The 72,089-nt window shown below is 41.6% G+C and overlaps 1 protein-coding gene across 3 annotated transcripts; it reads right to left on the bottom strand.

Moving 5' to 3' along the window:
• Positions 1-40,820: 40,820 nt before the first annotated feature.
• On the bottom strand, positions 40,821-68,350 carry DCLK3 (doublecortin like kinase 3). Of its 3 annotated transcripts, none has more exons than XM_072329728.1 (5): positions 68,217-68,350; positions 53,806-55,682; positions 46,857-46,989; positions 45,654-45,821; positions 40,821-44,953 (listed from the first exon to the last, which is right to left on the bottom strand). In XM_072329728.1, the coding sequence occupies exons 1-5, from the start codon at positions 68,284-68,286 to the stop codon at positions 44,757-44,759; spliced, it is 2,445 nt and encodes an 814-aa protein (XP_072185829.1). In that variant the 5' UTR covers positions 68,287-68,350; the 3' UTR covers positions 40,821-44,756. The 3 variants fall into 3 exon arrangements, with proteins under 3 accessions (XP_072185829.1, XP_072185831.1, XP_072185830.1); XM_072329730.1 differs by lacking the exon at positions 68,217-68,350 and adding an exon at positions 63,732-63,829; XM_072329729.1 differs by lacking the exon at positions 68,217-68,350 and adding an exon at positions 63,664-63,781.
• Between the last annotated feature and the right edge of the window lie 3,739 nt (positions 68,351-72,089).

The raw sequence follows: 72,089 nt of genomic DNA, 5'->3' as shown, positions 1-72,089 counted from the left end.
AATCACCTTCACATCTTTTGCCTTATGATGTATTTTTCACCCCTCTTCTTCAAAACCAATTTGATTAAAAGCAGTCCTTGGTCTAATGGAAATTCTCTTCTTTCGCTTCTAATAATTCTTACTGTAATCTAGTAACTATTCTCCCTTTAAATTCCACAGTCTCCAGCTCAGATGAAATTCTTGTAATGCTCTCAGACTGACTCTTCCCAGGCACTGTGGCTATTAGATCTAAACCACTGCCCTGTGTTGTTCCTCACTGTAATGGGTCTTGCACCTGCTGGACCTTGAGCAAACACTAGAAAAAAAATCAAACAAGGCCAAGAGGAAAAGGAAACTTGTTCTGCCTGGGACTGAGTTATCTTCTGCCACAGCCACTTGGCTCACTGCAAGGGAAGAACTGTCCTGTAGGAACGGGAGACAGAAACCAGAAGAGAGTAAACCTTCCCTGTTCTGTAATGGAAGGCAACACAGTATTGCCATAATCACTGAAATAATCACTTAAATAGGAATGAGCAAATCTCACTTTTAAAGGGGTACCAGATTTTTATCCGACAGGAAGAAAAAACTGATCATGAAGATATGGAGAAGAAAAAACAAGGAAAGATCCTTTCTCTGCTTTGTCTGAGCTCTGGACACCTCAATCAGGCTGCTGCACTTTAAGTCTCATATTGCTCACAGTCAGTCAGTTTATACAATGTCATTTCAAGTAACACAGCCAAGGGAAATAATATATCCCCAGTGCCCCTTTTCACACTGATCCTGCACTCTACTTAGAGTTTGGATTTCAAGATTCCTCATTCATTCCCTAAACATAGAGCTAATTACCTTGGACAGATGACAGGCCACATTACTTAGAGTAACACAAGCAAACCTAGCAAATTAACTGAGGCTCACATAACTTCACAATCCCCATTTCAATAGGACATTAAATTGAAAACTCTCTTCAGATTTGTAATTGTGTAGTGCATCCCCATCTCCCAGAAGGATCTGGCCCAGGCAGGGGGCTACAGAATGGGAATGCTAACAATATAATCAAATTTACGGGAGCAATGGCTATTAAGCTAGCTTCTCAATGGGAGAGTTTGGTTACCTGTACTTTTGTTGTTGTTTTTCTTTTAATAGCAATAAATATGTGGAACTGCAATAAGGATCTGATGGTAGGAACTGAACTGAAAATAGAACCCTATGCAGTAAATATTCATGCGACATTATCCTCAATAGAAGCTGATACATTGCTGCTATTTGAATTAATGACCAAAAAACCCTGAAACTGATCCCCCAAGGAAAAAGAAGTTTCTTAAGATAAGCAAGGATGTTACCAGGAAATTCTGTCTCTCCATGGCCTCATTTTAAGACTCAAACTGCTTCAAAATATTAATAGGATAAGTATTCATCGTTTTTTCCTTCCTACCATCTATTCTTTCTATTTTTACCTTGCTAGTTATCGTTGCCATAATATAGGACCATTAAATTGCACACTGGGTCCAATTTGGAATGCATAAGAAGAAATCCTTGCTTGCTCGTGCATCCTTGTTAAGCCCAGTGGGACAATTTGTGTGTGGATAGTTTACATAATTAAGGGTTGTGCTACAAGATGTGGGGCTAACTTAGTGACATGCTCTGTGTACTCAATAATTTCTATTAACATATTTATTAACCAAGTCAGTACATCTAGATGTATAAGAATTGGTTATTCTAGTACAATGGAATAATAACAAATGAGTAGGTGTTATAATTGCCACAAGGCAGGTTCTCAGAAAAGAAAAAGAAAAAAGAGAAAAAAAATGGAAAGATGGAAAGGAAGGAAGACACCAGATAAAAGAGACACCAAGAAGTGTCAAGGTAAGGGAATACCAAGAAAAACGTTACAGACAAGGGCAAGAGAGTTTTGTAAAGCCTCTAATAGAGTACCACAAAGTCATACAGTCAAAACTAATTCCAGTTTCTTTGGATGTGAACACTGCTGTCTGGACCAAATCTTGGTCAGCCATCAATGAACACAGGGTAATGACAGCAAGCTGCAACACAAAGACAAGTTATAAAGTGTATGGTCAGATTCTGCCTGATTATGAGGTCTTAGGAGCTTGGATGTGGTATCAAGATATCAAAGGAGTTTAGAAGACTGCTTGCAATTGGATAGTAATTACTGATGTAGAAGAAAGGGTCAAAAGGTTTAACATAGTTTAGATCTGACACTGAAACCAACTCAGACACCTTTCTTCTGGCAGGAGACAGAGCAGACTGCTGTGACTACACATTAAAACCACAAATGTAGCTCAAGCACATGCAAGCAGGCCCGGTTTTGGAGATCTAGTTCTCTCACACTTACTCTGTAGCAGCTCTAAGTAGGCAGAAACCAGCTGCTAATTCCTGTAGAAGTCACAGGTCCTGGACATAGTATGCAACATTCTCACACGTCTGATGCAGGCTTAAGACCTGTTGTAGTATGCATACCAGAGGGCATTTTATCTCTTCCAATATGACAGCATTACCTCATACTGAATTCCATAATTGGCTAGAAAAGTTAAGATTCACATTAATTAAATAATTTTAGTAGACGCTTTAGTAAATTAATCTTCCAAACAGGTGAAATTTTCTAATGTTAGGAGTGGCAGTGAAGTCGGGAAACAGCCAGATCCCATAGCTGGAGATCTACCTGAGTAGTGGCACTACTCCAGTGGCACTGGCTTGTGTTTACCTCCCAACTGGTCCAGCACTCAGTAGGCACCTCTCTGATTTCTAGTTCAGTCTCACACTTCCCTCCCTTGCTGACATCTCAGCCATGCCTTTCCTCTCCATTAGCACAGATAGTCAGGATTGAGTCAGTGAGGGAAAGTTCATCCTCCATGTCCCAGGAAGGACATGCTGTAGGACCACAGCTGGGAGAGAAAACTGAGAGAGCAGACCTGCAGGCATATCCCTTTTCCAGTATTAGTTGAAAAAAAACACTGGGAAAAGTCACTTGGGTAGAGAAGACAACAGTGATTCCTGATAACACAGCAATGTAGCAGAGCTGGGGAGAACACCCTGGTGGCCCCAGAAGCAAGAGATGGGAGGTACAGCTGGGGAGAAGGCTATGCTCAATTCTGTTCCTACAAGTGCTCAGAAAGTCCAGGGCACACTGCTTGGAAAAGAGCTATTTCTGTGCTCTCGTGCCTCATAAGGCAGTAGGGGTTTAGCTGTGACTGATGGATGAGTGAAGAACACACTGCAAGAAATTCTCCTCTCTGGCTCCTTCCATCCCACCCTACCAGAGGGGGAAGGAAAAGACAGAGCAAGAAAGCAGGAATTAATTCCAGCTTTACTTCAGCACACTTGTTAAGAGTGCTCTGTGCCTGCCAAATGCAAGCACCATGGTAACAACTACAAGCAAATTAATGAATTAGAAAACAGTGATCTTTGCAAATCGTAACTGTAGCCACAAAACCCCATACAAGGCCGAATCATACAAATTCAGTGACAGGTGACGCAGATCTAACACAACCACGCAGCTCCCTTGCCCAGACAGAGAAGGTTGCCAAATCACAGACACGTTTAGGGGTCAGATGAAGAATGGATTTCAGATAAAAGACTGGTGTTTTGTTCAGTCTGAGTTCTGCTTTTGTTGTCATTAGACTCCTGCCATGGGAGTCCCTGGGAGGAAGGATTCCATCCATTATTATTCTAACAGTAGGTAGATTAATAGTGAAAAGCAGTAGGCTGTTTTCTTTCCCAAATCACACTGCTCTCACAAGTGCCAGTATCTCGCTTAAATAGAAATACAACCAAATTGCAGGAAAATTCTCAATAATGTAAGCCTCAGCTTAGGAAAGCAATCACATATAGAAGTCTTGATATTTTAGGTATTCATTAAGGACTTGCTGTTTGTTTTATTTATTTATTTATTTTTAGGAGGGGATTTTTTTTGCTTCACAGCAAATGAAGGTATTATTGGAGGGTTCAACCAAAGATTTGAGATCGCTTTCTTTGCATGCTTAATATCTCCTAAATGTGAAGGCAAAGGAGAAGAAGCTGCCCTAAAGTATTCCAAAAATATGAGAAATAATCAACTTACAGAACAGCAGAGCTGCTCCAAAAGAGGGAGAGATTGTTGATTAACAGCTAAGTGTTGTGATGAAAGATGAACAGCTGAGTTTTTTCTTCCTTGAACTGGAGCTAGGATGACACATCAAGAGGAAATGCAAGACAGGCAGGCTGAGATTTCATTTGGACACAAGCAGATGGATCTGGAACAGAGATTGATCTGAGGCTTGTCCATATAAAGACAGTAATCAGCTTTGTACTTACAGATGAGTCAGGTGTGCAAGAAAAGAGAAGGAAACCACTGGCAAACAGCTCTACAAGATCCACAATATGAGCTAATATTTTCCTTCCCTGTTTTCATGTCCATGCAACAATGTGTGCTTTTTCATGTCACTTGCTTCAGCATTTTCTTATTTTAACAGAGAAATCAGATTTTCCACAACCCTAAGCCTTGCAATACAAAAATATAGTACTGACAGTAGCACATATTTTCAGGGGGAAAAAAATATATGTATGTACATATTCCAGTTTTGGGAATCTAAATGAATGCTTTCTTTCAATTCACAACACATGCATAGGATGCAGAGTCTCTTTGATTCCTTCAGATATTCAGGAAATGCTTTATCAATCACAAGGTGGGATTCACAGCACTCTGTGGTCATCTCATCATGACAGAAACACAGCTGCTGGCACCTACCAAAATGGAACTGATTTCGGTACCCCTCAGCAAATCAGTACTAACAAATATTCTCGCTGCCATTACCCTTCTGCTCTCTCTCTTTGGTGCCTCTTCCACCTGCAATATCTTCAGGTAAAGGCAAGGCTGCTGCACAGTTTTTGTGCACTTAGTCCCACAGAAATATGCACAACACATGTACACTTGTTATCAAGGCTTTATCTCAACAACACAGTGGCTAAGGGGACACTGAGTGGCACAAATTTCGTGCTACAGGTACAGGTATCGGTGTAGAGATGCACCTCCACAGACAACTTGGAACAGATGCAATTTGATTTCTCAAGGCAGGGTTGTATTTTCTGAATAAATGTCAGTTTAACCAGATCCAAATTAAGCATATGCTGCTAATTTTGTTTGCCATTAAGGACATTTTGAAGCGATCTTTATTAGGATATGAAACGTTATTAGAATTCTGTTAGCTAACGTATCTACTTTCACTTCAGTATGAGAATTTTCTTCAGCTTCTCCTTCTCCTCTTTTCTGCTCTTCAGGTCCTTTATTGATTGACATTTCAATGCACTGCAAGAGCGTCGGAGAGTAAGAGATTAAGAGTGTGCTGCAGGCAGAAGGTCCATACTGCATAAAAACCTATTCTCTTCATTATTACCCATTTGACAAAGATTTAAGAGGGTTTTTGCTGCTGAGGCCACACAGAAAAGATTACAGATCATTTCCAAAAGACAAATTGCAAAAAGCCTGGGTAATTTCCAGTGAGATGTACTCGCCTACATTAAGGAGTCGATGAAAGCACACCTTTAGGGTGCAATACACACGGTGCTCACATCATGGGAAGGAAACTGGAAATGGCAGCCAGCAATAGGGTTGGCTGAAAACTTTAGGTATTAAATATTCTTCCACTGGAAAATGGGATTTAGTTGAACTGGTGAACAGGGAAATATTCTACATTGGTTTGTTTCTCTGTTTGTTTAACTGATAGCAAAAGAAAAGGCTTAGGTTTTGCCTGCAACTGTGTGACGGAGGAATTGGCATTGGAATCAGAGACGCTGCAAGGCTGCTTCAGGTACCAGAGTGACATGCAACCTCCCCCTCTGCTCTTGTCCTCTCTCTCCACCTTCATGCTCTGGTGCTGAGCTCAGATGCTTGCAATTTATGATGGTCATAATCCTGCAGAGCACAGCACGAGAAAGAGCACATCACGAGAAAGGGCACTTTACCAGAGCGAAGCGGAGAGCAGGGAGGAGGGACATGGAGCTGCAGATCCCATGAGGGCAGTTCAGGCAGATGGAGAAACAAACGACAGCTCATAATGTGCAAAGCATTCAGAGAGAAAGCCAGATTTACATTCTTATATGCTGAACCAGATTATGGGAACCCACATTAATCTCTCATTTAATACAGGACTGCTCTGCAGTGCCAGCCATCGTTAGCCTCACACTCTCATTCATTTATAAAATCCAAAGGCGCTGGTGGTGATCTTTGAAGACCTTGATGACCTGAATGGTTTAAGAGATGCCAGCTGACAATGTTGTGGATCATCTCATGTTTTGCAGAAACAGGAATATTATCTTGGAGGTCCTATGGGTTATATTTGGTGAATGGTCAGCTGGTGTAGGCAGCAAGAGGCTATCAATAAATCTTTGCATTCAGGATGATCCCAGTGGTACAGACATCTCATTTTGTGGACTCTTTTGGACACTATTTGTGTTTAGATAAAAGACACCACATATAACCTGGAAGTTCTGCTAAAAACAAAAAACAAACAAAAAAGCCTTTTGCAGGGAGCTGGAGGACTGCACTTATTCTATTCCATGCTTGGTTTGCTCTTAGTGTTTGGTTTTGAATAGCACTGAAAATGTGTGCTTTCATCTTTGCCATTTTGCAATACCAAAACAAACCAAAAGCTATTGCTCTAATCAATATTTTAAATAAAGGCACAAGAAAATAAGTATGTCATTAGGAAATTCCCTGCCTTGTCTCGACAGAGATGATACCCCTCTAAAAATAATTACGTTAGTAAAGTTTCCGGGGTATCATCCCTTAGAGATTCTCTGATGCCTGCATAACAGGGCTTACTGCCTCTTCTCTGAGAATGCAGTACTCTTCTCCACTCAAATTTATGTTCATAGGTCTCATAGGAACGTCAGCCTTTTAGACAGATACCCCTCTACCAGGTGTTGGTGATGCTGGCAAGGAGTTCAGAAGTCTGTAGGTAGGGAGACACGTACCTCAAGGGTGTAACCACAAAGCCTCATTTCAGGCTATGCACCCAAAGAAGGTGCAGGTACACCACATGAAGAACCTATAAGTAGTGTAATAAAGGGACAGGAAAAAAAAATGCTAAGAAGGCAGAATAAGTAATGATTCAGTCATTTGCTTTGGCAAATGCAAGGAAATCCACAAATCCTTCTTGCTCACAGTGTCTGCAGCAACAGCAGCTTTGCTTCATAGGTCTAAACCGACCCAATGTTCATCTCACAGTGTAGAAACAACCAGGTAGATTCACTACTCGGTCTCTCTATTGTGTTGGGTTTTTGAGAGAAGGGGTGGTGTAGACTTATAAGAGATGACCACTTCTTTCCATCTTCTTTTGCATCACAATGACCTTACTCAACCCTAGCTAACAAACTGGAACAGGAACATCTGCTGGAGGACCAGTGTGTGAGTGGCACAGTAAAGCTTCAAGGTCACCAAGCAGCAGAGAGAATCAGTGTGAACATTGAAATGGGCTGTCACAGGGCAACTAAGCAGCTGGCACTGCTACCTGCTCCATGGTCACACATATCTGCCATCCAGCACTTTGCATGGGTTTTGCTTACCTTTAACCTCGTGCTGAATAGTGTGTGAGAAGTCAGTGCTGACCATTTGTGGCTGCAGAAACAGAAGCATATGAAGAAAGGAATAGATGAATTGGCAGGGAACAAAAGAACATCCCCAGTGCAAAGCACTCACTGAGTAACTTGGATGTCCTCATTCTAAGACAAAGGAACTCTCAACTCCCTACCAAGTCACAGGAAAGACTCTCATGCTCTGTTCACCTTCTGCCTTGCTTACCAAACTAGAACTCTACCTCAAGGTCTACATCCTGGTACCCAGTATTTCCATTTTGCAGTTTTAAAAACTATCTATCTTAAAATCAAGTCAGACAGAGATAAATGTATGCAGACATTTAAAAATGGCATCCTAGAACTCCGTGATCTTGAGACCACCTAACACAAAAAACATGAAGCAGAAACACTATGTAAGTCCATGCAGAAGGGCTGGAAGGATGGAGCAGCGAGTCAGACACTGTTAGAGGGGCAAACATGAGCTTGTCATCTATATTGCTTACTCTTCTGATTTCTACAACATTCGAGTATTTTTTGCTATCACTATAAAACAAAAAGGAGTCTGAAAAAACTTCAGGCTTTTATATATGAATAAAATCAGCCAGTAATAAAGCAGGGCCTACTGACAGATGGCAGAGTAGGAGTTTGAGTCAATCAAGCAGTGAACTGGGATGGACTGAAGAGAATGTATGGGCAGTTCGCGTTACCACTGATGGTGCCAAAAATTGTCAGAGTATGTGCTTGATCACAGATCAGTGTCCAGGGAATTCCTGAACCACTCTATTCACATATTAAAACAAGAGCTGGAATAAGATGAGTTGAGTACTAGCAGATTCACTTAGGAGAGGAATAAACAATACAAACATTATCACAGAGGGGCTGGCCATGGTCTGGGTGACAGAAAAGAAGATTTAGTAAGGAAAGTGAAGAGAGAGTCAGAGACTGTGAATGTCATGTTCTGTTTGTTAGGAGCCTTTGAGTCTCGTCAGGAAACAGTTCATTAGGAATTCCTCTGCAGTCAGTACAAAATGTCTGCTTTAAATGACTCACATATTCTTTAACCTTATTAACAAGTTCAGATACAAGCATATCATGCCTAGGTTTGCAGTGGCAGGCATTATAATAGTTATTTCAGTGCATGTATGAACTGCTATATGGCAGGTACTGTAATGTTAGTAATTAATCAGAGTGCTACTAGTAATACAATTCAGACGTGATGTTAGTTTGGTATTTGGTGCTCCTGGAGAGCAATTTATCCTGCTTTTTTGACTGATAGCTGGGACACAATCATGAAAATAATACACCTGCAAAAAAACAGTTGAAGTTAAGTAGTGGTTATTTAAAATTTCCTCCTTCATGGTACCATTATCAGGCTCTCCAGTCAGGTTAATTCTCCCAGTCTTTACCAGTGCAAAACAAATTTTTACCCCCTTCTATCCAGAGATGAATGTGGATAGGATGGATGTGGCAGCCAGTCCACATTCCCAGAGGTGCAGGCAGGTATTAGCTGCACATGCTTTCCACCAGGAAGGCTGCCTTGATGGCTGGTCCTTTCCTTCCTTGTCCTTTCAGCTACAAAGGGATATCCAGGTCTCATTTCCTAATCTCCTGGTACCTTCTTCAGCTTTGCTGGACCCCTCTAACACATCACTGGTGACTGATCAACTGGGCTGCAACTAGAACAACTGCAAATGTGCATTTTTGCCCTTCCTATGTAGTGCAAAAGAACAGATCTCAATTTCTTATGGGCCCTTGGGCAACAAAAGTAGTATGAAATAAACTTCAGAGGACAGTAATTGCTAATGTTTCTCCAAATTAAATTCTGCTTTATTGTTTGGGTGTTTTTTTAGTATAATGCATCACAATTACTTTCACATCATAGACAGCTTCATGCATTAGAACATGGTCAGACCTTTCCTGTTCAAAGAGAAAAATACAAGCAATGACTTGCCAGGGTTAAAGGTAGAATGGACTGCTATCCTGGTAAAGAGCAATTTTTCACTGACATCCTTCATTTCAAATTATCTCTGAAACACATCCATCATTTATTTTCCCTTCATTCTCCATCACTATCCAATTAGATTAGTAGAGCAAGGGATATAGAATCACGGATTCATAGAATCACTCAGGTTGGAAAGGACTTTAAAGATCATAGAGTCCAACCCCAACCTGACCATACTACCCTAACTCTAACAACCCTCTGCTCATTCATGTCCCCGAGCACCACATCCAAACGGTTTTTTAAGCACATCCAGGGATGGTGACTCAACCACCTCCCTGGGGAGCCTATTTCAGTGCTTAACTACCCTTTCTGTAAAGAACTTTTTCCTGATATCCAACCTAAACTTACTGTGGTGCAACTTGAGGCCATTTCCTCTCATCCTGTCACCAGTGAGAAGAGACTTGCCCTGCTCTTGCACCTTTCAATTGTTGGAAGAGAGCAGTAAGGTCTCCCCTCAGCCTCCTTTTCCCCAGACTAAACAGTCCCAGTTCCTCCAGTCTCTCCTTGTTGGACATATTCTCCAAGCCCTTCACAAGACTGGTTGCCCATCTTTGGACCTGATTATATATTAATTATCATCCCTGTAAGCTCTATGGAGAACACTGGGTAAGCTTTGCTTCTAGATGCAGGAATCACCACACCCAAGATTGGGAGATCCAGGAGATAGAATAAAACTCCTGTGAGCAGCAGCTACATAGCAACTATTTAGACCAAGACATGCAGAGGAAATTGGATACAGATAAAGCTCCAGGGGACATTAAATATGGATGGAGCATCTTGGAAGAAAAAAGACAAGGTGCTGTGTCACAGTCTTAAAAGATGCACTAAGTTGAAAGATTCACCGCTACAAAACAGAACATAGTCCAGTGCAGTCAGAGACTTGCTGTATTACCTTGTGAAACATAGCTTGACAGTCCTTTGACAGATTTCAGGCAGGACCTATTCATTCTGGAAGAGTGAGCCCAAAAAGGGGAGAAAGAAAAAAGAAAAAAGAAAAAATGGAGAAATTGGAGAACTTTTTTAGTGCTTGCTATTTCAGAATAATGACAGTTAATTATAGCAACTGCTCTCGTTAGGGGTGACCTCTGCTCACAATGACTGTTACCTTGCTACCAGAGCAATCGGGTGAAATAATGACTTAAATCACTCAGAACTGTCCCTGCCTCTTCAAAGCAAAACAGAATCTGGCCCTCGGTTGGCTGTGAAGCCATCCTGCCCCCAAAAATTTCCACTAGAAAGTACTTCTGTAATGGAAAACACTGCAGCAGTACATCTCTGCATGGGTGATACTTGACCTGTGTGAGCCTAGAAAGTTCCAAAAATGAAAAATAAAAAAAATTAAAAAAAAAAAAAAAAAAAAAAAGGAAAGAAGAAATAATCAACATACCTGTGGTTTTCTATTATGTTACTGTCAGGGATGTAATTCTGACTGGGTTTCTTCAAAGGAGCTAATGCTTAAAGAAACATCTGTATTCCCAACTTGTTTTCATCTTTATGAATAAATTCATGTCACGGACAGCTACATTAACTAGCTACTCACAGATATCAAAAGAGAAATGAAACTTTGAAGGGGGAGGGTGGCAAGATATCATTATAAAAGGTGGGAAAGAGATATTTCTCTTGCATCTTTACTTAACAGCTCTCAGAATAAAATTAAAGCGTGTTTTCTTCTTTCTGGATAGAGGAAGAAATACCTTTCAGTGAGCAAGAGAATTGGATACCTTCTATCACGATGTTGTTTGGGCAGTCAAATACCTCATAAGAAAAAAAAAACCTTTCAAACCTGACAATATAGTTTTGTTTAGGAAATGATTAAAAGGATATTTAAACAATCTGACGTGTTTTTCTTGATTTTTGGCCTCCTCTCTTTATTTTTTTCTGAAAGAATCTCCACTGAGCTCCAACCTTTGCCTTCTTATTCTAAGTCAAATTAATTGAATCACACTGCAGACCGGTAGACCTTCTTGAATACAGCAAAAGAATTAAGATAAAGTTACAGCTTCTGTACAGCAAACTACTTTGCTAGCAGAGAGAAGAATTCAAAGACTGCACATATGCAGCCTTTTTTTTTTACAATTTGTGAAATCGCTAAGATGCTTTGACCAATATTCAATAGCTGCATTCAGTGATAACATGAAAGGAATGACTCACACATACACATCAGAAGTAGTTTCAAAGACTGACGGATCACTTCTCAGTTACAAGAGCTTGTGTGCAAGCAGTGCGAAGGGTTAAAAACCCTACCAATTTTAAAAAAGGGAAACTAAGAGGCATTTGTTCTCACTGTGATCCACAACAGAACGACCTGTCTTTTCTTTTAGAAAACCCTAGAATAATATGTTTGGAAATTATTAGCAATGTTATCATTCCAAAAAGTTAAGAGAAGGATTTGCTTATCTCTTAAGATTTATGAAACTGGCAAGACAGTATACAAATGTGGCTAGGAAATGCACAGGCGGAAATCATTGTGTCAGGTCATCAAGCAGATAGATCCTTTCTGTAATGAAAGAAGTTCTCTAATTCATAAATCAAATTTGTCAGGAATAAATAAAAACAGAACCAAAGTTGGAACCTTCTGTCTTTACCTTGCACTAAGCAACAGGGTTCTCACCCTGAAGCACTGCACAAGGAAGCACTATTTGTTGTTATATCTGCTCCAACAAGGCATGTCTGAGTGATGTTTTCCACCCTTCATGTGGCGTTTGTGCTGTGTACTATCAATATTGGCTGCTGATGCCAAGGTCTCAGCTGTCAGCTAAATGCTCTGCTGTGACTTGGATTTTAAGCAGCAAATTGTCAATGTCCCTCCAAGAGATGGACATTGCAGTAAAACCTGTCATTTCCTTTAATGGCCCAGAAGTCAGAGAGAAGTTTTGTCATGGCAGATGAAGCTGTCTGTTTATCCTCCCTCTGCTGCATTGAGAGCAATGGGATAGCCACACTTACTCATCTAGCAGAGCTCCCCACATAAATTAGTGCAAGCAATTTCTCAGAGTGTAATAAATAAACATCGACCTCTCACCGACGTTCACTGGGGGCATTGCTGATGAGATGCTCCCAAGGACATGCTAGTTTGGCTCAGCAGATTTCAACTTTGGGACAGGAAAAATACTTGACATGATGGAAGAACCTACCAGAAAAACTTGCAGCTCCATCCGGGATAAGTGTGATTTGAATAGGGCTTCTTGTAAGCAATGGCACTGATAAAGATTAGGTCTTGGACTGATGATACAACTTCTCCTATTATCAAGACAGAACAGCTAGTAAATGACACTGTGAAAAGGTATGATCTCTCCTTACTTTTATCTTATAAAATTCAGGCACCTATTTTCATGCAGTGGACCTTCTCCATAGCTGACAGTCATCTCCTTAACAGCAGTTCATCTCACCTACTTTGGACATTTACCCCCAGAGTACTCTTCAAAGGTGCCTCCCTTTTATCTTTAAGGGAGAAAAAAAGTTCATTCACAGTATTTGAGGTGATTTAACATAAAAATATGCAACTCTGGACTTGAGTGGCAGATGCATTTTGTTTTCCTGGTACTGCTCACACTCTAGCAGCTATCTTCAAACAAGAAGTGCAAACAACTATGCTGAAGCTATTAAAAGTGTAAGAACAGAGATACTGGGTCAGCCCGAAAGCCTAGCTGACATAATATCCTGAATCTAACAGTGCCCCCAGGAGATGGTCATGGAGACTTGTCAAAAAGCAAGACAGTCTGATATTTTTCTGATTTGTCTAGCCAGCATCTAGCATCAGCTTTATCCTCAGTACAACTTTACCTCTCCAGATATCCTTTGAGTCACCAGAGTCAAATCAGTGAAGTCTTAATCAAAGCAGATTTTCTGTACATCTGATTCATAAACAATATAAATTATTGACTGCACAGGCAGCCTACACCAGCTCCAAGAGTGGCTGAAGGTTCAGATAAGGTTAAATATAACACAGGTATTGCTAAAGATCTTTGCTAATGGGACAGGATTTTATCCATTTCCACGTCTTGACATGAGTTTAAACACACTACACACATATAAAACTACAAGACAGTTTCACAATCTTCACACACTCAGCATTTTTGTGTCAGCATCTGGGATGGGCTCACCAATTAGAAGGAATTCATAAAGACAAGTCACTCAAAGTGAATCTCAGCTTCCAGTGTGAAAAATAACTGCAGACCATATGATCCACAAGCAATAGGGGAGAAGCCTATGTGCCACAAAGAAGATCCCTTTCTTGTAAAACCTCCTTGAGTGGATTTGTCAATTCACCTGACATTAAAACCATAACTGTGTGGATCTAGGCCTCCCATTCTTGCATTTCCAATGACAGACAAGACCAAGAACACTAAGGCAATTTTTCCATGGCTGAAGGAAAACGGCAAGCTGACTCCTGTTAGTTTCAAGGCAGGTCTATCTGAGGAGTCAAGCAACCAGAAAGAAAATATACAAATGTAGATTTAGCTTGAGCAGAAGGTGAAAGGACATCCTTTCTTTGCTCAAAATGTGAATATGAAGAAAAATGGCACATGATTTGTTTGGTCCTCAGGCCAGGAATGTGCTAAGAGCTGAATAAGAGCTACTAAAGACTTTTACAGACAACAGCCAGTTGACAGAAGAGAGACCAGCCCCTCCCAGACGCAGATGTGTCCTTGGCCTATACAAAGGTAACATCTGCAATCAGGGCAATGTCTGCGCACTGATTTAGCTTGCTTCTTCCAGTAGCAGTGACCCTGTTCACAGCCCCAGGATGGTGCTCTCAAAGATGATTTAGCAAGCTGTTGGCAGAATATCAACGGGCTTACCTTACACTTGTCAGTGCCGGACCAACAAGAGCCATTACAGGAAACTGTCTGTCATTCTTCTGCAAGGCACAGAGCTGTTTTCAGTGTCTGCGGTGAGCAAGTGGGAGAAGTACAGCTTTCATTCCTTTTCCTCTTCTTCCTTAGGAACATTCACTAAATATGTATTTAGCAGAGTCGATGAAAACTGACAAGTGCTAATGTTAGGAAGCAGAAGCGCTCATGGCTGACAGCATGCTGGGATTCTCTGTATTAGTCCTGTCTCTAGTGTGTCACTTCAGTTTTTTCCAGCTAATAAATAATGAGCCAGAAAACTTTTCACTCTTCTAGCAAACTGCCCTTGCCTTTTCCCAGACCCCCAGCCACTCATTAATCCACACCACACATCTCTTTCCCTTACTGGCCACTCTTTACTCCAACTCAGGCTAAAGATGCTCTTGCAATACCATGCATCCTAATGACATTTCAGATTGAATCGAGGTTGTTGATAGGGGAAAAAAGAGATCAGTCTCAATTATAATAGTGTCTCTCTTCTACAGTTCTTGTATTTCATACAATACTTTGTGTCTAGAGACTTTCTTTGCTTTTCAGATGTCAGTAACTTAGCTTTGTTCATCCTAAATAATAAATGTTTTCCCATTTGCAGAAGCATGAAGATGACAGATGAGTTTGCCTCATTTCATGTGAAGAAAAAACTTGGGCTGCTCCAATTGTCAGTGTGATCCTTGCACCACATGCAAATATTTCTGAACTGGACTATGACACTGAGTCATGTTTCCCATCAGTTCCCACAAACTGAAACAAGTCTTTCATTGGACATATGGAGTATGATGAAAGTTTGATTTGTTCTTTCCTATCTTACACAACAAGACTAAGAAAGGACAGAAATTGTTTCTCATCAGAAGAATAGTTCCACTTTCTCTGGCACAGCCATGTTCTGATAGTGGTGAAGACAAGAAACTATGGTAGGTCTAAGATGTTTTATTATATTTCCCTAATTTTGCTGCTGCCCAACCACGTCACATATGCAAGCAGGAAAAAAATGTATCATCTACCCTTTTCTTGAACATCCCCAAGGACAGTGACTGCACCGCTTCCCTGGGCAGCCTGTGCCACTGCCCCATGACTCTTTCAGAGAAGGAATGTTTCCCAATAGCCAACCTGAGCCTCCCCTGGCACAGCTTGAGTTCTTGTCACACCACTCATTCTATCACTAGTTACACAAGAAAAGATGCTGGCCCCCACCTCACCACAACCTCCTTTCATATGGTTGTAGAAAGTTATACGGCCTCCTCTGAGCCTCCTCTTCTCAAGTTCCCTCAGCTGCTCCTCATAAGGCCTCTGCTCCAGATCCCTCAGAGCTCTGTTGCCTTTCTCTGGACGTGCTCCAGGGCCTCGATACCTTTCTTCTAGTGAGCGGCCCAAAACTGAACACAGTACTTGAGGTGCTGCCTCACCAGAGCTGATTACAGGGGGATGATCACTTCCCTGCTCCTGTTGGCAGCGCTATTTCTGATACAAGCCAGGATGCCATTGACCTTCCTGGCCAACAGAGCATCATCTATTCCTTTGTTTAGCTGCTCCCAAACTAATTGAATTATTAGTTTTCCAATTAGAAATCCAGTTCTGACAGATACAACAAATACAGACCGTAAAAGCACTAAGATGCTGCTGAATCTCCCATTTTGACAAGCGGATGGGGATCCTTTTCCTTTTGTAGAGATTTCTGGAGCTTTCAGTAAAGGAGAATGATACTGAATCAAGCTGGAAGGTATTCATGGCTGTGTGTTTCCTGGTATCCTTTTCCCCTTTCAGCACACATAAAGGTCTTGATATGTACTTTTATGTCTCAGTCAAGCAATTTGAAGAGTTTTCCCAAAAAGCTTAGAGAGTGGTGGTTATCCATCAGAAACTCCATATAAAGCTCCACTCATGGTACTGGAATAAGATAACAAACTCAATGACTAACAGAAAAAAAAAGAAAAAGTAGCAGCAAATACACTGTATTATATGCATTTCTGCAGACAGTTCTAAGAAATGGTACTTCATCCATCTCAAAACTCTCACATCTCTGACATCTTTGGCATTACTGCAGAATACTAGGAAAATTATTATATCTGTCATAACTTCAGGTTTGCTACTTACTTATGACCAGAGGTACTTTTATGCTTTCACGCATGACTTCACTTCCCACCCTGCTGGGACCTGTCACTAATTGTCTCTGTCTATTGTTGAACTTAACAGTCAACGGTATGACTAATTAAATAGGACAGATGCTCAAGGGATACATACCCTTCAAAAAATTCACACAACCTTGAGAGCTGTTTTTATAGATAAACTGAGGATGAATTTTCCTTAGAAATAAATCCTTTAAATGTTCATATAATCGAATAGATTGTACTCCCATCCCATCTCAGGATTTGTTCTCTCCTAGTGCTCTTGTCTCACTCCATGTTTTTTGAGGGGAAGAGGTTCTTTGGTATACATATACCCAGCGTGAGATTAAGAAACAACGATTCTAATGTTGGTCCGACCAGTTTATTACAAATCTTAATCAGGGAGATGGAGAAGGGGAGGACAGACACCATTACAATTTAGGGTGATGGACAAGGGAAGGCAGGTGATAGAAAAGACAGGAAATAGAAGCAAGGAGTCTTTGTAGGAAGCAAAAGGGAGATCATCACCACCATGGATCCAGAATGGTTTGTAGTTTAGTCATTGATTCTCAGTAGTGGTGGGTCTTCTGGTGTTGTTGTTGATGATGTTGTTAACCTTGACGATGACAGTGACCAAGTTGACAGTTTTCAGAAGCAGTACAAACTTATTTATAAGTCCAAAGTGGTCGAGTCAGCTTTCTTTGGAGTGACAGCTTGAATCTAAAGTGGTTGAGTCAGCTCTCCTTGGAGTGGCAGCTTCTGGCTCTGGGATCTCAGCAGAAACTCCTGTGTTCATATCTTCCTGGCCATGCCAGCAAATAAGAGGGAGCAGGGATGTCCAACTGCATGCTGTTTTCCATAGAATATGACAGTATCATTCCCCAATTTTCCTAGGAACACCAATTCCACCTATGTATTTTCAACAAGGATCCATCAGAGCTCTCTTATTGTGTCTGTATGATCAAGGCTATCATGCTCTGCTTTCTGCAGAGCCCAATGCCTCCACCCACAAGGACCACAGGGCAATTTAAGGAAGAGCTGCACACCAAGAACCTTTATAAGTATGGATGCAAGAGTGAAATCACCATGTTCAGTGTTTACATGATAGATCAGTACCTATTTTGGCATTACATCCCAGAGTCCTAATATTCAGGCCCAGTCACCTGCAACAATTCTGATTACTCATGGTGTATAAAGCGTCCATTAAAATGAGACAATGAGATTCTCTGTAGTTTTCATGACACAGAATGTGTTAACATTACATTAAACATTAAATTTCCATTTATAAATGGCTAAAACCACTAACAGACTTTGTAACTGATGTTATGTCAGTAGGATATCTATCTGCTATTGCAGTTGTAGGTAAGTGTACAAGCAAACTATGGAATAACCAAGTTTTGTGAAAACTGGCAAACACTAAATTATCCCTTATGATCACTCTATATCCAGGACTATCTATGAAGTGATGACAGCAACCCATTGGACACATGCTTTATCAGGAAGAATTCTGAGAAGTTCAATTGTGAAAAATTATCAGTAGAAGTTTAGAAACGTAGATAAGGATTTTCTGTTTTCAGGAAAACAATGTCACTATCTGAGGTTTCAGTACTCAAAAAGGATGTTTTCAAGGAATATTTGGCTGCAATTGGCCTTAGGATAGCTATTTGAATGGCCCTTCTGGCCTCCTAGTCAGTGACTCAGAACTGATATTAAACAAGAAACTCTCATTGAAAAGCAAGAGGAAATATTTTAAGTGAATGAAATTGTGCAGCAGATTAGAAAACACTATTCTCAATTAAGGGTTTGAATGGTGATGCTGTCATCTCTTATTTTTCCAACCAACTAGGACACTAATGTTTCAAAACATTTCTTACTGTTCATATATGCAGTAAGATGAAACCTGAACTGACAGGAGGGGACACTGTGTTTGAAGTAAGTGACTGTGCTCCCTCATGATTCTTGTGAAGGCACAGAAACCATCAGACAAATAAAGAGGCCAAGCTCAGGTTTAACAGAGCAGAGATTTTCTTGCTTCATTAAGATATTCCAATTAGACCAAACCACCCTCCTCTGGAAGATCATGGGTGACCCCCACTGGACCAGCCTGGCACCTCACAACCCTTGGAAGCACTGTGCTACCCATGTGACACAGAGGGGGGTGAAAGAGGACAGAAGAAAAATAAAAGTAAACTGCAGCTCCTGTGGAGAGCACCATTTTCATGGGGTAGTCTATTGCTATCATACTTGTGAGAGGAATGAGGGCTCAATCAGCACCGTGAAGAGAGCTAAGATTCCTGTTTCATGCCTTCCTGCAACCTCTTCTCTGGTCACATCACTGTATTCATTACCACCACTTTCTTCTTACTCAACCCATTTTTCATCCTTACCTCCTCCTTTGCACCTGGTCAGTCCCTCTTCACTCTCCTACATAGACTGCTGTCAGCCCCTTCATGCTCACATTTCTTGGGGTGAGACAGACCCCATCACTGCCAGCCATAGGGCAAACTTTTACTCCCAGGACTGGAAAGCAAGTGAGAGGAACTACAGGAATTACAGACAGACCAGTGGCCATATATTGGATATGCCCCTATGGTTTCACTGTTGTGGTCCATTCAGATGTATGCCTAGAAGGGCCGGGGCAGCCAAGGAAAATCCAGACAAACACCACCAAGGAAGAAATGACTGATTATCTTTTCTAGACAACAGCATACATGCATTACCTTCTTAAACCTACATTTAGGAAAACACTGTTGATCTGAAAGTCAGGAAGCAAGCAGGATTTTGCTGTTTGATGTATGCATAGACAGCTTGCTGAGAACAGAACCTCTTTTGCTGGGTGGGAATTCTGTCCTTCCAGAGTTTCTCTTTGTGATGTTTTGTGTTCATTCAAATAATGAAAAAGGTTATAGCCTTTGCAATAATTATCTCAAACAGAGACATTAATGAATCATTCATCAAATGAAAGGGAACAAGTGTTATATAAAATGCTTTAGAAATTTTGCCTTTGTTCCAGTAATTTAGCAGCTGGCAGCTGCCTCATCTTCACTCACACACAGAGGGATTAAACAATGAGAGAAAAATTGGGCTTAAAGCTACCATGGCCAAAGGCTAGAGGGTAAAATTTTCAAACAAGCCTATGTGATTTATACACTTGTTTCCTACCCAAGAGCACAGTTTTGAGCTTTCCATTACAATTCTCTTGCAAGTCATTGTGCAGGAATCCGGTTTCCCTGCTGGTACCACAGCCCCCAGCCATGAAAGCAAATGGACACCCACAACCATCCTTCTAGATGGGTCCTAGACCCTAGGAGATCTGGCACCCAGATGTGCTCCCCACAAGGATGGGCTCCTCTAACAGACTGGTCCCTACGGACAAAAACCACTACAGTCAAAACAAAAACACAGCTTCACACCATGCCTGGTGCTGCTTCTCCAGGCTGTGTGGAAGCACTCTTTTGCAACAAATTCTGCAGCTGAATTACTCCTCCTGCCAAAGGGTCAAGCCCGTCCAGTTGGGCAGTTGTATCTGCTTGCTCAGTACATGTGTTTTATTATCTTTAACTGCTTAAACAGAAGAGATATGACAGTCCTTGGGCAGGTTTAGGGATTTTTCCATTTCTCTCCTTAATGTGATGAGTAGTGTGTCATTGAATAAACAGACAAGCCAGACCCTGGGAAAGGTCAGGATTCATTATGAGTAAAAGGAAACAACTTCTCCCCAACAAGCATATAATTGAACCTGACTTCCATTAATACAAGGCAAACAGGCAGCTTCCAACTGGATAACTCAAGGGAGTACTACAAAAATAGCTGCAGGCTCAGCCAAGTCAAGCCATATAGGACAGGAGATCAGCACAATAACCAACCAGGAGACACAAAGGAGACTAGAAAGAGGTACAAAGGAGACTGCAGGTGACTGCTTGGCCCTAGAAGTTTTTACTGCATGCATTGTGAAGAATCCCAGGTTAGTCTGGAAGGGACAGAGCAGGAAATCTTTCCAAGTACTTGTAGTGCATCTTTTGTGCAGGTCTGATACTGAAACAATGCAGGCTCCTTCTAGACAGCACTTAGGTATCTTTGGCATTCTTTCTTTGCTGTTAGCTTTCAGAGAGAGGGTCTAGTTTTGTGGCTTTTACCTCAGAAAAATCATCTGGTGGCATACCTAATTAATAACTTCATCTTTGTCAGCTTGACCAATGCTGCAGTCAAATCTCTACACTGGATGGTGATAACTGTAACCTGTGTTTGCAAAAGGTTTACTAGACTCCTGTTATAGCCCTTGAGAAGATACTCAATAGTATTGTTTTACCAGTGAAAACATTTTTACTATGAATGTGAATCACAGTGAATGAAAATATAAACTCTTTGCAATGTAAATTCATGGCAATATGCAATTGTTTTCAGCCTCCTTTATCTTTAATCTGCAGTGAGGCAACTAGAGTTAAAGTCCAGTAGACTCACCAACTTGTTGGATGCTTTTGCCCCTCTACAGGACTTTTTAGAACCTGATCTGATGCATCTTCACAGAATTGGCCCAGATTTTACCATCTAATTGGAATAGCAATGCAAAACAATATAATTGCTGTATGTTGCCTAGGTTGAACAGTGGCAAACCTGCCCAAATAAGTGGAAAAAAAATGCTCTCGTTGCTCTCTTTGCACTCAGCAAGACTTCTTCAGATGAAAAATGCTTCCTTTCTCCTGTCCCACACCCCTGAAACTATCATAGTCTATTAAAATAAGATAGTAGAAAATGGCAGCGTTCATGAACATGTGCTTGTTAAATAAAGTGTCATAAATATGCAATTAAAGTTAGAACATGCTTAAGTCTCATCAATTTTGGACTAGATGTTAGTGTTGTTCTGAAAGGATGCCCAAATGCATCACAAGCTTAGCAGAACATCTTGGCCTTGAAGGACATCAGAGCCAGCTGGAAAAACACAGAAATGTGTGACAAGAAGCATTAAGAGTGGTCTTTGAGACATAAGAGCCAGCTCATCTATGAAAGGTGCTGATACCTCATCCCCCTCTCAGGCAGATTAAGACAGAAATTTCCATGTCATAAATGGGAGGTCAGGGGAAGTAAATGCCAAAGAGCTGAGCATTTTCTGGCATCCTACAAAGTTCACCTGTCTCTCCATTGACTACATCTGGTAATGCCGGTTTCTGGCTCAGCAATGGTCAGAGTGACTGCAGTCAGCACAGTATGCCATGGAAAGTACATATCCACTGACCTTACCATCTTCTGTGGGCATAGATGTGGCACTAATTAATTAGTGTTAAAACTGATTCAATAAAATGGCCAATAAAATGATGAGACTAAAGGTCTTCACTAACAGATGCAACTGAAGTGAGCAAGACCTTACCAAATGATGACACATATGGGACTGGTAGAGGCAGTGTGGAAGCTTAACCTGCTTCTGCTGATTTAGCAGAGAAAGGAATTAAAAGAGAAAGGAATTAAAATTAATGCTTTCAAGTAAACAGGAACATCCCTGAAAAGCAATAAAAGATCCAAGTATTGGATTAGTTACTACTGAGAAAAGTCTCAGCATTGGGAAACCCAGCCAAGAGTTTCCAGTAGGTCTCTCACTATCCATAGATGTGGTAAGGAAATAAAACAACATGAGTGCTACAAGACTATTGTAAGAAATGCAATATGGTGTTTTGCCTGTGACAATTGACAAGTGACATTTCTCTGCCCTCCAAAACACTTTGGCAGCTTCCCCCAAAGAAGATGTGATTTCTTTTTAATCTTTAATGACTCTCAAATCACGCAACAGGCAGTTTACGTACTTCACCCAACTATATCACTGCATTTCTTGCCAGCAGCAAACAGAAAAACATAGACTTGCCCTTGCACATTTCTACACCTATTGATTACATCATTAGGTAAGCATAATGGTTACCTCACCTCAGAGTCAGTGCTAAATTATAGTCACTAAGGTTTGTCATCACCTTAATAGGATATTGACTGCAAAGAAAAGAGTATGTTGAAAATCCCTGTATTCCAGGAGAAGATACTGTGAAGGAACACTCTCAGCTGACTCAAGGTAGTACAGATATATTCTATAGCGTCATTTTGTAACAAATTGTAATTTATAGCAAGGTCAAAATTCAAGCCATTTTAAGTGCTGCAAGTGTTCATTTTAACAGATTAAATAGGCTTCGTATCAAACACAGGTTTTCCTAATAGATAAATTGCTCTGTCAATGGTCAACACACTCGGCTCCCTGCAGACAAGTATTCTCAATGCATTAGTGATGGATGGGCTTCCTAGAGGCTGAGATGGAGCAGAAACAAGAAAGTTTCCCACAGCGGGGACGCTGCTCTGGTCTTGCCCATCTAACTCTGGGGTTTCATCTCCATCCCTGCTGCTGCATTCACTGAGGACTTCAGGTTCTGCACACCTCTTTGTGAGAAAAGGGGATCAGACTGCTTTCACCCAACTGGAACACATCTCTAGCAGGGGAAAGAAAATTGTCAAAGTGACTGAATCTCATCAGCTCCAGGAATTACTTGACTTAATTGCATGCCTGGTTCTTCTCACTCTCAGTATGTGTGCTTTGAATGTGAACTACAGCCAGCAAACAATCTTCTTCACCCTGCTCTTACACACAGTTTTCACCTTATAGCACAGATATAATGAGGGTGTTTCCTTCTTAGGCAGGTTAGCCTTAAGCCATGTGAGAACCTCTGAGAGATATGCATGGAGCCAGGGTTTACAGCACATCCTGACCTCAGCTGCAGGGAAAATACATTATCATTGCTCTCCAGAATTGCCCCAGTCTGCACCAAATGGGTGAAGTCACTAACCAAGCAGGAAGATGGAGAGAGATGGCTCTAGTCATGATTAGAGAAGATACAAGGCATCCAACCTAGAGTAAAGTCCTCAGTAAGCAATTCATACAAACATATACTCCTTTACATCCCAGGAGTAAAAAAGTAGATACCATTTTCTGGAAGGATCTCTCTGTTAGTCACAGAAAATGTCCATTGATTGCCATTGGCTTTTGGATGAGGCCCTTAATTATTGTTAGTTTAGGCTGGGGGGGTGGGAAAGTAGCTTAGCACCAAATGGGCTCCCATTTCTCCTAGAGTGTACCAGAACTGCTTGGTCACCCTGACAAACACTGTGCTCAAGCTCGGTTCAGGTCTGAAGTAGACATAGAGGTTCCCACCTACTTAACCTAAAGAAAACAGACTGTCTACTTTCTTCTTGTTGTTTTGTTGTTTTTTTTTTTCTTTATCTCAAACATACCACAATTCTTTCAGCATAACCAAGAAATAGAACAAAAAAAAAAAAAAGAGTGTATTTACACTCATTATGGGATTTTTCTAGAAAAGAGAATCATCAAGATACTGATGTCTCCCAATCAGCGTCATTCAGCCTGCAATAGTGTGAATAAACATGCCCCAGGAGGCTGTTCAAGAATGTGAACATAAGAGAGGAAGACATGGGGGAAGAGGAGAAGATGGAAGATAGCAGGGGGTAATGTTTTGCATAGCTGCAATACAAAGGCTGAAGGAAACAGTTCCTTTGCTGTTCACAAGTATCTCAGCTGCCATTATGCCCAAGAAGTGAAGCTGTGCTCTTTCCCCCTACAGTGGAAGAAACTGGTGGAGGATAAAGCACCAGGAGCACCCAGTTTGGGAGAGGCTGTAGGTCCAAGGCAAGACAATGAGACAATGAAATAGAGCATGTTCTTTAGTCCATGCAGCTTTTCTCTGAGCTCTGAACAAATAATAGGAGAAATCATCAATAGGAAGTGTCTTATCATACTTACATCACCCTTAAGTACTGCCAGAGCCACTGACTACAGGATAAATACATATTGCCATAAAACTCCCTAGGTTACAGACACTGGACAATTGTAGTTAGGTTTCTTTGAAAAGACACTAAGGAAGCTTATCATCATCTCCAGCACTGAGTTCAATGAAAGATTCACTCACAAGAACAACACACAAAAATCCAAGCAGCTGTATGGAAAATAGATAACTCAGGAAGGCTGACTTGTGCCCATAGGAATTAGCATTTGATGCATATTTATTCAAAAAATATACTCTCTCCTAAGAGCAGACTGATGCTTATTGATGCATATGTCTTACTGCCTGCTTGCAAGTAAGACTGACCAAGAACAATAACAAGATTATATCTATGCTCTAATATGTCAAGGCAACAGTGGGCTGGCAGAAGCACGAGCTTCTGACTGACTTTGATGAAAATGAGAGCCCTGTACCAGACAGATTCAAGAGAAGAGCTTCTTTGAATTCTCTTGATAAAATCCACATGCCTCAAAGGAAGAAAATACTATTAAAGCAAGTAGAGCTGAATTTCCACGAGACCGCAACTTGGGAAAATACTGAAAGCATGAAAAAAAGGGCCAAAATTATCTGAAGTATTACATGAATAGCAAGACATGCTTTTAGAACAGTGTCCCGGGTACTTTGCCTTTGCTCTGAAGTCTAGGTTGGTCCTGTGCGGAGTCAGGAGTTGGACTCAGTGATCTTTGTGAGTCCCTTCCAACTTGGGATAATCTATGATTCTATGAACTGGTGTGTAAAGAGCTTCAGTACTGCTGGTCTATTTAATGGGGATCTTTCATGATCCTGGTAGACCAGAAGCATCAGGTTTCCCTGCAAGGGCCAACAGGTACACTCAGAAAGGTATTCTGTGGCGAGTTGACACAGATCACGTGTACTCCTTCACTGCTATTTAAACTCGAAAGGAAATATTGTTTTTTCACATGCATCCTTTTGTTTGCCTCCTTACTCACATGAAGCAGAAAAGCTCGCTGCTTTTTCTGGTGTGACATCACCAGTTCAGTGGGATTCAATAACACATGCATGCTTGGGTATGCAGCTCTGAGGGAGTCATCTAACTATCACAGCTGTGCCTGCCCAGAATCAATGCAAGGAATTATAACCCAGCTGATCCCTGCTAAGAAAACAGCCAAGACTTCCAGTTCTGAGAAACAGAAATAAGCTCGATATAGATATTCCTGCACAGTCCTTGGTAAGGGACCTGGGTAACAAGGAATGATGTGAGAGAGATGCAGAAGTTAACAGTGCTTGTGAATAGAGACTCCTGTGCTGAGCGAATGCCTGTCCCAGAAATTCATCTTGCCACAAGGAAATTAACAGAGTAACTTAGGTTAAGCCAATGATCATATAGATCAAACAGAAGAGGGGGAATCTCTAGGAGACTTCAGGAAAGGAGTTGGGAAGGGACTTAGTTTTAAGAGGAAATTTAGACATTCATAGGCATTAATTAACATCTAGTAACAGGGTTTATCTTTTGTATTGCTAATACTGACACTGAACATATAGTACACAGACAGACAGTTTATTACATGCCTGGAACAGATCAAGGAAATGCTTTAATCTTTTCTTGATTTAAACCATGTATGTCAAGTAGATTTTCCCTGCAACACACCAGAAATTTTCCTGACTGCAGGGGACAGCATAAGAGGAAGATCAGGCTTGTAGATCCAAATCCTTCACTCACTCCTGAATTCATCACTCATCCAGCAGTGACGATGCCCATCATCTGGAAGTTCAGTGATTTACAGAATGCTATGAGATGAAAAACGCCATAGAAGTATATTTTATGTTTAACTCTTTGGCAGGTGTGACATTCCATGTAGTGCAAGGCAATCAGGGATACCTGAAGGATAACACATTACAACTTTATCTAGTAAATCAGCCCAGCAGAGCTTAAGTTTTTATCCTGCAAGTCAGAGAGAAACAAAAACAGAAACCATCCAGAGGACTTTATTTCTAATGTTATGTTTGATTTCCTCTCAAATCTTCTTATTTATTTTTTTTTTTACTTTTAAAGGGCTGAAAGAAGTCATATTAAGTATTTAAACTTGGGTGCCTTTTCAAATGGGAACAACCTCAGAGCTCAACTTTTAAAGCCTACATGCACCATAGGCATTTCTGTAGCTTCAAGCAGTTTGTGCTCCATTCAAGGCAAGACAGATACAGTCCCAAACTCAAATATGACTAGATAATAATGTCTGCTATAAGCCAGGCATTTTCTGAGCTGGTACAATCAGATATTTTCTAATAGATATTACTTGGCAGGCTTATATTCCCACTGTACTTTTATATATTCAGATTAAAGGACCCAGGGAATGAACTGCAGCTCAAGCCCTGCTCAAAGCCTGAAGCACAGGAGCAGGTTGAGACATGAAGGAAGGAAAGGAACCTCTGTTTTCTCAAAGAGGAAGAGGAAGAGGAAGAGGAAGAGGGAAAGGGAAAGGGAAAGGGAAAGGGAAAGGGAAAGGGAAAGGGAAAGGGAAAGGGAAAGGGAAAGGGAAAGGGAAAGGGAAAGGGAAAGGGAAAGGGAAGGGAAGGGAAGGGAAGGGAAGGGAAGGGAAGGGAAGGGAAGGGAAGGGAAGGGAAGGGAAGGGAAGGGAAGGGAAGGGAAGGGAAGGGAAGGGAAGGGAAGGGGAAAGGGAAAGGAAGGGAAGAGGAAGAGGAAGAGGAAGAGGGGAAGGGGAAGGGGAAGGGGAAGGGAAGGGGAAAGGGAAGGGAAGAGGAAGAGGAAGAGGAAGAGGGGAAGGGGAAGGGGAAGGGGAAGGGGAAGGGGAAGGGGAAGGGGAAGGGGAAGGGGAAGGGGAAGGGGAAGGGGAAGGGGAAGGGGAAGGGGAAGGGGAAGGGGAAGGGGAAGGGGAAGGGGAAGGGGAAGGGGAAGGGGAAGGGGAAGGGGAAGGGGAAGGGGAAGGGGAAGGGGAAGGGAAGGGAAGGGAAGGGAAGGGAAGGGAAGGGAAGGGAAGGGAAGGAAAGGAAAGGAAAGGAAAGGAAAGGAAAGGAAAGGAAAGGAAAGGAAAGGAAAGGAAAGGAAAGGAAAGGAAAGGAAAGGAAAGGAAAGGAAAGGAAAGGAAAGGAAAGGAAAGGAAAGGAAAGAAAAGAAAAGAAAAGAAAAGAAAAGAAAAGAAAAGAAAAGAAAAGAAAAGAAAAGAAAAGAAAAGAAAAGAAAAGAAAAGAAAACCTATATGGTCCTTAAAGCTCCTCAGTCCTAGATGCAGTTGAGTGGAAAAAAAGTTCCTCCAAAATATATACCATGAAAGCAACTCAGTACTCTGGAAAGAAGACGAACAAACCCATATTCCAGCAGTTACAGAAGAGGCAGATGCTCATCAAATTCCAAGTTTTAATACAAAATTAAGAACCTGTGCCTTGTTCCTATAAACTCTGTCCTGTCACGGGGACACATCTGACACGTCTTGCAGCTAACAGTGAATCTGTGGCATGCACTAACCTACTTTTGAATAGCATCTCTGTGGCAAAGCTAGGAAGCTCATTCATAATTTTCGTGCCCTGAATATTTGCATCAGATAACAAGTGCCTGTAGCACAAGAACATATATTTTCTCTGTGATTTCAAGTATTTTTGCCCCAAGGCTTGCAAAGCACATTTCATATGTGGCTTTTATTTTTCCTAAGCTGCATATGTGAAGAACTTCCTACCTCTTTCAAAAGCATCAGCAGTAACATGATTTCTCTTTAAAAATGCGCTCTAGACAGGAAATTTCTTTTAAAGCAAATTACTTACTGACAACTAAGGTCATCCCCTTAATTTCCAGGCTACCAAATCAATTCAGTGATGAGCCTTTTGAATCCCCAAATATCTTTTTACTTATTCCACTACCACGCTGAATATGCTCCACTCATGCACACATAGGCTCCTGCCTTCAGAGCCAGCCTTTAGTGCCTACTGTGGGACTACTCAGGAAGTGTTAGTGCCCATCATGGAAAAAACTTAACAACATATGTTGCTACAAGGTGATACTCTACGAAGAAAGATCAGAGGGGTGTACAAAATATAGCTCCCATTACTCTGGCACCATTTCAACTGTCCTTTGGAGGGGCTCCCACAAAGCTGAGCTATTTTTTACTGGATTCAGCTCACCAGAGCTTTGTAGTAGATGGAGTGACCTCTTGTGTAAGAACAACGCACTGCAAGCATAGATACCACAATAGCTTCAAGTTAATTTTGTGCTCAAATAAGAGGGAAACACCCTCAGAGGACCTGCTCATCCCTGCCCTGTCTGACTCAGAAAGGCGGCCTTATAGTCACTTTAAATCAGCAAGGAGAAAGGCAGTCCTATAGTCACTTTAAATCAGCAGGAAGAATCAATATTCATCCACTGTAAAAAATTATGTTTATAGCAATGGGCTTGAAATTAGATCCATCTGTGTATTCAAAATGCTTACAGATACCTCGTTTACCTGATTTTGGTTCTTTGGAACTCAATTTCTCTGAAATGAAAAGCCCTTCTGTATCACATAGAGCTTGGGCTCAGCTGGCGGCTAGGAGAGCCGGGTGCATTATATACTGACAGCAAAAGTGGTCAGCACATGAGCAGGTGTTACAGTAAATCAAGTTCTCACAAAGTATCTGAAAACATACGCTTTTGATAAATTGGTAAAACAGAAACAAGTCTGTGTATAAGTGCTCCAACCAGTGCTCCAACCCAACTCTAGGAGCAGCTTCTTTGGCATCCCAGAAAGCTTTGTACACAGAGCAAGCCAAGTTACCAAGCCGAGCAAAGAGAACACGCTCCACCAAGCTCAGTGGTGGTCCTTTCTTCCTCAGGTTCAAACTCTGGCTTCTGAGTGCATCACTACCTGGATAGCAGCTAAGCTGCAGCAGTGGGATGGCTAAAATCCTAGGCTTGAGAGACCAAGTTTCAAAACTTGGGCTAAAAGCACACATAGCTGGCATGGCCCAAAGAATTGCTGCCTCTGGGAATGAGAGGTGGCTGCAATTGTACTTGCCATTGTAACGGCTGTACTTGCCATTACAAGGTGAAATATTAACAACTGAGGCTCCCCATGTGCAGCCTGCAAGAAATTCCCTGCGATGTCATATGAGAGCAGCAGTAAGCAATTACAGAATGACTGCACACAGACACTCCAGTGTTCCCTTCCAGTTTCTGTTCATTTTTAATATAACCCACTATGACAATAGTACTGGTTACCTTTTTTCTCTAGATTAAGACACATACAAGTAGCAGTTTGGAAAGGCTACCTGTGTCACACCATGTGACAGTGCTGTGCTTACGCCATGCTTGAACTGCTACCAACATCTTGGCTTCCATCTCCTGTGCTGAGCAGAGACGTGCTCACCAGCACCTCAAAGGTGACCTCTCTACCTTGCATCTCATTTTCTCATGCTGATGCTGGAGTCTTCTGGGAGAAATACATAAATTTGATAAGGAAGAGTTTAAAAAAAACAAGTGTTTGCTCCTAACAAGGTGACATAGGAAAGAAATGCAAACTAGGGGCATGAGGACATACTGTCTGGCTGGGAATGACCTTTTTGGAGATAATAGTCCTTTCTTTCAGCTGAATTCTGCCTACCTCAGCTAAGAAAAGCCAGCACCAGGGCATCCAAGCTCCATCAGAGCAGGGTCAGCCTCAGTACAGCACAGGGACAAAGCTCCTCAGTCTGACTCAGAGGAAGGGACACAGGCCACAGAGCTTAGTAAGATGAAGAACAACATATCACATTTTACCTCATTTTTACCTTTACCATCTTTGTTCACCCTCAATCTGTTTATGACTCTGAGACACAACATATAAGACCATCCTCCCGCTTTCCTCCTTGGTATCTAACAGCACTGGATGGCATCTCACTGATAGTTCACCAGCTTGTCTTGGCAACAGACACAAATGTTGGTGGTCATCTTCCAAGCAGATAAAAAATAGGAAAAAGTCAGGAGCGGGGGCTAGTTCCCTCAGGTGGGGACAGCTTGAGAGACACCAGAGGGAAGAGGTGAGGAGGCTGCCTTCGTGATCACATGTGCAATGTTGGCCTTGCTTCCAGAGATGTGCAAAGGAGGTATCGAGAAGATTTCAATTTTAAACTGGTCATTTTTCCATCCTCTGGAGATGCTGGAAGAATATCTATATATGTCAACTGTTTTTGGTTGTGTTTTTTTGTGAACTGATTTGAACTGATTTCAAAGTCAGGGGAATGGGAGGGAAGGGAGGGAGTCAGGGAGGAAGGAGGGAAGGAGGGAGGGAGGGAGGGAGGGAGGGAGGGAGGGAGGGAGGAAGGGAGGAAGGGAGGAAGGGAGGAAGGGAGGAGGGAAGGAGGGAAGGAGGGAAGGAGGGAAGGAGGGAAGGAGGGAAGGAGGAAAGGAGGGAAGGAAGGAAGGAAGGAAGGAAGGAAGGAAGGAAGGAAGGAAGGAAGGAAGGAAGGAAGGAAGGAAGGAAGGAAGGAAGGAAGGAAGGAAGGAAGGAAGGAAGGAAGGAAGGAAGGAAGGAAGGAAGGAAGGAAGGAAGGAAGGAAGGAAGGAAGGAAGGAAGGAAGGAAGGAAGGAAGGAAGGAAGGAAGGAAGGAAGGAAGGAAGGAAGGAAGGAAGGAAGGAAGGAAGGAAGGAAGGAAGGAAGGAAGGAAGGAAGGAAGGAAGGAAGGAAGGAAGGAAGGAAGGAAGGAAGGAAGGAAGGAAGGAAGGAAGGAAGGAAGGAAGGAAGGAAGGAAGGAAGGAAGGAAGGAAGGAAGGAAGGAAGGAGCAGCTGTTCGTGTTACAGTTCATTTACAAATTAATACTGCAGCCAAAGCAAAACCTTTCTGCGAAGCCAATTCCCAGGCAGGACTAGCACACCGTAGCATTAATTGCTCCCATTCTTGTACCAAGAGCACCACCAGGTGGCTAAACAATCCCAGCTCCCTGAGCTGCTCCTCATAAGACTTGTGCTCCAGACCCCTCACAAGTTTTGTTGCCCTTCTCTGGACAAGTTCCAGGGCCTCAGTGTCTTTCTTGTAGTGAGGGGCCCAAAACTGAACACAGTACTCAAGATGTGGCCTCACCAGTGCGGAGTACAGAGGGATGATCACCTCTCTGCTCCTGCTGGCTACACTATTTCTTATACCGCCCAGGATGCTGTTGGCCTTCTTGGCCACCTGGGCACACTGTTGGCTCATGTTCAGCTGAGCATCGACCCTAAGGTCCCTTTCCTCTTCATAGTCATCCAGCCACTCAGCCCCAAGCCTGTAGCGCTGCATGGGGTTATTGTGGCCAAAGTACAGGACCTGGCACTTGGCCGGGTCACCAGCCGGACTTAACTCCATTAACCACTACCCTCTGGGCACGACCCTCCAGCCAGTTCCTTACCCAAAGAAGGGTATACCTGTCTAGGCCACGGGCAGCCAGTTTCCTCAGGAGAATACTGTGAGAGACCATGTCAGTGGCCTTGCTGAAGTCCAGACAGACTACATCAACTGCCTTACATCTCATCTACCAGCCTGCTCACCCAATCATAGAAGGAGATGAGATTGGTTAAGCACGACCTGCCTTTCATGAATCCATGCTGGCTGGGCCTGATCTCCTGGATGCCACGCACATGCCGTGTGATCTCACCCAAGATAGTTTGCTCCATAACTTTCCCCAGTACTGAGGTCAGGCTGACAGGCCTGTAGTTCCCCGGATCCTCCTTACTACCCTTCTTGTAGATGGGAATCACATCAGCAAGCCTCCAATCCTCTGGGACCTCTCCAGTTAACCAGGAGCAATGGTAGATGGTGGAGAGCGGCTCAGCAATCACCCCCACCAGCTCCCTCAGCACCTGAGGGTGGAGCCTGTCTGGTCCCATGGACTTGTGACAGTCCAGGTGGAGGAGGAGCTCTTTAACTGTCTCCACCTGAATCACTGGGGGTGTATTCTGCACTCCATCCCAGACTTTCAGATCAGGGCATAAAGTGCCCTGAGGACAACCGTTCTCCCCCTTAAAGGCAGATATAAAGAAGGCATTGAGGACCTCATCCTTCCCCTTATCCTCAGTGGTCACATTCCCCGCTGCATCAAGTAAGGAGTGGACATTTTCCTCGGTTCTCCTCTTACCGCTGATATATTTGTAAAAAGATTTTTTATTCTCTTTTACTGTCATGGCCAATCTAAATTCGACCTGGGGATGTTACCCACAGTCTGTTTCAAACACAGGCCATCCACTGAAACACCAAATCATTTTTTCCCTCTGTAACATGTTCTTCAAAAGAAATGGAAACAGACTCCAAAGGCAACCAGCACTGCTGGTGCCACGTTACACATCCCTGGAAACCCCTGCAGTGGATTTTCAGGCTTGATTAAAAACAAACCCAAACCAAACAACTCACAAACACACACACAAACCCCCCTGAAAGAAGCACTGCCTACCAGCTCCCTCATGCTGAACACCAGAAGTTCCTCAGTGCTTCAGGAACATCATTCAGAAACCAGAAGACAAAACTTATTAGTACTCGTCATGGCAAATAACTGTGTGCAGTTTGACACACTGCTTAAACACCATCCTGTGAACAGCAAAAAACACACAGACGTGCTCTGTGTTTTCTTAAAGGAATTTGAGAACAGGTTTCACAAGTGCTGGAAAAACCATACATTTTTTGCTGCAGTTGCCAACTCCATTTTCAGAAGACAAAAATACTTCCTCTGCGAAGTTCCAAATGGAACGTACAGAGCTGCAACCAGACATGCAGCTCCACAAGCTGACTGCACCCCTTTTGGACCAGACCTTTATGAGCCCCATCGGAACAGAAAGAAACAACTCTCAGTTCACAATCATGTCTTACTCATCTCATCCCTTTTCGGCAGTACCGGCATTTGAGAGCAACTGTTTTCAAGATGAAGCACAGAAAGAGTAAAAATGTATATAAAAAACTGTGATGAACATCTCAGGAACTCAAAGCAAATTGCAGCCACTGCCATTGGACCAGACTGACACACTGATGTTACAGAAACAAGGTAGGAACTACCACCAGTTCTTTGTTTTTGTCGCTTGTTTTTCATGCTTTCATTGAAACAAAAATACTTGGATTTGGTGCTCAGGTGCATTAATTCTATTACATACAAAAGTTGCATCACCTCCAACCACTCATTCCACAGTCAAGGAGAGATCAGGCTGAGGACAGCAATCCCTCACTGGCCTTCCCACCTTCTGGATGCAAAACCCCAGCACCAGGCCCCAAGGACCTCACAGGCCCTACAGCTCACCCCCCTGCAGTCCCAGTGCAGCCGCCCAGAGGATGCCAGGCCCTCTCCTCCACACCCCTCTCCTTTGGCATCAGGGCAGAAGAGATGCCACCTTCTCACACTCCAGGCCCGAGGTGAGGGATGGCCAAGGACAGCCCATACAACTGCAGAAACTCCACTGTTTTTAATGACTGTCTCTCCCATGGCTGCCCATGGGGTGTCAGCGTGCTTTGCTCCTCCTCTGCTGCTGTAGGCACCAGGACGGCACCACCCCAGGCAGCTGCAGGGTGCTTGAGAACCCCCTGCCCCAACAGACCCTCTCGCTACATTCTTGCCACTGCCTCCCAGAAATGGCTGCAGGCCCCAACTGCCAGCCGCCATGTTTGGGCCAGCACGTGGCACTCAGAATCCTGTTGCCATGGCCACTGAACCGCCCTCAACCGCAGTCCCTGAGCTGACAGAGCCAGAGGCAGCAGCAAATCTCACTGTCAAAGAAGAGGCGGCTGCTGGAAGAGGCTGATAACATCGAGCCCATGGAGTTGGACCCGCCTGGCAGCAAAGAGCCCGTGGAGGTGGATCCGCCCGTCGAAGATGAGCTGATGGAAGTGGATCCACCTCTATCGGGGCAGACAGCACATCACTCCATCGCTGCCAGGCTAACCAGGAAGAGGTCGCACCCCAGATTTCACCGCAGGGGTGCCGGGATCCGTTCACTTCCCGCAAAACGGCCGCCTCGACGCTGGCGCTGATCCTCCCGTCCTGTAAGTTTGCCCTTACCCAGGACAGCCCCAGCTCACGGCCATCCTGTGGGCTCACATCAAGTCTCCATTTCCTGGTTGTTCTTCTTTTCACAGATAAGGCTCCTATGAGCCCTTCCTTCACAACCTCCTCCCTCATCCCTTCCCAAGTTCTCTCATCTCCTCTTCACCAAGTCCTGAGGAAGAGGGCAGGGCAGGGACTGCCATCCTCAGAGCTGCTGTGCCCAGGCCGTGGAATGTGTCCAGTTGAGGGACCTCCGCTGCTGTCCGCCTTGAACATCGCAGGGGCATGAGGATCCTGTAAGTTCACCCTTAGTCAGGAGGAAGAGCCCAACTCAGAGCCGTCCCTTGGGCTCCATTTCTTGGTAATCCTTCTCTTGACAGCCAAGGCTCTCATGAGCTCATTCTTCCTGTTTCCATCCATAATCACTCCCCAGGAGAAATCAGAGGAATAAAAAGAAGTCACAGACGCAGCTCATTCCGTGGGGAACCAGACTTTGATTCGGATAGGAAGAAGTGCTGAACTTCAGCAGGAAGATCCAGTCCAGATGCTTTGTTTAGACTGTTCTTTAAAGACTGGACTATCAACAACTTAAAATAGCCAAATAAAATAAGAAAGAGTTAAAAAGCACATAGCAAAACAAACACATTTTCGTTTTTAAAAAAGCAAAGCAATGATTGTCTCTCTGCTGTAGCAACCTCAGAGTTTGCACGTAGATTCCCACATCCCCTCCCTGCCTCCCGCACACAGAACATTCCCCACAGCTGAGGCTGTCCCCTTGCCCTGCCTCAACACCCTCTGCTACATGGCAGGGATATTTCTCACACGCATCATCATCAAGAAAACTGTCAAGAGCCCCTTTTGACTGTAGGAAAGGTAAATCAGGTAATCAGAAAACTCACAGTATTCCACTTCCTCTCAAAAACTGACTGGTTAATGAACTGAGATGCTTGAACTGAATACAAGCATTGGCATTTGTCAGGAGTAGCACATTCCTAAAGCTGTATTATACTATCTACATTTAAACAAACGACAATCCTTATATGCCCCTCCCGCAGCCACCTCCTCCCCACACCATCATGGAGGCATTTCTGCCCTGCAGAGAAGCCCAGCCTGTCTCAAGAACATCCACACAGCAGTGTGCAATTGGCACTGCCCAGGCTGACACCGGGACACTGGGAGGGCACAGGGCAGTGCTGACCCAGTTACAGCAGATAACGTTACACAGGTTAAACACAGTCTTGCCAACTGTGAAAAATAAGCAGCCATCTTTCTGATTTGATGAAGGAATCTGAGAGTAGGTTTCAAGATTGATGAAAAAACAAGCATTTTTTTTTTGTAAAATTGCAACTCCATTTTCAGCCAACATAAATGCTCTCTCTGCAAGTTTTTAAATGGAATGTAGAGGGTTGTGATCGTTCAACTCAACTTTCTGATCATTTCTCTTTAGCAGACCTTTATAAGCCCCATCTGACCAGATAGGTCAGTTATGCCACAATGTCTTTGTTGCTCCCTTTTATATTTTAATTAAAAATAAACAAGTATTGTTGTTTATACACATTAACTATACTACATACAAAGGCTACTCTGAAAGTAGTGCTTCCTATTTTATTATATCAGCTCACAGCATCAAAGGTGGATGTTGGTGGTATGGCACAAGAGGCTGAACCTTCCTACAATACTTCGTTACATTTTGTTGCCATATCACAGGCGGCAGCAGAGGGGCAGTCTGAGTACATGATTTTTCCAGATGTTAGCAGGTCTATGATGAAACTCATGTTAGAAATATCAAAATAGAGAAAGAATGAGGGTGAAAGAGAGAGAGAAGAAAAAAGACAGAAAGAAGGCAAGAGAGAGAAGGAGAGAGAGAGGAGAGAACACCAAATTATCTGTTTCATTCTTTAAGCTATGTGCAAATCTATTCAGATATTTTTTTGTCCTACACCATTAAATCGAAGGTAAGAGATGAGTTATCACTAAAGCATCGTTTGCTTTTATAACACCGTAGCATTATTGTATTCTACTTTTACATGTGCTGTGATTTCAAGAATATTTATAGTGTGGCATTTTTCAGCAAGTTAATACAATATTAGTATCTAAGGTATGCCCTCTCTTAAACATCATTTTTCACATAGTCATTTTTTTCCCTCTAAAATGCAATAATGCAATTCATACTGTAACACCAGTCAGCAGTCTACAGCTGCACCTATTTTTTAAAGCCAGGTTTGCAGGTTCTAGCAATGAGACAGGCAAGAAAATATTTTCACTGCAGCAACTGCAGAAATATTGTTTGTTGCTCACTTTCACTCTGAATTTCCACAAAGATTACTTTTCAGCAGCTACAGAGACGCTGCCGCTAAGGGAAAGGGAATAAATAAGCTGCTCTCCCAACCTGTTCTTTGTGCAGGAACAATGAGCTAAGGTTTTTTCAAGATACTCACTTTAGAAAATCAGAAACCTCTGCCAGCTCAGGTGAGGCCTTTGTGACTCTTTTGCTCTTCTCCACATCCTTGGAGCTGTGTCATGTGGCCTCTCACACTGAAGTACAGGGTGTGGGCAGTGCAAGGAAGGAGCTGAGTTCAGATGCACAAAGCCAGGTGGATCTGCTCAGCATTCTTCTGAGCCCCACTTCAATGTCTGCCTCCAGAAACTGAGCTTGCTTGGGGAAATCTATCCCATTAGAGATTTAAATCAATTAGGATAACTGACAGAAGGATTGTGTCTAGCATGCATTTAATTATAAATGCAAACACTCAGCTGGAATAAATACCTGCCTCATAAGGACTCAGTGAGGCTTAATTAGTTAACATTTGTGAAAAGAAAAAGAACAAAGTGCTGTACCAGCACTAAGTGCTCTTCTTACCACTGCCACTAGCTGAGGCTTCAAAGTTGGACATAGCAAAGGTGAAGTGGAAGGATTTCAAGGAGAGGTGACCCTGTGGCAATGCTTCTGCAGACCACAGGTGCAGGAGTGAGAGAACAAACTAATGTCAGACTTTGCTCTAAAAGTCTCTGCTCTTCTGCAGCAAACGTAGCCATGAGGTTTGCCGTCTGCCTCTGCAGGATGGGAGCAGCTCTCATCCAGACCTCCACCGCAGCCCTTTTCCCTGCTCCTGAGCTACCATGGGATGGGAATCAGTCCCATCTGGAGGCCAGCAGCCCTCCCTGCTAACTCCATGTAGGACAGCCTTTGCTGACTGCACAGCTCCAGATGGCCAGAACTGCTCTCCAGTCAATGCTGACATTGCTCCAGGGAAGGAATTAAGGTTGCTCTGCTTTTACAAACAGCCTATTGCAAAGCCACTTACTGAGGCAACAAGGTGCTACTATCTTATTAATAATCAGGAGCTAAGTTCATTAAGGCTTGTGAGGATCCCCAGAACTACCATTACAGTTACTACAAGAAAGGCAGGAAAGCTTCCTGTTAACAAAAGATATCCACACACCTCAGCAACACAGAGTCTCTTTTTTTCATACAAAGTAGCATGCATAAAATGAGAGTCATCTTGGTATTAAATCTGAATTCTATTTTGCAAGTGGTGCTCAGCACTAAAAAAGATCACATCTAAAAACTAGCAACATTTACATGAAAAAAATATATATATGCTTTTTTCAGAGCACACAGAACACAAATGTGGCAATGGGTGTATATGAACTGGGAAGATTTTAGTTTGGGACTCATAAAATCTATGAAAATAAATCTCTTCTAAGCTTACCCTTCCTCTACCAGTTCATCTGACATTGGGAACAAATTGAAAGGCAGCAAATCCGGATTCCTGATGATTTACCTTGCTGGAATTAAGCTGCTGAATTCTTTGCTATCTTTCCAGAATCCCTGATATGGGATCTGCCCAAAAGCTCACCTGGCATCATTCTGGCTGATTTGTTACTGGTCCAAACTGTACCAGTCTCATCAGTGGTTCATGAAAACAATGATCTAATGACACTTATTGTTCATTTTGAGTGAGGTAATCTTCTTTCTGCTACATGGAGAAGTAGAAGTAACAGTGGCAAACTGTGTGACTCCAGCAGCAGCTCCACGTGTACTACAGAAGAGTATACACATCACAGCGTTCATATCATGAACACAAACTTGCACTTGCCAGAGAAGCTGCTGACCCCAGAAGCCTCAGGGAATACTTAGCACCCTGCAGAAAAACAAGAAACATTCACACACAACTAAAGCTCAAAAGTTTCCGCTATTGTATATCAGTTCCAACCCAGCGAAATCCCAGAAACATCCTCAGAAACAACAAAAATATCTTTTAATTTCAATGTATATATTTTTGGAGATGTTTGTGGTGGAATCTTTGCTGATGGCAACTACATAGATTTCTATGGTAGTAAACTTGGGTCCTGTCTTAAAATCTTAAATAAATAAATAAATAAAAGATTAACAACCAGCAGGTGATGCTTTAAATGAAGAGTGGGATTTCCAAAGCTCATTATTGCAGAAGCAGAAAGCTTATCAATAGCAGAAATCTTTCCACTGTTATCACAGACAGTGATCAGCTGAACCCTTTCATGGTAGTTTGTAAGTTTTTACCCTCAGAATTTCACTATAAAAGAAATAGGATCCTTTGCAACCTGCTTGGCAATTAGAGAACTGATTGTTTTTTTCCTGGACATTAAGGGCTTTATCTGGATTATCAGGTTTTCCTTGTATTTCCTGAACCCCTTCTGCAGGTGAACTGTGTACTCTCAACACAGTTTCTGAAATATTCTCATTTTACAACCTTATCAGACATCTGCCAAATTTATGTGAGGATACATCTGCCAGGAGGAGTTTATTCCTGTTACATTTTGGCACCCAGCTCTACCTGTGCCTTGCACATTAACTGTGTGAGTTATGAAAGCATTTAAGTATCAACTTCCATAAAACCCTTCTGCATCTGAATAATCGCTGCACTATTTACATGGTGGAGCAGTTGTGGTTTTATTTCTTTTCAGGGACTCTGCTCTGGTGCCATTGTTAGGGAGCTACGATGCAGGTGGAGGACGTGAGCAGTTGCTATAGCATGTGCTTCCAATCAGCCACCCCCAGGGCACACTGAGCTCACTGGGGAACCATCGCAAGAACTCTACACACCAGCAAGAGTGATGTTTGGTTTTTTTTCCATTCACATTCTTATTTTCTTGGGGCTACTTTACACTCTCTATTTTATTATTGTTGTTGAAGTACATTGGAATAACACACTGGAATATGTGCTGGCCTTTATCCAAACAGCCTTAAATGCTCACATTTTTAAGGGTGCAGCATTAAACTTTCATTTTAAATGCCGGCTAGTAATAGCTTTCAGTCACCCATCAGTCACCACATGAACACTGTATTTGTCAGCAAGCTTTCAGCAAAGCTGAAATGCATAAAATGTATCTGAGCCATTTATTTCCATCCTTGTACTATGGGTAAACTTGTATGTTGAAGCATTACAACATCATTAAAACAATCAACACTGCAAGATGTGTAGTTGCAAACGTCCAGTGCGATTGAATGGAGCTTTCTGAAAAGTCAATAATAGGATTTGCTAAACAACTCACCATAGCAGTTAATAATTGTACGTTTCCATTTTCTGGAATAATTGCCATCATTGAGATCTTTGTCACTAAACATTTTTGGTAATGTTTTATGCTCATTTTCTGTAAGAAAGGCAGTCTTACAATACGATGGCAGTCACTGAAATCTAGAAAACGTTACCAACACAGCAATAACAACATAGAAATAACCTTTTGTATATGGTGCGCTCCACTTTTCCAGTGATTAGAAGGAACTTATTCAATCCTACGCTCCTCATTCAGTACAGCATTCTCCAAGCGTTTCTGAAAGTTGATTGTTGTAGCACTTCTCTCTAGCAACGTACTGCATGGCTCTGCATTTCCAGCAGGCAAATAAATGCTCCCACTGCTTGGATTGCTGACATGCTTACTACAGGAATACTTCTTGCATTACTCTCCATTTCTAGTTGTTTCAGTCCTTCACTTTCCACACTCAGAAAACAAAAGTTACTTGCAGTAACAGTTCAGGGTTATGAACTTTACTTTCCCATTTTTCTAATGGCTATGCTATCTCACCTCAAAAGACAGAATTCTGCAGGAATACAACACCTGCTTATAAAGCAAGGCACAGCGTGAATCAGCAGATTGGATGATCCAGGGGATCATCTTTTCTGAACAAACAGCATGTAGCTGTGACAACACTAGTGGCTCATTGCAATAAAATATTGCCAGACGCTGACTTCAGCTATTATTAACATGGGAAACACTCCTAACAGCAGTGCATTAAGTCAATTTTAATTAGCCCCCTATATATAACATTTACAATGCAAAGCAATAAATTCACGTGGCTATCATAAAAGTCAGTCATTCTTAACAGTCTGCCATCATTCTAAGAGTAGTGAGGCAGCTGTGGTCTCTTTAATGACCAATATGTAATAAATAAGAACATGTTCTGCTTCTCACTAGCAGACACTTCATTTCACATGCTCACATCCAAAGAAAAGGCAGATTCTTCCAAAACGTGATCGATACATTAAATACATTTTTATTTCTACAGTTTCAATCAAGATTACAGACCTGCAGGAAAAGAGCATTTTTAACAGAAGTTATACACAAGCTACTAAGAAACTCTCTCCTTTGAATCAGACACTAAAATCAACTCAGTGTAAAATACTATGCCTGTTTCCTCAAATAAAATCTATTTCTAAATAAATTGTGTATATATATGTATATGTATATAAAGAATTTATGACAGAATTCAGTTTTGCAATTCAGTTTCTGACATCAGAAAACTATTAAATCTGCATCTCTGTACAACATTCTAACTGGCATCATAGGCGTATCCGCTGTATCTCTGTTATTGCCCTTGTGGCTGTGGGGTATAAGGACAGTGGAATCCTACACTTACCTTATATGTTTGGGTAGTGTGCCATGTGAAAGGCTGACAATTTAATTACACATCGTGTGTACCTTTGCATACACTTACGATCGCTCATTCCAGTGCTGCAGGTCTTTGAGTAGTTCCAAACTGTAAACATGTAAAGTAATGAAACAGCTCAAATGAAGAAGAGAGGTCCCTGAACAAAACAACCTACAGGGAACTGCCTCCGCCACACAGCTAAGTTTCAACCATGAGTCTCTTGGGCACAGATGTTTAATTATTCATTGACAAAAACACAAAAGGAATACAAAAATTCCTACTTTCCATTTCTAATAATCTTTTCAGGAGTTACCAGCATGAATTAAAATACATTAACATCACTGGACAAAAAGAAGGAGGCTTCTGCAGACCACTTCATCTTCAAACATCAGAAACTGAATCACTGGAGTGCGATGCCACTTTGTCAGTCAAAGGCAGTCACCAAAAACTCGGATTTCATATTCAGAAATGCCTAACAGCATCAAGGAAAGATTATGACGCACAAATCTAACCACACTGGCATTCGAGGTTGTTCAAAATGCATCACAAGACTCTTGGGATGATCTCTGGTAGTCAATATCCCCTCAAACAGACCCCAGCTATTCTGTAGGGACAACATTTTAGAGCCAGTTCTCTTTAATGTTTTTGTATCTGAGTTGGATACAAGACTAGAAGGTGTTTAGAGCAAGCTTGTGGATGATACTAAATTGGGAGGTGCAGTTGATTCCATCAAAGGTAGAGAAGGCTTACAAAGAGATCTGGACAATCACCAACTGTATGAAGATCAACAAAAGCAATTGCCAGATTCCACGCTTGGGAAGGGGCAACTTTGGCTATATGTATAAACTGTGGGATGAGACATTGGAGAGCAAGAGAACTGGGGTTCTTGGTTGACAGCAAGCTGAACATGAGCCTGCAGTGTGCCCAGGCAGGCAGGCCAACCATATCCTGGGATGCCTCAAGGATGGCATTGCCAAACCAGTCAAGGGAAGTGACTGGCATAGTGAAAAGAAAACAGAAACACTGACTGAGGGCATGGGCATTACCAGGAAATGAAATACACTTTATAGATCTGGATAGGCTGTATGCGCGGACGTTGGTGACCCAAAAGCCAAAGAACACTGAAACCAATGGAAGAAAAGAGGCATTTTTTTTTTCAGTAGGAGAGAAACATGAAGTGGCAAAAGCCCTGAGAAGCACCTGGAAGCTTTCTGAGCCTCCAACCTGAAGAAGGAGGGCTTAATGCCACTTATTTAGCAAAACCAAAGCAGTCCCTCAGCGCTGCCAGAGCAGCACTGGTGCTTACAGACACTGGTGGCAGCACACTGTGCTGTATTTGGTCAGATTGGGACCTACATAACATGAGAAAAAAGATCTTTGAAAAAATATTACTTTTATATTCATCACATGCAGATCTACCTTGAGCACCATAAAGCTGTAGACAGGTTCTTAAAGGCAACAAAGAAACCTGTAACACAATATCAAAGCCCTAAGCTTAAGTGCTGATAATAGTTCTTTTTTACCCACTTCAAACTTTATTCCTAAACTACTATATTAAAAATAATTACAAAATATAATATTGCAAATCATAACCTATTTTTTTTTCCATAGTTTCATATACAAGATGGACAAATCAGCAGAGATGTTATTACTAGCAATCAAGGAACACAACACGTTTAGAATATGAGGTTACACATAAGAGAGCTCTCAAATTCATTCTTGTTTTCAAGAGAAGTCTTCTTAACTCAGGGCCTCCAAAGCAGAGGTATGACATAGAATATAAATATCACCTGGGCACACCGTAAAGTTTTGTTTGTTTTACAAACTGTTAAATTCCCCAGCAAGCCTTAGTCCAACATGTATTGAAAATAGGTGAGCTCAACTGAAAACACAATTCTGTTGTATTAACCGAGTTGTCTCTACTTTCTTCTTTCATTCTTGAGGCAAAGCTGACAAAGCTTGAAAGAGAAACACCATGACAGTGTCGCACACACATTAGTAATTCAGGAAGTTCACACAATTTTAGCACTCAGCAAGAATGTTTTTCTTACTTATAGTTTTGAAAGTGTTCTACTGATTCCGAAATGCCTCTGACATCTCTCATTATGAAACAGCCTCATTCAATTCAACACACTATGAACTTGATGCTAGTAGAATTGGTACTTTATTGTCAATGTTATTTGCTAGCACACAACTCATGGACAAAGCACTATCAGACAACTAAAGTGCTTTTTCAATCTGATTAGTTAACCAAAAGTTCTGAGATTCAAAAGATCTTGTAGGTCACAGTCCTTCTCTGGACTGTAATCTTCTCCACTGGATTTCTTTTAAACTCCAATTATAGGTAGCATAAGCAATGAAGCATCTGACACATACCCTGGGGAAGCTTCCCACAGACTAACAAGAAATTGTTTTTCCTGAGTAGAATTTTAATGTAATTTCATACCATTGTCTATTCCCGTGGAATTGAGGAGATAGAGTCCCCAGAGAAGATAACTTGGAAAAAAAGAAGTTTGCTGAACTACACTGAAAAGCATATAAAAGCAATTCAACTGTGAATCGTGTTGATAACAGGGGAAGCATGAAGGGCTAACTTAAGTCACAGCAGCAGCTTCCCAGCTCTCTATTCTCCATCAGCTTGAAAAAGTCACATGTCCATGTGGATGGCTCCTAAGAAAGACTTCAGTATGAGAAAAAAGTTTGGGTTAAAATTCCATAAACATGCCTTTGGGAAAAGAACTAACGCTCCTTCAGAACTGCTGACTTCCCACTTCTCAGAGCAGGAAGAAAAGCACTGTGAAAGGTATTATTACAGTCTTAAAGCTGTATCTGCCCATGGTATCTTCCCACCTCTTCTTGTAAAGAACCAAAACTACCACACTGTACAAACTACAGTAGTTTAACAGAACTATTACTCTGGCCCTGAGAACATCCCATGAAAAGATGTTGCCAAAGGAGATATCATAGAGTAGCCAATTTCAACTATGATTATTTTTCCCCCTCACTACTTAATAAACAGTATTGCATCTGTTCTTAACACATCCTATAACTAAATATTCATTTATTTTTATTTTTCTCACCTTCTAAATTGCTAGCAGGAACTGGTGAGAAATCAGTTTAGAGAATTAGCGCAGAACATGTGAGCAGACAGCCATTTTGACAACGCTACAAACAGAACACAACTTAAAAGCAAAAAGTAGAACCCATGAAAGAGATACCATATGAAAAGGGACATGTGAAAGCATTTTACAGTCATCACTGGAGTTAGACACAAAATCAAACATTTGTAATCTGAAAAAGATATATATTATGTAATGTGAAAGTTCAAATAATTATTTCAAGAAAAATAATAGATACCTTCTGAGAAATATTTAGTACCCAGTGCTGCCAACAGAGACACTTGCAAACTAAAGTACAGGAAGGTGGATGCAAATTTGACCTCTGTCTTTCTTCAGAATCTCAGAATCAACAAGAACAGAAAAAAGAAAAAGGCATAGCAGTGGCCAGCAAGATCCATAAACTAAAGGCCAAATCCATTTAGAAAACATAAATAATTTGTTAATTACTAAAAAAGAAGGCTAGATGAACTCAAAGAGATTTCATGTGTCTTTATCCACAGCCTCCTTCCGGCGCTGGGTCCGGAAATGACGCTCAATATTTATCGTTACTTCCCTTTGCAAATTTCTGTTGTTAGTTTTTCCAGCTGTTCTGATCCAAGGATGCTGAAGTACTTGTCGTGCCGTGTAGCGCTTCTGGGGATCCACTATCAACAGCCTGGTAATGAGGTCTTTTGCTGCTGTTAGGGGGGAAAAGCAATGTTATGATTCTGAGATTTATACCTAACAAAAGGTCCTCATTTTTCTTACTAGTTTGATCACAATGATTTCCTTAATGGCTATCCCCAGGAGGTACTCTATCAACTAGATCTAGAACCAGTGACAGGAGATGTTAGAACTCCAGCACATTCCTTACTGATTACATTCTCCCCTGCACAATGAGAGAAGAAAGGGAAGGGAATTTAATTGTGAAGGCATTCCGAAGGCATGTGGCTAAGTGTTCTAATTCACAGGAGTTAGCATTGGCTGTCTCATCCCTCAGAGAGCATAGAAGTCATATACTGCTGCTGAGCATGGTCTCTAAAAGATCACATGAGAAATGTTTAGTTTACAATAATGCAACATAAGCCTGGAGATATCTTGATGCCTTTTCTTCTGCAGGTACAGTTCTTAAAAGTAAGGTGAGCAAAATCTTTGTTCTTGCCTCAGAAAGGGAGCCATCTATTATATTTGATAATCAGACCTGATATTCATATTCACAAAAAAGGATACTATGAGAGGACTAAATTCACTTACATGCAAATAATCATATAAAACAAGCCTGTAATATACTCCAAAGTCCACCAAAATCACTGTTCTGAAGAGGAGTTCAATGTGCTCAAGCCACTCTAGGTAAGAGTTTTACCAATTTCCAGAACTGGTATACATGCTGAATCTTACCTGCAGAAATATTATCCCAGTATGGGGAAAGGAACTCATAGTGACCCAGCTGTATGATTTGAAACAGCTCTTCTTGATCACGCTCCTGACTGCGAAATGGGGGAAAACCACAGAGCAGAATGTACAGGATCACACCAGCTGCCCACATATCTACTTCGAGCCCATAGCCTAAGGAAGAAAAGACAAACCATGGCTAATGATATTTTACTGGAAGTTTTAGTGTGTTCTTTTGGGGTGGTTTTTGGTTTTGTTTGTTTGGTTTAGTTGGTTGGTTTATTTTGCTTTTTTGAAGGAGGGTGGGGAAAAGGAAGGAAGAAAGACAAATAACCCTTCTTCCTATAATTGGTGGGGAACTATTTCTTTTTTCATTCCATTCTCAAAGAAACAGAGAAGCTTTGCCCAGTTTCTATAAAAGACGAGGTCAGCAGAAGAATAAGTGGCTGGTACATCACACTTACAAGCTGATCCTCTCTGTTAATAATCACAGTTCTCACACAATGCCCCCCTTCTTCAACACGTTTCACAAGTGTTGTCTGTCTAATAAGACCAGCATCAACTGGAGACTAATTGAGAAGATGCAGGATATGTTTCCAAAATAGCCCTCTCATTACTTTTAAAAAGAAAAAGAAAGCATTAGGAGAGTGCCAGGTTCCCACTGAAGTGTAATGTAACAGGAGACATGCAACCCAGCTCCACAGAACAAGAAACAAAAATAGCTTTTCTTGAGTCATTAACAAGAATTGACTCCTTCCCTGGTCTGAACCTTTTTTGGATATGAAATAACAAAAATTATCTCTGATGTGAACCATGCTATGGCTTACTAAATAAATTTAACATACAAGTTCACCATCTTTTTGCATTATTACAGGGCCCTGAAAAACTGTTTGAGTTACAGACACAAAACGGGGGTGACCATCCTAATGTTCCAAGATAACATTTTGCTTATTTCTCCATTTCATCAGCTGTTATCCATTGTATTTTAATGCCTTGTCTGTTTAAAAATCACAGCTATGTATCACACAGACAATCATAAAGAAAACATGACTGATACCATACTTGTGTTTGTCAAAAGCTAAGTTTTCTTTGACAGATTTTTCTGCCAGCCAACCTACCAGTAGGTTGAAACGTTCTGGAATATTTCCATGATTACAAAGTTAAAAGTAATTTTATGACTTGCTATAAATCATAGATTTATACACTCACCCTTCTCAGCAAGTATCTCAGGGGCAACATAGGTTGGTGTTCCACACACAGTAAATATTGGTTTTGTAACCAGCTTTGCAAGGCCAAAATCTGCTAGTTTCAATGTAGTAGATTTATCTGCGTTGTGCTGAACCTATACTCAATGAAAAAAAAAAATATGTATGAATATTCACATTGCAGGCATTTAAGATAGCAAAAGATAAAGGAAGTAGATAGTACTTTCACAGTGAAGAGTAAGAGGTTCTAATAACAATACCTTCAAGTAAAATAAATAAATAAATAAAATGAAATGGAAATCATATTTTTGCAAATAGTATTCAGAAACTTTCCTCTTTCCACATAACAAGATTGTACATGTATTTAGGAGGAAGAGCACTAATGGAAACGGACAACTTTGCTCTACTGGTTCTGGCATGCATTTCCAATAAATGAAAAAGGAAGACCACTGAAAATAAAGGAGAGCAAACGGAAGGTTTATTTTTCCACTTAGGAAAGCAGAAAGGAAAATTGTTGGCTTCAAGATGCACCAAGACAGGCTAAGTTAGGCCCATGGTTGGACTTGATGATGATCTTGAAGGTCTTTTTCAACCTAGGTGATGCTATGATTTTATAAAAGTACTATTTCCAAATACGCCACAGATTTTATGCAGTCACTTGAAAAGCCTACCTGTATCGCAGGTGTAAAGAGAGAGGTGGGGTGAAGGAAGTGTTTTTATTTTCTTTCCAAATTACTCTGCTACTATACCTATAGCCCTGAAAATAAGAGTCAAGGTAATCACACAGTAATGGCTGGAAAAATCGATCCAACAGAATGCTCTCATAAATGTGTCTTTCCAGCAGTTTCTGCCTCCTGCATCCACAGAGTGATCAAAACCCTTCTTCCCATTCCAGTGTGCATAAGCATTTAACATTAATCTGTAATGCAGCTAATGAAACATTATTTTAAGAAAAAGTACTGAAAGGTCAAGTCATGAATATGGCAGCAAGATAACTAAACACATCAGTATTTTTAATACTGGTTACTGAAACTCAAATATTCTTTAATTAAAAAAAAAAAATACATTGTTTTTAATGAGAAATTATCTCTCTAACTATGGGGGAAAAAAGACCTAACATGACTACAGGAAAGCCAAGAAAATCTGTTTTCAAGTTTTGAACAGGCAAACCAGATTATGATGTGACAGGCATACTTCAGGCTTTAACACCTCATACTCTGCCATCAGGCAGTGCTTGAGGCAGCCAAAAATTCAAGATGGTCGCTCTCATAAGGGTACAGACAGGACAAATTTGCTCTCCCCTACATTACAGCCAATTAATTCCCATTTATCTTCCTCACAGAAGCTATAAGCACTCTTCCAGTTGTAATTAAAGAAAACCTTCTAAGGTTTTTTCCTCTTTAAAGGAAAAAAAAGTGCTTCTCAGTGTGAAAAAGACGCCTAGAGCTGTGCAGACAAAGCTTCTGTAGGAGAAAGATAAAATGCTACCTTCTCTTTTATTCAATTAGTTAATTTCATGAAGATTTTTTGTCATCACACACTGTAGTCTCCACAACTAACTGAAATGAAAAATAAATAACATAAAGGTTACAGAGTTATTTTCTAGAGCAGCATCTATCCACAAGATTAATATTTTAATAACGTACAGTGGTAGAAAGTTACAATAAATAAATAAATCACAGCTGAAATACTCGATTTCACATGTACTACATGAGTATGATTACACTTTTTGATCATGTATATAACGATTTTTAAGTTACATAAATAAATGGTGTCACATGTGGAATTTCAACTAATATCCTGCATTGCAACAGGACAAAAAACACTGAAAAGTTTATACAATTGTTTTTTTCATTTGTTTCTTTCTTTTAATGAAAGGGGAGAATTTACAGGTCTGAAGTCCAATCCACCAAAGACAGTAGAAGTAATTTTGCTTGATGGAATATGCAGTTATACTTCTTACTTATAAGCCATAGCCCTAATCTCACATCAGAGCACAAGGTGGCAATACCGCACCATGCGTTCTTGAGGACAAAACCACCCAACTTTCCTTTAATTTCACCGAACAGCTAGGAACACCATGCTGCAAGGAGGTATTTTCACACCTTTATGGTAATAATTTCAAAGACAGCATGATATCTGTCATCACGTCTGGAAATCTCAGCGTCCCCACTCAAAATAACTCAAGGTCAGCACAGATCAATTGAGCATACATTTCATCCCAAACTTTGTGTTCTGCAGTTCACCTTTCCATCACCTGGCAGCAAAACTGAAACTGAGACAAATATGCATTTTACAAAGCAAAGCTATCCCCTTTCGAGTGTTTACTTGCAGAAGTAACACAGAAATCCACAGTCTTCTCAGAAGAGATCAAACCTCTGACTTCTACCACATACACTTTGAAATGATGCAAAGCAAAAAGCGTAACGCTAAAGGACTGTACTACCTTTATCATGATACCTGCTATATCATCTGTACTCAAGACTATGCAAAAGCGGTTCCAAAAGTTCAATCAAAAGAGCTGCCTCATCTTACCTGCCTAAAGAGCTAATTGAGATGAGGAAGAGCAGCATTCAAATACAGCCAATTTAAGCCACACAAGTACTTGTACCATTCAACTGCAAGGTAAGCCAGCACTAGCAGCCCCACATCAAAGGGAATCAGAAATGCTTGCTACTCTCTTGAACACAGAATATCCCAATATTGTTGGCAGATTTCTAGCCGTACACCTAGAAAATTCTATTACGCTAATACAAAACAAAGTTTATCGTCAAAAAGGGATCAGTCTGGTCTTTTCCTTTTATCCTGTTTGCTGGTAACTCCCAAGTTCTTGTTCCTTTTCACATCTATATTAGGAAATCCATCATGGTGTTTAAAAGATGACTTATAACATTAATATTCCTCTTTATGCATGTATGTTTGGTAATCCAGATTTCTCATATCAACATAATGAAATCAAGCTGACCCATGAGACTTCTTGTATATTACAACTAGAGCTAAAGAGAAAGTACTGCTTATGCATTTGAGCTCTCAGTCATCCCATGCTGCTAGACAGAAGAATCTCTCTATCTGGCATAAAGAAATACCACAGAAAATAAGCTGCCTAGATTTATCATAATGAAAGAAGCCAACAGGTCACTTTTTTTATGACTTAGACAGGCATATTGAGCATACCCTTAGGAAGTTTGCTGGTGACACTAAGCTGACTGGTGCAGCTGACACAATAGAAGGAAGGGATGCCATCCAGAGGGACCTGGACAGGCTTGAAAAGTAGGCTGATGGGAGCCTAACAAGATTCAACAAGGCCACGTGCAAGATGTTGCACTTATGTCGAGGCAATCCAAGATATGCTTACAGAGAGAAGAACTCACTGAAAGCAGCCCTGAAGAGAAGGACCTGGGGAGTCCTGGTAAATGAAAAGCTTGACATGAGCTAACAGTGTGCATTTGCAGCCTACTGTATCCTGGGCTGCATCAGGAGAGGAATGGCCAGCAGGGCAAGGGAGGTGACCTCCCCCTTTTGCTCTGCCCTTGTGAGGCCTCAATACGGAGTACTTGTGTCCACGCTTGGAATTGGAATGCAGGAAGGATGTGGAGCTTTTGGAAAAGGTCCATAAGAGGGCTGTGGAGATGATCAGAGTGCTGAAAAACCTCTCCTACAAATAAAGGCTGAGGGAGCTGAGCTTGTTCAGCTTAGAGAAGCCTCTGGGGAAAACATCGCTGCATCAGTACTTAAAGGGAGCTTATAAGCAACAGGGAGATTGACATTCTACACAGTCTGATAGTGACAGGACAAAGGGGAACGGGTTTAAACCAAAAGAGGGGAGATTTAGATTAGATATTATGAGATCTTTTATGTAGAGCGTGGTGAGGCACTGGGACAGGTTGCCCAGTGGATGCCCCATTCATGAACCAGTTTAAGGTCAGGCTGGGCATTCTGAACTAGCGGTTGACAACTCTGCCCGCAGCAATGGCATTGGAACTAGATGACCTTTAAGGTCCATTCCAACCCAAGGCATTTTATGATTCTACAGTTAAACAGGATTTTAACTCCACTGTACTTGGAAAACTCTGACAGCATTTTGTGTATTTGTAAATAGTGTCACAAAACCAAAGTTACTTCATAAAAAGGTTACAATTCACAGCGTCGTACACACGAAAACATGAGGAAAAAAGGAGGAGCAAGAAGAGGAAAAAACCCAAACTCATAAGAAGCTAAAACGCCATTAGTGTATTTGGGACTGGTACAAGGATATAAGTTTACAGTCACAAATACAGAAATATACCACCAAACAACAAAAAAGGGGACAGGAATGTGGCTTTACATCTTCTACAATTATAACCTGGATAAAGATTAAAGAAGATTTACATCTTCTACAATTATAACCTGGATAAAATGTAAATTTGTGACCCATAAGTTACCACCTGTGGAATTAAACAGCAGCCCCTTAGCTAAAAATCTTGCTAGGAAATTCCACACCTATGCTCTTCCAGTTAGCCTTAAAGAAGTGGCCACCTTATTTTGTGAGACCAAATATACCACCACTGCAGAAGCTTGGTAGCAAAGGCTTTCTTGCTGAACATCTATTCCTACACCAGGTGATTGTGTTAGTGGAAAGGGAAGGTTTCAAAGCAGGTGTCTTTACACCAGCTGTCACACAGATTTTGTTTTGGTAGCACAAGTCATCACCTTTCTGCCTCACAGCTATACTGCAAGGAGTTTGAAAGCTGCAGGCAGACACAGTAATGAAAGACTGAGGGAGAAAGCCAAAAAGGATACCAGTGGGCCAAAAAGTGGGATGTTACGGACGTCTTTAACTAGAGAATAGTGCCGTAAGAGCAACAGGAATAGCACAGCAAACTAATTAAACCAGGTTTCTAGTTCCTGTGTGAATAATTTCATAATTCACTTGACATCAAAGTATATTTGCACCTTGTCCTCTGTAAGCAGAGAAACAGGGTTTCTCTTCTTTCCCCAGCTGCTTATTTTAATGAAACTTCTGGATCATATTAGATTGGATATTACGAAGAACTTCTTCACAGATAGGGTGGATGAGGCATTGGAACAGGCTGCCCACAGAGATGGTGGAGTTGCCATTCCTGTAGGTAATTAAGAGACATGTGGACATGGTATTAAGGGACTGGGTTTAGAGGTAGAATTTTTAGCGTTAGGTGACGGTCAGACTTGATGATCTTGAAGATCATTTCCAACCTAAATCATCCATTGAAAAAGTAAGAGCCTATTTTTGTCCTCTGCACAAATTGCCTAGAGAGACCAACTCAGACAGAAATCTGTGATGCAAAAATGTGAAGTGAAGCAAGATCTGTCCCGGAACCAAGAACAAAAAGGAGATGTCACAGATGTCAGCATTTCCAGAAGACAACTTCCAGCCCCTTGCCCAATAACAGCATATAAACCCATAAAATTTGCTTCACTAATGGTTGTTACTGTTCAGCTCTGGCTGTCACTAAGCTTAGCAGGAGCTGTCCTTCCTATTCTAAGGAGTCAGTGCATTAAAATTCACAAAGCCACACACCTGCTCAAATGGCTTGTATTTTTAGGGATACTTATTAGATAGCTGATGAGCTAGCCAATATTATCAACAACTTACAGACTCATTTGACTTGCTGAATACACTAACTATTTTTTATTTTAAAGTTGTTTCTAAAACAGCTATTCAGCCAATTAACAAGCAAGGTGAAATCAGAAGAGGTAAAATTTTCTTTCTTGTTCAGTTTGTGCAATGCAGTTCTTACTTGACAAAATACCTACACAGTGCGGGGCAAGTCTGTCCTTGCATACACATTTGCTTTGCTTTCAGCCAGAGCATGCAACACAATGACTTCCGCGCTATAAAACTTTGCCACTGCCCATGAATCTCTGGATCACAGTGCTGTGAACTACAAGGTGAAAACCATCAGATGAGACCTGAACCATGCCTCTCTTTTCATTTACCTGTATCACTGCGAAGATTACATATTATACACAGAGAAGCATCTGGTCTCAGGTGTTTGATATGCACCAGTTTAATCTCAGTAAAGAGGAAGGAGCAGAACCTGGCTTATAATGGAATGTCAGCTTCTGGTAGAAATTCCTTCAACTCAGGCTACACTGCTGCCTTTCTGCAGAAATTCACACTTCCTTACATTAGTTCCCTTAAAGAACTGACTGGCACATAGGACTAAATTGTCTATTACCCTTTTTTGGCTAACTACAATCTTCCATCAGCAGATCAAATTAGCTTTGTTAGAGAAAGGCAAATATTTGATAACTGCCTGCTATGAAATTTGGAACCCTAAGAGAAGAGTATAACGAATGACTGGCAAGGAACAGTTGTTTATTTTCACACTCCCATAATGGGTGTCATACCACGAGTCAATATTGAAAACATTTCTATGCATATTTACATGAGAGTAATTCTACTAACTTCAGTGACGGATACAAAGAATGTGCTGGAAAAAAACCTTATAGAAATCACTACAGTAGAGGACCATCACAGTGTTCTTCAGGATGGGCGTCTGCAGTGGACAAGAACTCTACCAAATGTATTAAAATTGCTGATGTCACTTATTAATTTTGATCTGCAAGGAAAACAGCTTATGATTCAGTACATGCTCTGTGAATGCAAAACATTCAAGCTTGAGTACCTAAATTCAGATGATAAATAACATGCTAGACTTTCAGTAAAATACAAATGCTCACTAGCCCTGAAAGCCAGGTCATTTTCATTTGAATTTCTACTTGCAAGCAACATCATCTGCAACGTACGGTAGATGTACGCAAAATGATCTGAAAAGCTAATTTCATTTCAAGGTTGTATTCACTTTTCCAAACAGTACTGCGACAGTGTATTCTCTCTGCATATTCCTTGCATAATTCAAATATAGAATTAAAATATTCATAATAAAAAGGAAAATAAACCCAACTCCTGCACAGTGTTTGCCAGTGCTTACCAGAAGGTTCTCTGGTTTGAGGTCCCTGTGGACAATGTTCTTGCTGTGAATATACACCAGGGCTTCACAAAGGTCAGTGATCATGACAGCAGCATCATGCTCTGTGAACTTCACGCTTTCTATGATCGCATCAAATAAGTCCCCTCCTGGGACATACTCCAGGATTAGATAGATCTCAGCCTCCGTCTCATATACTTCAATTAAGCTTACTATATTGGGATGAGAAAGACTCCTAATGATCAGAATTTCACTTTCCATCATGTCCTCCTTCCCCTTCAGCTTGGATTTATCAACAATTTTCATGGCGTAGATCTGATTCGAGTCACAGCGGCGACATTCCTTCACCACTGCAAAATTCCCATCCCCAATAGTCCTGCCAATCTCATAGTGGTTTTCTACATCAGTTCTGCTTTTTATGGCATGCCTCCGGCTTGTGCTTTCCAGCGCCTGAGCCTTGTTTTCTTCTTTATTCGATCTACGCTCTCCTGTTTTCTCTCGTCGTGTCATGTCACTCTCCCTATGTATGGTATTTCCCTCTCTCCTGACACCCTCCTCTTTAGTCCTTTGCCCCTCTCTACCATCCCTATGCGTTTTAGATGGTTTCTCAGCATCCCTTGGAGCATCTTTCATTAGCCAACCATTTTGGTTTGTTATACAACTACTTCCATTTTCCTCCTTCATTTCATGAGCTAACTGCAGCCCTTCTACAGCATTCTTCTTTATTTTTACTACTTCCTTCTCACGGTTTTCATGTTTCTCCAGATCCCTTTCCTTCTCAATGCTCCTCTTTTGTTTATCCAGTCCTTCATTAACATTCCTATGTAGAGACTTCCAGGTCCTTCTACAGCAGTTATCTTTCCAGCCAATGTCTTCATCCTCTAGAGGAATTTCTGAGGATTTCTGGCAATTCCTGATTTTGGCATTTCTTTCCACGTGGTACCTCTGACACGTGCGTGCATTCAGGTCTGTGTTCTCAAATGAAGTCTCAGCCTGCCTTTCTCTTTGCATCTTTTGCCTGGCCTGCCTTTCCCATTCACACTTCTCACACCTCAATACCTCCACTGAACTCTCTTCTAACCCTTTCTCAGGACTCTTATCTTGGTTAAGGTACCTCTCATCTTCTCGAGCTTTTCTAGAAGGCCTCACTCCTTGTTCACCATTCCAACTCCCTCTAGTCCACTTTTTTTTGGTTCTCATCTTTTCTTCTTGCCTTGTCTTGGACTGACTTTTTCCAGTTCCCATTTTGGGAGACACAACATCACCGCAGTTCTTGGCAATTTCTGCCTCATCAAAGCCAACATCCACTTTTGAAGCTTTATCACACAGCCTGCTCTTCAGTTTTTGGGACTGCTCCTCATTCTGCTGAATTGCACTGGCAGCATATGGATTTTCAGGACAAAGTTCTTGTATTGCCACTTCCAGGTTCTTCAACGTAAGGGGCTCCCTGCCCAGAGCTATGAATGCATCACCTTCTCTGAAGAAGTCAGAAACACTTTGGATTTCTTTGCCTCTTAGATTGTAAAGCTTTCTCACACGATCATTCTTCCAGCGTGGAAATCCCAGAGCTTCTGAAATGTCAGCCGTTAGCTGTTCAAAGGTCTGCACTGATCTCCTGTTCAGAAGCAAGGTTATCTTTCTGAGTGTATGCCCACAGGGTCTCACCACTGTAATAATTCTTGGCTTCACAGGACTGTGCTCTGAATGTATTGTGTGAAAACCATTCCGGGGATTAAAACACGAAGACCTACAACTGCTTGCATTCACACATTGTTTTCCACAGTTTCCACGACCGACAGAAGGACAAGTCCCACGCAGTTTCCTCTCTGTTACCTTTGAGCTTGCGCTTTGTGACATATGGTCAAACATGCTTCGGTGTCCTAAAGCAAAGAAAGAGTAGGTATATTATTCATTTTTCATCATTAGATCTTTATGAGTAATAGTTTTCTATATAACTACTGAGTTACAAGCTCAAAGTAAGGAGACTTGCATTGAGTGCTTCAACAAAGCCACTAGAGTGCAACTTCACATACATGCAACTACAGACATTGTTTATGAGGAAATACATAACTTAACGTTTGTGAGAAAACATAAATACCAGGTTTACAACAAAGAGATTCTATTTAGAAAAAATATGGTGTCTAAACACCTTCATCTGCTGAAATCCCCCCTGCCCACCAAAAAAAAAGAGGCTTACTTATTTAACATCTTTTTATAAATTTACCTTCTGTGAACTTATGTTTCCTTTCTGAACCCAATTACAATTTTCAACACTATAAACTCTACAGCAAGTTCCACATCTGTACTGCATGAATTAAGAGATATAAGTTTAGTTTTAAAATTGCTACCAGATCAGTATGCATGTGCAACCTGATATTCTTAATAAATACCTCCCCTTCGTGTTCCTTGGACCATGAGTTTACTTTCTAGACTTCTATAACAATTAGATTATTCTATAGCTATTTTTATACTACCTTCATTTTTTGTACTTCTATTGTATTTTTTTTTCCTTAAAGAAAGGCCATCTTAGCTCTGTTTGATATTTTGGTTTGACATTTTATTCTTAAAGCGTAAGTAAAATCACAAAGTCTTCAATAACTTTCAGGGACAATTCTTCCTCCAATATTTCACCTTTGAACACCAGCCAACAAAGAAAACAGCACCATCCTTCACATATATTTCTGAAAAGGGAGAATTGAAAATATGATACATGGTCATGGCCGAATCATCACACAATTCCGTTTATAAGCTGGAGAATAAGCTAAGAATAATATCACCATAAAGTATTCAGATCTTCTGTACTTAATAAAACTTGATTGCCAGGCAATTCTTTTTAGTCTCGAGAAATAAACTTCTATGATGAGAAAACAGAATGCTTCCAACTCCATTTAATAGTCTTATAATTCAGTAGGGAACAAAAATGCATTTGAACTAATAGGATCAACCCAAAGGAACAGAATAGTGGTGATTATTGAACTTTTACCAGGAAATTCCCATACACAAATGGCTTATTTCCCAGAGAATCCCACCCATTTTTAATACATCATTATGACTACATTGCCACATGACAGGGTTACAATCTGCAAAGGAAAACTCCTGCATTTGATAGTTCCTCTTGGGGCTAAAGGTAAGACATGCATGTTTAAGAGCTCTGGCAAGCTGAAATCTATCATGTTTTGGTTTTCAACTGCTGAAATACCATTTGCAGTATTTCAAGTTCTGTGCTTTTTCTTTCTTCAAGGTAAAACAGAGTGAAAAGCAATTATACCCCTCACCTAGGAGAGCAAAAGGAAAAACTACACCAAGTCATGCTGCTGCAGCCCCCCTCTCTGCTACTGCCTACTGCTTGGTGCTATGATGCCAGGCATTTCTTCACTGTAATGCTCTCACCCCTAAGTGCTGCGTGCCCCTCAGCATGTCCCTTAGCTCTTGGCTTCAATTTGTTCCTCTGCCAAACAAGATAGATATTTCTTCTCCAGATAAATATTACAGAGACACTCAGCTGCCAGTATGCTGATTGAGGACGTAAGCATTATATAAGAGCTATGTGACTAATGCTTGGTGGTGGCACAAGTTATTTCTGTCTTCATTCTAGTTTTTATGGATGATCTTGTTACTGAAAGATGATAACACGTGTTAGTAATTTTTAAAGCAGGTATTTACATCGTACCCAGAATAAAGCCAATTATGAATGGGGTGGGGTGGGGGAGTCATAATAGTTCTCTGAAATCTAAATCAATTCCAGACTATGTTGGTTACCAGGAACTGCTGAAACTCTGAATTTAATCAGCATATTCAGATTCTTGCATACCCACTGTCAAAGTATTACCTTGCTTACAGAAGCAGCACGAGACATATTTACAGCTTATAATCTCGATGCAACACCAAAACAATGCTGCACTAATAATGACTTTTCCCACAGGTGATGTTTCTCCCAACTATGCTACCATTACCACACCTTTTGCAAACCATTCATTTCAAGTGCCTGGCTATGCTGTTGATTGTTTCAATTACATCAATAAAGTTCCTTCTCTTCACTAAGTCAGCTAAGCTTTAAATGGAAACCACATTTATTTTTTATTCTATAACTAACAGAATAAGTGCAGTTTTATTCAATTAAAACGAAGAACCCAGGAATATGTTTTTGTGCTCGTTAAACTGCCTTCATTCCCAGCCAAAACAGCTCGACACAAATCATAAATTAGAATATACATATAACCATTTAAGGAGTAAGAATCACATCTTTTTCTTACAGGAAAAAAAAAAAGAAGTTACATGAATGCCTAAATAAATACAAAGTGATCTCCTACTGTTTCCTGAGGAAAGTGGGAAGTGCCAAACTTTGTCAAAGCAGTTGCAATGACTAATCTATATATTACATAAACCAAAAAAATAATTTCAATTGCCAGTTACAGCCATGAATTTTATTCATTTTCTAGTTAAGCAAATCTTAATTGTCTGATATGAAGCAAGCCCCAATCTTTCAGGAAAGAACAGCGCAAAACAATAACAAGCATTTCTAGAAAGCCTTTAAATATCTTAAATGAATCCTAAAGCCTCAAATCATATTGCTTGAAACCTCGTTTCTATATTTAAACAGAAGTGGGAGAGAAAGGAAGAAGGAGGTGGGATTAGAAACACACTTCAATGAGTCTGAGTGCTGGGAACTGATACATCAGAGAATAAAACTTGTTTTCCTTTTCACTGTTTTTGTGAGAGCTAATGGTTATTAAAATTTATAAGAAACATGTATATTTTATATGCACAAATGCATGCATATGCAGTGGTTGGTTGTTTTTTATAACCATATACACTTGCATACCGATAAGTATTAAATATAGGTTGATATGGAAGATGAAAGTGGAGAGCTAGGAGAGCAGCAGGGCTGAGGAGGCTGCTGGAAGGGCAGAAGCACTGTGTGTCCCACCTGAGCCATTCACACTGGCACCAAGAAAAGAAAGCAGTGCTCAGAGCAATACAACATTCCCAATGAAGGTGACATGATGGTCTTGTGGGGTAAATTGATCACATCAAGTCCTCCAGAGGAGCAGGGAGGATGAGACAGAGGGATTTGAGGACCCAAGTACATAGCAGAAGGAGTTTAGTCACCTGCTGACCACATTGTAAATGCTTCCTGAAGATAACATTGGTTGCTGAATAGAGCATAGCTTCTGGGGCTCATTTATAAAAGCAAATTCAAATCCATTTGCAAAAGTCACAGACGATTCGAATAGGACTAGAAAGTGAGTGGGAAGTATAGGATTATATAAGCATTAAACTTTCTCCAGACGACCCCTCCTTGCAGGGGTTTTGTTCACTTAAGCACTGAATATCGTGAGTAGCAGAGTTCACCAGAGGTCACTGATCATGGCAATGAAAAATTTACTGCTGCTATTTGCCCTTCTAAAGTTCTCCCTTCCTCTGACTAGCCTAAGTTTTGCTCATTAATTAAAATATTTCCACTCATCTTACATTCCTTCTTGGCTCTCCAGTTGGAGATCACAGTTTCAGTAATTAACTCAATGGTTTACCCAGCAGCTAATTCTGCTATCAAGACACAGGTTGCCGTGCAATTAAATTTTTACACGGCACAATTTAAAACAAAAAGAAACACTGAGGTAGGATTGAGTTATGGCATCACTTTCTGTGAGTAAAATGTTCTACTTAAGGCCTGTAATTTATTTCAAGGGCTTTTGGATCAACACAAGAGTCTTCACTCATGAAAGCTCCATTAAAGGTTATGAGGATTACCCACACAAATAAAGCTGTACGTGATAGAAATTGTGTATTGGGAGTGGTTTTGATGTATTGGCCCCAAAACAGCATACATGAGGTTCTGTTTCCAAGTTGAAGTGAAAGAATAGCACTAAAAGTTGTCTTCTCCTTAGGCCCCAGAAATTCCAATTGAAGACATACAAAACAAAGATGCCAGGGTGGGGGAATAGTCTCAGTCCGACCCCAACTTTTCTTCTGAGGCCCCATCTGCAGTACTGCATCCAGGCCTGGGGCCCACAGTACAGGAAGGACATGGAGCCCTTGGAGCGGGTCCAGAGGAGGGCCACTAAGATGATCAGAGGGCTGGAGCACCTCTCCTATGGGGAAAGGTTGAGGGAAATGGGCTTGTTTAGCTTGGAGAAGGGAAAGCTCTGGGGAGACCTCATTGTGGCCTTCCAGTACTTCAAGGGAGCGTATAAACAGGAGGGGAATGGCTGTTCATCAGTGTGGATAGTGGTAGGACAAGGGGGAATGGCCTTAATCTGAGACAGGAGGTTTAGATTAGATATTAGGAGGAAGTTTTTCAGACAGAGGGTGGTGATGCACTGGAACAGGTTGCCCAAGATGTTGTGGATGCCCCATCCCTGGAGGCATTCAAGGCCAGGCTGGATGTGGCTCTGGGCAGCCTGGTCTGGTGGTTGGTGACCCTGCACATAGCATGGGGGTTGGAACTGGATGATCATTGTGGTCCTTTTTAACCCAGGCCATTCTATGATTCTATGATTTACACTGAAGCATTAAGAAGCATTTCCAGTAGTTGGGAGCAAAGTATCTCTCCAACCTTTAACTCAGAGCAGCTAAGCACACAGCTCACACAGGTTACCAGTGTACATCAGCATCCAGACGCTCTGGAAGTGTGCTACCTTGAGCTCCTCTTCTTGCTGTAAATTATTAAATGTTGAATGTTTCAGGGCTAGTCTATACCATTAGTGTCCAAGACTGAAGAAGTAGTACAAACAGTCTTAAGGTACTAAATTAGCTTAGTGGAAACAAAATATGACCACAGGCATCCTTTTACAGAAAGTAAATTTTACATGGGCATTATTTACAGCTCTACAATCGGAAACACTGGCATTGTTTTTCCCTCTAAATAGCCATAGCTATAGCTCCCTGTCTTTTCTGCCCTCCTGAACACTGTGCCTGGCTTTACAGCATTTTAAGAAGAGATTTTTGTTTAAGTCAGGAATTTATTACAGTAACCATGAAAGGCAGTTACCCTGCATTAGTTTTGACCAAAGAACATCCTATGCAGAAAGAGGAAGTCAACATTCACAAGGTGTGGATAGAGACAGTGTTAAAGACTGCAGGATAATACCAGCTGGCTCCTAAGAAAGCTCTAAGGGCTTGCACTGCTCAGATCCAATGAAGGACCTTTAGGACTCAAGCACGCTCTAGTCCAAGCAGGATCAGGAATTATGTGTGAAATGTGGGATAAAGAAGCCTGGAAAATGGGTTAAAAATGGAAGTTGACGTGGGTGGAAAGAATGCAGAAAAAAATCCCCACAAAAAAACAACGGGACATAGAGGGAGAGAACAAGAAGACTGGGAAAAGGAAAACAACCTGAGCAGGGCATTGCTCTGATACCATCATTCAAAAGCCAGCCTGCAAATAGCAGAAAAAAGGAAACTTAGCTGAAATTTGGGATGAGAGAATAAGAGAAAAGAGACGACACGAGTGGGGACTGGGATAGGCTGCAGAGAACATGGCAAATAGACCCATAGTTAGATCCTGGCCAGCAGTAATTTCTGGGAACTTTGCTGACCCAGTGAAAGCAGATGGAGACTGTAATTCGGATGCAGTAAAACATGAGAATGAGAATAGGAGCAGGCTGGAAGTCAGCCTAGGTGCTGAACTTTGGCAAAAGGACAGGACTGGGAGCTGTAACACAACCAGCCTCACCCCCTGAACAGCTTCTCTGCAGCTCTGGGTATCTACCTCTTTCTGTTGCAACTTTACTCTCTTACAGATAAACTGGAATCAGGACTGTGTGGTCAAAAAGTGCTCTCTATTAAAACTTAATCTCTGCAATTCAAGGAGTTGAAAAGAAGTAAAGAATATAGGAAGACAAGTTATGTTGCCTAAGGGAACACAGGTCTGGAGAACTGGACAGTATCTGAAGCAATTCCACGGAGTTTCAAAGCAACCAACTTAATCTAGATTTTTCAGAGTGGATTATATTCTGGTGACCAAAACAACATCCTGAGACCTGATCTGCAGAACTGCTCGGTGCCCATACTTGTAAGGGAATTTACTGGAAGCTGTACGTCATATACTAAGTAATATAACATAACACATACGTAACACTAAGCCATCCCCAAATCCTTGGCCTGTGCATCTCAAGTGATATTTCTGCCCATGTTAAAGAATTCTTCACTTCCCATTTTTGTATCTTGACTTCCACTGAACAAAGTGCAGTGGATGTCCTCCCTTTGTGAAAACACCAAAGACATTAACCCACATTTGCTGCTGTAGCAAGAACCATAACATAAAAATCTACAAGTTAATAAACCAGTGCTAAGAGCAGGGTTCAGAAAGCATGCAGTGAAAGGCATTAACAGCCAGGGTAAACTGCGAGCAGATGCTTATTATTTAAGCTTTGTCCATGCTATGCACTGATGGAGCCAGAGACCCCGGGGAAAAAAACAGCATCTGATAATTTAATTAATGGTTATATCATAATGCACAGGAACAGGAATAGGTGGCAGCATCACTCATCAATAGTCATAAAGGCTTGACTCTGTAACCTAAATAATGTTAGATTCCAGGTACCTGGTCTGGTAGATGCGTATTGAGCAATGATACATGTTTGGAATATCTTTGATGCTAAGACAGCTCTAAAACATATTACACAACAAAACGTTACTGTAAATCATACGAGATCATAAACATGATCTACAAAATCAAATAAAATAAGCACGATCCAAATATTTTTAGACAAAGTGCATTTTTCATCAGATGACAACAGAAATCAATCCATCATGCTGTTTGCATGTATTCCAATCTACATTAGCTACTGGTGCACAGCACAAAAACACAATCTTCCAAGTACTCCTTGTCATCTGGACACCTTCAAGAACAGTTGTAATATATCACGATCAAAAAAGAAATTTAGTTTAATCTCTACAGCATCACTTCTACTACCCTAATGGGCATCTTCCATCATACTCATGCCAGCGTATTTGTGTTCAGTTTGCAGTCGCATAACAGAGGTTGACCCAGTCTAAACCAATCTGTAGAAGAATAAAGTTCCTCAGCAGTTCAGGCAGCATTCTAAATTCACCGAAGAAAAACTAATCTGAGTTTATCTACAAAAAGGATAAACAAGCCAGAATAATATATCTGTCTCATAAACATGCAGTTTTAGCCCTAAATGATCCTATAAAATTAGTATGATGGGCTTCTAAGTTAGTCATATTTCATGATTTCACTTCAAGCATGCTCAACTTTGCATGTGGTATTATTTTTTTCTTTAACTGTCAGCCCAGCAAATTCAGCCGTGTGTCAAGTTAAGTTCCTTCTTTCCCACACGTCACCAACAGAACTAAAGATTCTCCTGGGCAAATTATGTCTGGTCCCATTAAGTGACAACTAAAGTATCAGCTGTGAGGAAAGCAAATATCCTTAGTACTGATCCCGGAGTACAAAAGACTGGGAGACACATACCTTTGTGCCCACTCCCTGATCTCATAAGCCCCCAGCAGGCACTGTGCAAGCTTTTGATTTTAAGAATGAAATAAACATTATGCCATGCAAACCAGAAGTTAGAGATCTCCAAATCTTTCTGCCCCCAAAATGCCCATTTTCATTCTTTCACATATTTACACTACTTCCTTCTCCCTGTCCACTACCAGTTTTGGGACAGCATACCACAGCACCCAAAAAGCAGGCAGATGTAGCAAAGGCACATGTTAAGATGGAAGGACTGTCTATCGGGACAGCCTGGGTGAAGAATCATAGAACCATAGAATCAGAAAGTTGGAAAGGACCTACAAGATCATCTAGTCCAACCATCCTCCCATTACCATTGCTACCACAAGCCACTAAACCACTGCTCATATGGAAACACAAGGTTAGAAAGGACTTACAAGATCATCTAGTAAATCTTGCATCCAGTTGCACTATGGCCAAGGGAGGAAGCCTGAGGGGTACCCACCCTGAATCTCCTGCTGTAGCTATGCGATCTCTGGATTCTTCCATTCTGAGGACTGATGCTGCCTCTGTGTCACCCACAGCCCAGCGTGGGTGCCAACCTGCAGTGGAACACATGTAGGAGTCTCAGCATGCAGGAGCATGTGACCGTATTTACTGTATTTGGGAATCATGAGGGATAAATGACATTTAACAGCTATCCTTCCTTCTTTCTCCTCACAGAAGACAAAGTCAAGAGTTTTCCTTTCCTCTGTTTTCTCTGCACTTCTGTGAAATGTCCAGAGTCATCACTTTGTAGCCTGACCTGTTCCTCTCCCATCTGGCTCCCCCCAGAGACCCAGACTGCTGCGAGGCAGCCAGATTTGCCCTGATGGTTTTACACTCCCTTCCCCCATCTGTTAATGGTGCCCGGGCAAAAATTACCCTCCTGGCCGCTCATCTGCTCCCCCTGCAGGCCCTCAGCAACCCCACCACACTGAGATGTTCTAAACCAAGCCATTTGTAATTAAAAAAATAAAATATTTACAGCAAACACAGATGGCTATTGCCATGTTAGTGTTAAACTGAGCTGAATCACTCAGATCAGCAGATGAAGGTAAAGATTACATGTAGTCTGGTAATGAGTCACAAGTGCCATCATTTTTATGGGGTTTTTTTTTAGAGTAGAACTCCACTTTCATTATCTATTCTTTCTGACATTTTAAGGGTAGAAAATTAACAAAACTGAGCATGAAGAAAGTCCTTTAAAGTACACAAACGCATAATCCGTAAAGACTAAGCGCACTACATGCAAAATCAATCAATGCTTTCAGATACACGAAGCTCAGTTTAACTTCTAACCCTGCATAATACCAAAAAAAGAACATTATGAAACTGCTCATTTATTTCATTTTTTTATTTTTTTTTTCCAAAGATGACAGGCAGTGTATTTTATTGGGAACAGTCCTGCCTGCTTTCTGCAGTTTGATAGTGTTAAGGTCTGCCCCAGTAACCAGACAAGTGAGCTCTGCAGCCTGGGACCCTCCAGCACGAGAGGATAGAACTGATGGGAGGGAAATAAAAGCATCTTACACAACAGCAAGGTTTGCCAGGATCCATCTGGCAAAATTCTCCATCTGCTTCTCAAGGCTCAATGCACAGGCAGTTCCACTTCCACACTGATGCTCCTGACCTCTAAACTTTAGGTTGCTCCGAAAGTAACGCCTCCTATTTATTTCCATGGAAACTGCAACAGATACAAGCAGCGCAATAACACTATCTGATATAGCAACTTTTTAACTACAAAGTACCATTTTTCAACATCATCACCATCTGCTACGCATTTTCACCTGCAGCAACCAAGAGCCTGCATGCCATGCTTATAAACAACTGCACCAGCAAAGATGACCCACTGTTGTCTACTAAAACCCACTATGCACCACCTCTCTGTGCTCACCATCTGTTGTTGGGTCTCCATAAACATTCAGCAAATGGCAACGAATGTCAGTGGACGCCATATTTTCCATACGGAGGAATTCAGTGACACACCTTTGCTTCTTACAAGCTTCCATGTCAGATGCCCATTGGTCAGACTGCCCCTCTGCTGCCATCTCACATCACAACAAAATGTAATGGGATACTGGCTGGATGGTTCAACCTCTACTGCCATACCATCAACATCCACCTCTGACATCATGGGCCAACGTAATAAAATGGGAAGCATTACATTTGGAGCAGCACTCATATTTCTAATCAATTGCTGCTGTTTCATCACAGGTAATTTTTCACTGCTTTTTAATCCTGTTAGCCAACATGGTCTCAGTTGGAGGAGCAGGAATCTGTTTCTTTTAGTTTGGGATTTTACTTCCATTGCTTCCTAAATCTCAGTTTGATGACTAATCAGTTGCATCTGAGCAAACCCAGTGGAAAAGAAAGAGATCTTGCAGAGGTGTCACTGAGGGTTTAATTAGGCTTCTAGATCCTTTATTACCCATAACTTTGTTGCATAACTGAAGGAAAGACCTGCCGGAGTCTGATTCTCCATCTGCTTTAAAGAAGGGTGATTTACCCATTTTTTTTCCCTTGGAAATCCAGTACATTCAGGAGAGGTTAACTCACATGCAGATGTAGAATTCCCTGCCTCGTTATTACAGAACTACATTTGAGGAGAGTCAAATACTGAAGTAAACATTGCAAAACAAATGGCTTCTCAATACTTCTAGAAGAAAATGGGTTTCTCAGGCAAAACTCCCAGGCCTGCATTAATTATACCTACAAACATGAAGACAAGCAGAAAGCATTTCTATTTACTATATCTATTTACTATATATTTGAGGTGACAAGAAAGCTTTTAAGAAGATAAATAATAAGGAATCCCAAGTTTCTATGCAGGCTATCAACAATGACAGAACAGGAAGCTGCTTTCAGAAAGATCACTGGGAGCTTCTTCTAAGGATATATGGCACTGGGAATTGTTTTGCACTCCTTACAGCAATTAGACAAGTAAATTACACTAGTAACAGAGGGAAGCTGGTAAACGCACCTGACTTTCATTTGCAACGACGGTAAATTACTGCTAGATAAGATGAACAATTTGCAAATACTACCAAAGCTTCAAATTTACATTAGAACCAATTGAGGCAGAAGCTCGCCTGTCCTCTGGTTAGCATTTCCATTATCTGATGGACATTCTCCAAACGGCTGGAGCGTGTTCTCTGAGAACAAAATCAGCCTGGAAAACAGTATGCCTTTATAATACAATGTCACATTCACCTCTTTCAACCGCCACGTTCTCAGCTCTGATCCAAGTTGTACTGAAGCTAATTAAAAGAGCAATATTATCTTCAGTAAGAGCAGGAACAGAGCTAAGTGAGACTGCTAGTCTCCATAATGTTCTCATGCTAATTGCGTGTACAAGAAGATCTATACAGCACTGACTTGAAATGTTTTTGAAGGTTTAGGATTCAAGACAAAGCAAAAGGGCAAAAGCAGCAACAGAAACCAAGTCAATTCGCCAAGGAACAGCTGGAAAAGAAGGAAGGACCACCAGCTTCCCCGATTTCTACAGAACTATACGTGTTTCTGTGGAAAACATACTGAGTTCAGCGATCTGAGAAATGGGGAAACGAATCCCACACAACTTCCCTTAGTCACCACGTGCTGAAAGCCACGCAGACACCAAAAAAGTGTAGTTCCACAGAATGCAACTAGAAAAAGCAGCGATGCAGACATTACAAAGCATATGGGGCCACTGCTAAAGATACATTCAAAATGCAGTTTACCATACCTTAGGTAATTAACTTGGAAAACAACGGACAACAACACAAAGTAACTTCTGCACAGCTCAAATTCAGTGTCTTGAACAGCTGCCAATAAACTGAATTAAAACCAAGTTATCTTTGCCGACAGTTTAAGCCCAATTAACCAATTCAGGTTAATGAACCACAGACGGAGATTTATCAGAAGCTAACAGTGGAGATGCGCTGGCATCCTACGAACATCTTCATGGCAAATATTGAGCCATTTTGGTAGATCCACACCCACTGCACTGCAAGATCCCACTCTGTGGGATCAGCCCTACCCAAAGAGCCGCAGGACAGCTTCCTTAGCTGTATAACACAGCTGCCTCTTCAGGCAGACTGTGACAAAGTTGCTGTAATAACTGCACTTGCACCACAGAAAGCAGTTCTAACATACACTGTAAGCTTTGTTGTGCCTGCTGCTCTGTGAGGCTCTGCTGGTTCTCAACATTTCAGAGACAAAACTGCATTTCAAGTATAGAAAAAACATGCTGAGAGGAAAAAAGGGAGCTGAATAAAAAGATTAAACAAGAGGTGGGAAAAGAAAGCCACATGCAACCAAGCGCATGCATATGTTTTTATTTCTACATAAAGCCCGAAGCAAAAGCATGCAAGATGCACTACCAGATTCAATATTAATCTCTTAGATCAGTTCCTCACAAAATAAACTCAAAAAGGCTCAGAGGAAGAAGCTAGAGTTTGGTTACACTGCTGTTGGGCTTGTCTTTCATCTCTGGGTTTTGTCTTTTAATGAACTTTTCAGTACACAGCACAGAAGTTTCAGTCTACAGTGTTACTCCAAGCTCAGCATCTCACAAGAAAATCGTTCCACCATCCCAAACCAGCAGCCCATCCACATTCACAGACAGTGCTTACGTCGCCAGAGAGAGGCAGAAATTAAGGCTGTATAAAGTTAAAGGGCACCTCTCCTATAAACACCGGTTCTGTCATTAAAAAGAAGCGAACACAACCGATCCGCTACACAAAGCGACGCAGCTGGCGTTCCCCCGGGGCGGTTCGGCTGCCTCACGTCGCAGCACCCCGACACGGGGCACCCCGACCCTCCACACCCCCCGAGTCCCCGCGGAGCTCACAAGGTGCCCGCAAGGGCGACTTCCAAGCCCACCACCACCCCGCAGCCCCGGCTGCGGCGCTCCCCCGCCTCCCCACACGACCCTCTCCGGCTGCAGCGGGGCGGGCAGGGCACTCACCCGCGCAGTGGCCGTAGGGGCAACAGCAACCCGCCCCGGGGTGCAGCGGGGGCGGCGCGGCAGCCGGCATAGCGCGGAGCTTCGGCTCGCCGTCTCGCCTCACCGCGCCTTCACGAACCGCGCCTCCCGGCTGCGAGGGCAGGGAAAGGGAGGAGAAACGGCGGCGGGAGGCGGTGCCGTGCAGCGGTCACACCGACTGTCACACCCCTCCGCCTTCCCGAGGCAACACGGCGGGCGGGTCGGAGGCTCTGCGCTGCCACCGCCTCACAGCGCCGTCCACACAGACGCTCTTGTTCAAACCCCTTGAATGCCACCTAGACTTAATAAGACGTTTAATTTGGGATGGATTCTGAAGGCGAGCACTTAACCGTGTAAACAAAGCGTGTACTGAGTGCGTGAACTACCAGTTGCTTAAAGTCAAGTCAGAGAAACAAAGCGTTCAGTAAAGTCATGAGGATGCTCTTTATCTGTTATTTAGGAGCAAATCTAATACCGTTGTGAATCGGTGAGCAGCTAATAGAAGGATGTGCTTGTCAGTTAGCAGGGAGCTGTGGACTACCAAAGGTCTGTGAGCCAGCGCTCCTCAGGCCTTGCAGCCTTTGGCAGCTGGCACGTGGAAGGGGATACACCAGAGAATGGGAAGTGCCCGACTGTGGGCCCCTCACTACAAGAAAGACACTGAGACCATGGAGTGTCCAGAGAAGGACAACAAAGCTGTGAGGGGTCTGGAGCACAAGTCTGATGAGGAGCAGCTGAGGGAACTGGGGTTGTTCAGTCTGGAATAGAGGAGGCTCAGGGATGACCTTATCTTCCTCTATAACTGCCAGAAAGAACGTTGTCGCAAGGGGTCAGCCACTTCTCCCAGCTAACAGTGATAGGGTGAGAGGGAATGGCCTCAAGTTGTGCCAGGTTCAAGTTCAAGTTGGATATTAGGAAAGATTTATTCTCTTAAAGTGGTAAGTAAGGCACCGGAATAGGTTGCTCATGGGAGTAATGGAGTTGCCGTCCCTGGAGGTGTTCAAGAAATGTGTGTATGTGGTACTGAGGAATGTGGTTTACTGGGCACAGTGGTGATGGGTCAACCGTAGGACTTGATCTCAATAATCTTTTCAAAGCTTAAGGATTCTATGATCCCCTTCAATGACTCCTTGTTTATGGATACACCTCTGTAGAAGAGCATAGAGTGTGATGGAGAAAGGCAAGCTCGGAGCTCCCCAAGCAGCCCTCCAATGTTGCAAGGGGTCTTGGGGTATAGGGGAAGACAATGAGGAGGAGCAAGGGGCTTCCTGTGATCTCAGCAGCATCCTGCCTGGCCCTGAGACATTAACTGTGAACCTGGCACATGTGGTTTTAAAGGCAAGACTGAAAAATTGGTGAGAGTGAAGTAATGCACCAGCTGATTTAAGGACTGTATAAAAATCAGTCCAGGTGCTTATCTTATTGAGATGAAGGAGATGTAATCTTATAACTGCAAGTACATATCTTCATAGGGGGAAGTAGCAGGAGCTAAAAGGTCCTTTAATCTTGTAGAGGAAAAGAATAAGGAGAGTCAGTGTCTGGAAGCTGAAGTCAGTCAAATGCAAATGACAAATTTTATCAGTGAGAGTGAATAATCATTGGCACAAATTGCAGAAGGAAGCTGCGTTTTCTTCCACTCCTGAAATCTTCAAATAAAACAAGATGTCTGGAAAGTATACCGGCTGAGATAATCAAACTTACCACAAGGATAAGTGGATAAAATTTAGTGAGTATGTCGTAGGTCAGATTAAAAAAACTTAGTACTCCATCATCTTGGCCTCAAATTGTATAAGCAGAACAAAGCAGAACATGTGAAACATATCCCTTATACTCTTATTTTCTGGAAGATTTGTCCTGCTATCCATTTTAACTAATTTGACTCCTATGATTTTGCTTCCAAAGTACTTCACCAATACATGCTGACACACTCACATTTGTTTTAGTTTTCATTAACATTTATCCTGAAATGTAGTTTACTGTACTCATAAAGAATTGACTGGAAGGACCTGGACAGAAAGCTCAAATACTCTCTCTGGCTCTTTGAGGAAGCGTATACATTTTGCTAGACTATCTGGTTAAGGAAACCATGTGAAAACAAGAGCTTAGACAAAATTCATAACATAAGCTAGTCAAGAAGTAGACTTTCAAAACCTACATTATTTTATAATACCAAATCAGCAAGTTGCTAACTAGAAGTTTATCATGATTACATTTCTATTTAAAACCTGATGGTTTGCTTAAAATTTTAAGTGATTTCTAATTCTATGCTTATTTTTTTTTATATATATTTTCTTTACCCCACTGTCTAAAGCTTGTTAATCCTACAGTCATCATTTCTTTGCCTTCAGTACCAGAGTTATATTCAAGTAATAGGCCTTCAGGATTAGAATTGCTTGTCAGAGTCTGGGCTCCAATAAAGTCAATGGGAGTTATCTTCTGCTTCTTCCGCTACTGCTTATCTTTCTTTTGGTTCTTTAAGCGATTTCTGCAGTTCTTGGCATCTCAGTGCCTTCTGCATGAAGTAATTGTGACACTATTGGAAATCAGGGCATATTACTGTCACCAGTGTATTTTAATAGGGATTGCAATAGCAAAAGTGTTTCCATAGTGGTAAAATAAAATATTTCATCCTTCCAACTCTATAAACAAAATATAGACAAAATACAAATTTAAATAAACTCTAAAAGAGATAATCTATCCTTCTCAACTTTCCTATGCTTTATTAAGAGCGTGACTATGTCCAAAAAAGCAGAGACCAAGAATACATCCCTGTCTTGTGAATTCAGGGACTGTGATCTATTCCTGGCTTTCTAAATGCTACCATCAAATTACTCCAGATTTGTAAGTGACCTTTTCCACCTGTAAAATGTTGATAATTACAGCAGTTAAAGAGATGTGATGTAAATGCAAAATCCTTAGAAGATCTACGTATCAATCCTGATTATCTGTTTTTACTCCCTACAGCTGGTTTCCAAACTAAGAATGTAGCACAGATGCACTCAAAAGTCAACATTCCTCAGCAACATGCACATTCGTATGGAAGAATAAAAAGAGGTAAAAAGAATGCAGACTTCTGAAGACATCTCATTCCTATGAGCTTCTGGAAAATTGTTACCTCTGTGCAGTGGACAATGACACCAATTCTCTTTAATCCACTTTTTTACTAGCCAGTACCTCAGCCATCCCATTTCACTACTGAATCATGTGCAAATTCCTGTCTTTGTAAGCATAAATCGTAGAATCATAGAATCATGGGATCACTCAGGTTGGAAAAGACCTTAAAGATCATCAAGTCCAACCCCAACCTAACCATACTACCCTAACTAACAACCCTCAGCTCAATCACGTCTCTGAGCACCACATCCAAATAGTTTTTAAACACATCCAGGGATGGTGACTCAACCACCTCCCTGGGGAGCCTATTCCAGTGCTTAACAACCCTTTCTATTTTTCCTGATATACAGCCTAAACTTACCCTGGTGCAACTGGAGGCCATTTCCCCTCATCCTGTCACTTGTCACTAATGCAAACCCCGCTCTCTCTTGTGAGACCACAAGATTTGTTTCTCACTGTTATCGGCACTCAGTCGAGTTAGAGAGCTCTCTTAGTTTCTTGTAGCATCAGAATAGTTCTACTTTATTGTGTTCAGCATACATCTTATATACCACTCACTTCAAACAAGAAATCCCTGTTCCTCTAACAGTTCCTCTAATCAGTTAATTGGTCTTAGCTTCACCCAGACAACACTGATAAAGGATGAAAGGTTTCTTAAGAGAAACAAGATTAGCAATGCATATAAAAGGAACTTCCCGTCTACCCTTAGATGCAAACAGATGCTGCTTGCTCTCTGTCTCA

This window comes from Excalfactoria chinensis, chromosome 2 (assembly GCF_039878825.1).
Source record: "Excalfactoria chinensis isolate bCotChi1 chromosome 2, bCotChi1.hap2, whole genome shotgun sequence".
Taxonomy (NCBI): domain Eukaryota; kingdom Metazoa; phylum Chordata; class Aves; order Galliformes; family Phasianidae; genus Excalfactoria; species Excalfactoria chinensis.
Note: the sequence above shows the minus strand (reverse complement) of the source record. Positions and strands in the feature narration are given on the sequence as shown.

Excerpts from the sequence above, each read along its gene's own strand:
- DCLK3 (XM_072329728.1), bottom strand. The coding sequence starts at position 68,286 with ATGCCGGCTGCCGCGCCGCCCCCGCTGCACCCCGGGGCGGGTTGCTGT. Across the intron at positions 55,683-68,216 it reads CCCCTACGGCCACTGCGCGG|GACACCGAAGCATGTTTGAC; the intron begins GTGAGTGCCCTG and ends TCTTTGCTTTAG. Across the intron at positions 45,822-46,856 it reads TGAGATACTTGCTGAGAAGG|GCTATGGGCTCGAAGTAGAT; the intron begins GTGAGTGTATAA and ends TTTCTTCCTTAG.